Raw genomic sequence first — 72,089 nt, forward strand, 5'->3', positions numbered from 1 at the left:
TCTAGGCGCTTCAGTCCGGATCCGCGCTGCTGCTACGGTCGCAGGTTCGAATCCTGCCTCGGGCATGGCTGTGTGTGGTGTCCTTAGAACCAGTTTCCATCAAATCACCGGAAAATTTCCAAGATAACGGTAGCGGATCCCGACCTCCAGATGCTGTTGCGCTACGTCCGCACTGGATGGCCTTGCACTGTGATAAAAATTGTTAGCTCGGTAGTTCGCCGATACTTTTCACATCGACATGACTTATCTGTGTTACAAGGTGTCACTGAATCTGAACAATCGCATGTCGTAATTCCAGAGGTTCTTCAGGACATGTTCTTCGTTTGCTTCATCAGGGTCACTCGGGTGTGATACGCACCAAACAATTAGCTCGCCGACATCGCACATGGTTTGACATGGACTCGCAAATAGAGCAAATGACGGCTCAGTACTATGCTTGTGCGGAACTTCAGGCAGGTTCTTTGATTGGCCATAGCCTGAAGCCCCTTGGCAGCTCTTGCATTTGGATTTTACTGCACTCTACTGGAACACTCGCAGGCTGATTGTCATCGACGCGTATAATAAGTTTCCTTTTGTGATTTCCATGCATTCTACGACGACACGTTGTTCTCGTCAAACCTTGAAATCCATATTTCACCTTGAGGACCTACCATAGTTGCTTGTGACTGACAACAGACAACTGTCTCTGTCTGCAGAATTCAGAGACTTCAGTGCGGCCAATGGCATTCGCCACACCACAAGCGCGCCTTTCATCCACAGTCAAACGGAGAAGACGAACGCTTCGTTCGCACTTTTAAGCAGCAGATGGATACATTATGTACCCACCACACGCGGGACCAAGCTTTGCTGCTCTTCTGGTCGTTTGCCGCTCCCAGCCTCGCAACGGCTCGTCGCCGGCGCAGTTGCCTCACAGACGGCGCCACCGCTCCTTTGCACCAGTTGTTGCGTTATCCTCATCACCGACATGCAAGTCACTCGATGTGGCGGCTACTGAAATAAGACTTGCACTCGGCGGCCGAACTTCCCAGAATGGGGCCTCCCGGCCAACAACGCCACAAGTTCATTCTTTTCCCTTTAAATAAGTACCGGGTGATCAAAAACTCAGTATAAATTTGAAAACTTAATAAACCACGGAAAAATGTAGATAGAGAGGTAAAAATTGACACACATGCTTGGAATGACATGGGGTTTTATTAGAACAAAAAAAAAAAAAATACAAAAGTTCAAAAAATGTCCGACAGATTGCGCTTCATCTGATCAGAATAGCTATAATTAGCATAAAAAAGTAAGACAAAGCAAAGATGATGTTCTTTACAGGAAATGCTCAATATGTCCACCATAATTCCTTAACAATAGCTGTAGTCGAGGAATAATGTTGTGAACAGCACTGTAAAGCATGTCCGGAGTTATGGTGAGGCATTGGCGTCGGATGTTGTCTCTCTCGCGCTGACTAGACGTTTCCGGACGAAACGCTCCGCTATTCGTTGGTTAATCTCTACCTTTTCTATCAGTCCTACTTGGTAGGGCTATCATATTGATAAATAATACGGTCGAACAAGAGCTTTATAAGCCACTTCCTTCACGAACGAGTTACATTTCCTTAGGATTCTTCTTAAGAATATCAATCTGACATCTGCTTATCCTAATATTTATGTTATGTGGCCAATCCACTTAAGGTCGCTCCAGTTTCTCATCAACAGTGTAGGCGTACAGTACTGGGTTCCTAGTTCTATGTATGCGCAAAATCCTACATTTATTTGCATTCAGAATCAATCGTCAGAGCCTGCACAATCATCTGTCGTCTGCAGAGCGTTCTACAAATCGATGCTGTCTTCTGGGGGTTGCTACTTTATTATAGACAACCACATCATCTGGGAACAATCTTAAGGAGCATCCGATGCTTTCTACTACATCATTTACATACACTGTAAACAATAACGGTCTATCACAATTCCTTGGTGTACTCCGGAAATTACATCTCTCGATTTTTTACCGTTAAGAGCAACATGTTGACCTGTATCTGCAAGCATGTCTTGAAGTCAATCTCAGATCTGGTCCGATACTCAATAAACTCTTATTTTTTCACTAAACGGTAGTGCAAACCAGTATTAAATGACCCTCCCCCCCCCCCCCCCCCCGCGCCTCCGAAGTGGGGCGATCACGCACCTAATATTATTACTGCGTGCTAAAAAACAGCCCATTCCTTCCCCTCTGCAGACGCCCTAACCGTGAGAGAGAGGAGACAGCAGCACAAGCAGGAGAGATAAAGTCCGCTCACATTATCAGAGGAAAGCAAAGGCACAAAGCTATGCATCAGAGTTATACATTACCCGCTTACAACCTTCCTCGTGACTCACCTCCCTCTCTGGGAACGTCCCGCTAGTCACCATCTGATGACTGCTTGGTGTCCGACCGGTGTTGCCTGCGCGCCAGGCAGACAAAAAGAGTATTTGGCAAGCTCTCCGTCGCCTTTGCAACGGGAGGCGGCCCTGCTACTCCGGCGCAACTCACGGCAGCCATATGAAACCGGTCGACACTGGCCAACGCAGCTTAAAGCTGTTTGCAAACAGCAAGCAACTCCATCACGATCGCGCAACGCCCCCAGTTCCTAGCCATGAACTTAGTCCTTTCAAGTTACTTTCTGTAACGGTCGCAAAAATCAAAGTGAACCGAGAGATAGCAGCGTTTATGGCGACGTTAAGCTGCACTAGTAAATTAGATCACGAAATCGTTAACTCTCGAAAACAAATACGCATAAACTTATAAGAAACACTACATAGCACAGATAAATAATCAAATACTAATCAGAATGACTCACGACCCGTCCTCGCAGCTCTACTTCCGCTAGTACTTCATCTCCTAGCTTAAAAGCTTCGCAGAAGCTCTCCCACTAAACTTGAAAGACTAGCAGTTCTGGAAGAGAGGACACTGCGAGCTAAAGGCAAAGGTCTCGAGTTCGAGTCTCGATCCGGTACACAGGTTTCATCTGCCTTGAAATATCATATCTGTTCACACTCCGCTTCATAGTGAAAGTTTCATTCTGGAAACATCCCACAGACTGTGGCTAAGCCATGTCTGCCCATTATTCTTCCTTCCAGAAGTGCTAGTCTTGTGAATTTCATAGGAGAACTTCTGTGAAGTTTGGAAGTTTGGAGATAACGTGCTGGCGGAAGTAGTGTTGTGACAGAGAGAGAGAGAGAGAGAGAGAGAGAGAGAGAATGAGGGGGGGGGGGGGGGGGTTCGTCAGTCGTGCTTGGGTAGCTCCGTTGGTGGAGTACATGGAGTACATACTCGCGAAAGGCAAAGGTTCAGAGTTCGAGTTTCGGTCTAGCACATAGTTTTAATCGACAGGAGATTTCAAAAACTACTCACTTCTTCACAGGAGAACGTAAGATCGAGAATAAAAGCGAACACTTTGTACAAACAGATACGTCTGCTGCTGCTAGACGCTCTCCGTCCCCCAATCCCGGCTGGGTTCGACTTTCAGCGCTGGTACTTCCGGCCACCTTGAATGGACGTTAACAAATGTTATGACTCAACGTTTCTCTTCTTTTACTGTTTGTCGTATTAGCGACGCGAGGTCATGAGGATTTCCCAAGGCTGCCATTGGTGCGACATTCCGATATCTGTCGACTGTCTTTCGGCGTACTGTCTTCTGGTTAACTACCTCGATGTGCATCAGATTGTCTGCGCATTAGATGAAACCCTCTATTGTGGTGACGTCCTTCAAAATGAGTGCTTGACAGACGTAGTTTGCTGTGCCCTTCATTAGATATGAAATTTTGTTCGCTTCCTTCATTTTCGCTCACACTGAGAAATAACGCCAAAATATTTTTTAAATAATTTTTTCATTTGCACAACGTAGAGTTGGCCATGTTTTAATGTCACGTATAAAGCTGTATATTTACCTACTAAAATGTACCTTAAACAACGTCAATGGTCAGCTGGACTGTTATGTTTATGGATGCAGCGAATATTATCGAGAGGTTTGTTACTGTTCATGTTTATGAGCAGACAACTTTATTTAATACTAAGATAAACAGGTACTGCAAAGATGTAACAACTACCAAAGAAAATAAATTGCTCCTAACCTTTCCTATCCTACCGGACACTGAGTCCAAAGATTAAAGGAAAAAGTCACCTCCTTTGAACAGGAATTTCTTTGACCAAGACAATTTGACACTTAGCCAACTGTCATTCAGTCAAGATGGTATACTCAGTGATGAAACAAAGCAGTAGGCTTTAAGAGAAATATCGACCTTAGACAATGTGTCTAATAGTGTATTTTAAATACAACAAATGGCTCTGAGCACTATGGGACTCAACTGCTGAGGTCATAAGTCCCCTAGAACTTAGAACTACTTAAACCTAACTAACCTAAGGACATCACACTCATCCATGCCCGAGGCAGGATTCGAACCTACGACCGTAGGACCGTAGCGGTCGCGCAGTTCCAGATTGTAGCGCCTAGAACCGCTCGGCCACTCCGGCCGGCTTAAATACAACAGTATGCCATCTTAGGCACTATATAAAACTTGTAAGTAAGCGTTATAAATATGAATTCTTATAAGGTTGTATCACTTGTTATGTGTTTCACTGTTAGTGTATAATATGCTTTCAGAAAACACTCGATAATGGCACTTTGAAGCCGAAATCATCATCGTGTAAGTGTAAATGTAACACTGCAAATAAACAACAGTCTAATGGCGGTACTGACTTTAAAGGAACGCAAAATACTCTGCAGACACAACTTTATAGTTCCCATCTGGCGTTGAGCACTGTTCCTCAATTGTTCTTCGGCTATGCGGACAAGCTGCTAGATATCACTGACTCTTTTCTTCATTTCTGCCCGAAATATTTCTATATCTTGAGCTTCACCCCATTCTTCTCAAACCACTGCTGGTCTGTAGCGACAAAGTACACGTAGACACGGCATATCACATCACCCCATCTATTGTATTTAGCAGCTCAATTTAATCTCTTTTAGCCATTTCGTCGAATCCAGGCCAGCAATTGCCAGAAACACTCCTGGATGCCTGCTGTGAATCTGACTTACTGATGGTTTTGTATTCGTTGCTGTCTTCACAACACGGACCGTTGAAGGAATGTACTGTATGTTTTCTTGTTCCTCCAGTGAAGGGAGTGGATTCTGCGCAGACTTCTTGGAGCCATAGTGATGCCGATATTCGAGGTACCTGGCGTCTCTACCTAACTCTGTCACGTACACTCCATTATCAAGTATCAGTTACGATAGCAAAGTTGTGAACAAGAACCAATACATCACTCTGGAAACACATTTACATTGGGTTCCCTGTCACGCAATCCTCAGTTTCAGAGGCAAACTCAAACATTTCGGTAAATGTGTACGGCCTCTGGTAAATAAGTCAGAAAAATCTCGCAGTTGGTCCCCTCCTTCTGCACACATGTAAAAACCACTCTGTTTATACAAATTTGTTAACAATCTCTGATGAAAGTTCCACAAAGTAACGTTACTGCTCGATGAAAACTTGTCTCGATTAATATACTCACAACTGCGTGCAAAATACAATGTCCGGTCGCATTATTGTGGCCACCTATCCAAAGCTGAAATACTGCCTTTAGCAGAAAGGACCGCTGCGAGACGTGGAGGAAGAGATTAGGTGTGGTTCTGGAAGGTATCGACAGGGCTGTGCCGGCCGCGGTGGTCGAGCGGTTCTAGACGCTTCTGTCCGGAACCACGAGGCTGCTACGGTCGCAGGTTCGAATCCTGCCTCGGGCATGGATGTGTGCGATGTCCTTAGGTTATTTAGATTTGAGTAGTTCTAAGTCTAGGGGGCTTTTGACCTCAGATGTTAAGTCCCAAAGTGCTTAGAGCCATTTGATTTGACAGGGCAATGGAGCCATACAGACTCCCGTGTCGTGGTCAGCTGCGCTAGGTTTCTCAGTAGAGGATCCATGGCGTGAACAACACGGTCGAGGTGATACCACAGATTCTCGATTCGATTTAAATTAGGGGAGTTTTGGAGCTGGAGAATTACCGATAAACTCATCCTGGTGCTCATCCAACCACGCACGTACACTGCGAACTGTGACACGTTGCATTATCTTGCTGGTAGTTGCCATCTTGACGATAAAAACAAAACTTCTTGTAGCGAAGATATGGTTCCAAATGAATGATGCATACTTCTTTTGATCGGCTGTGCCTTGCAGAATAACGAGATCACCCAGGGAATGCCACGAAAACATCCCCAGACCATAACACTCCCACCTCCGGCCTGGATACTTCCCACGGTCTTTAGAGTGTGTTTGCTCAGTGGACTTCCAGGTGCAGTACTGGCGTACAAATTCCAGCCTTCGCTGCCGATAAAAAGCAGTCAGCATGGTTGCATGAACCAGGTGCCTGCTGCAAAGTCCCATAGGCAGCAATGTTCGCTGAACGGTCGTTGAGGAGACACTGTTGGTAGCCCATTAGTTCTTCTGGGCGGGCAGTTACTCAGCATTTGCACGTCTGTTCGCCCGTACACATCTCCGGAGCCGTCGTTCATCCCTGTCATCTATGGCCCGTTATGCACCACAATTGCTTCAGCTCCGGTTTTCGATAGTGCCATTTTGCCCTGTTCGGTATACTTTAACCACGGCGGCACGCGAACAGTTTAAAAACTTGGCCGTTTCGAAAATGCTTCCATCCTTGGCCCGATAAGCAGCGATCATACCCTTTTTGACATCAGATAAATCGCTCCGTGTCTGTATTACAACGACTGCTCTGTTTTCCGCGTTCCCCCGACATGTTTAATATCAGCTCCACTGCTAGTAATGCTACCTGCCGTCTGTGAGTGTTTATTGCACGTTGACGTCAAAGATAGGCGGTGGTCACATTAATGTGATGTAAACGTGTATTTAGACAGTAACAGCGTCGGTATTATTTTTCAGGATGTGCCAATCTGTCTCTCAATACAGTATCTACCGGTCATAGAGTTTTGGGTGCCGATTCAGATGCTGTCAATCAGCATTAGTAACATGGGCACACAGCAGATATCCCCAGATTGTATGTTCTGGCGTGCCTTCTTCGCCACAGGCGTATTCAGTTGTTTGCCTTCGACCAATTCGATTCCAGTAGGTGGCCTACGGACCGTGACCCATCAGGTAGTGTTTCAGGCCTCCTGAGGGATTCAGGTGCCTCATACTCAGCCTCTTTTCTATATCTGTGAGAAAATCATACGTGCATCTTGCTGCCTGTGCATCATCCCATTGCTTCTGCCACAGATGGAGGGTCCGGCTATGAATTTGTATCTTTCTTGCTGCCCGTATTCTTACTAAACTATGCACTTCATAATGCTATTTCTTCACTTTCGCCGCTTTTTTTGTATCTGGAGATCGAGAGGACATGTTCCTAGCATTACCTGCAACCCTTCAACTCACAGTACCAGAAGCTTCCATCAACCGAAGAAGTATTCTGTGTCGCACCCAGTTAACTACCCGTGAAGATATTATGAGCAAAATTCCGTGAACCGAGGAACTTGCACAGTATTCTAAGATCGCAGTTACGATAGCGTTGTAATATATTCTTATTGTTTACGTTGGTAGTCTATAATTGTGACTGGTTAGGCTAATAATTTTGTTCAATCTTCCTGTCACTCTTGTTCATTTTTAAAATAAGTGCACTATCATTTTGTCGCTCGTCCAGGAAGATAAAGAGGTATTTGGTGACGGACTTTGTCTGTATGAACCTGTTGCTTAATTTCATGATAGGGCCTCTTAAAAGGTTCCCTTTTAACAACATATACGTGGTGTTTTCAGGAGCAACAGACAATTTAAATTCTTGACACAACTGATGTAATTGTTTAAGGACTATTTGCATCCATCTTCCAGGTTGCTTCTGGAGCTTCCCATCACAGGAGTCATCAGGTCGTCGGCACATGCAACTACTACTACATCCGTTTCGTTATCCTGCAGCTTTCTTAATATCGGGTCGAGTATCAGATTCCAGAAGACGGGGACACATATGGATGCCTGCGAGTAGCCCCTAGAAATTTCTTTTGTAATGGTCTCTCCTCTATTTTGACAATAATTTTTAAGACAGTTGCATAAAGCTTGTCAATAGTTCAAATCTCGCAGTTGGTCAAAAGGTGCTGGCCACCATAAGTAAGTGAATGCTCCGGCGATGGCCACCGTTATTGCTACAAAGCATTTCTGCGGAGCGTTTTTTGCAAGTCTTACCGCTTCATTTACAGTGTCTCCTGTTGACTTTCCACTTCTGAAGCCGTATTGTTGCCAGTTCGTTCCGTGTAGCAATCTTTTCTCGTGTAGTCTACTGCATAACAGTTTCTCCAGCGCTTTCCCTACAGTATGGAAAAGGCAAATTTGTCTGTACTACTTGGAAGCTAGGAGATCCTTGTCTTTAATCTATTTAATGCAGTGTCATCTCTGAGTTCATTTCTGCAGGAGTCAATTGTAGAGCTTATAACATCGTGGTCATTTGTGGTGAGGCCTCTTTCAGCTATCCAGGTTCTGGCTTTTCTGACCGCATTTTCGTTAAATATTGTGACATGTACAACAGACTGCCCACAACACCTCCCTTCACTTCTATTTGTCACTTTCATATTTAATTTCGTTGTAGCTTCGTGTAACATAATGTTTCTTTCATCCTGCGTTGAAGTAAACCACAATGATGACTTGGCGTTTGCGTCCACGGTATAGATCAGCTGCTCTCTTTGACCGAGGTGACTGATATCTTAACGCACTAATCTATGGCGTTAATAAACTGGAAATACATTGAGACAAAAATCAAACTTCCCTTGACTGTCAGAATCTAAACACAAGTGATGCCCCAATTACAGTATTGTATTATTTTTATAGCTGAGATTTTCTTATTAAATGTTACAATGACTGTCATCGGTTTTTAACCGTGAGATGCTACTGGCATTCCTGGGATTTTTCAGACTTTCGTGTGTGGCTCCCGAAACAATAGTACGTCGAACTTCATTTACTCAGCTACTTTGCGAATTCCATGCAATTCATTCAATTAGCAGGACTATTTTTAAACACGTTGTGTCCCTCTGTGGACAGTATATGCGAAAGAAGTACTTTGGCCACGGTTGCTAAGGGTCAAATGCTATTCTGCCATGCGATATAATGAACTGCTTATATAGTTCCTCACTATCGTATACTACATTTCTTCTATGAAAACTTTAAGTAGTAAGTACTCCAGAAGCTGAGTGTCAGTAGGTAGGTTCTTCGATCACAATTGAACACAATCTACAGCATCGATTATAGGAAACGTTATCGATTTTCTTTCCAGGTGTTTAGTTCTTATTATGTGTCTCAGTGCTGTAATCAGCTCTGAAAGTTCTTCCAGTCTGGCTTGGCGAAGTGCATTTTCACATCCTTCATAGATCTGTTGTAGATGATGGAACAATATGGACAATGGAAGTAATGCTTTGAAAATTCTGCGACCAGAGTAGGAAGGGAGATGAGATGAGAGTGATTAATCTCAGAATGGCTAGACAGACGGGTGTATCTGTATAGATGTAGCTGTGTAAACAGGTGTGATCGAACAAGTGTGGCGACAAAGATAGGTGACCGAAGTCCAGCCAGGGTTCCAAATGCTTCTTCACTTTCTTCCTAAGAAAGCAGGAGACGACCTGGATAATAGGCGAGGTCCACTTCCGATGACACAATGAAATCTTGATCCACCCGTGGCTGCGATTGCAACCTTCTCGGTGACGTAGAAGAATATTGCCCGTTGCGATCTCCTTACCGTGGAAACGACACAGTATAATGGCTAAAATGCGAGTAGGCACAAGGGAGTGCCCCTTGAAGTATTAGAGCTTAAGCAACTTCACACCCCTCTTGAAAGTCATGTTTATGTCTCTCCATTTTTAAATGGGTGTGTTGCTGCTGATGGTTGGCACTAGTGTCATCTACGGGAGCAAATACTTTCGTATACACAGGGTCGTCCACTTAAACGTTTCAGCGCGAAAATTTCTGGAACGACAGCAGATACTATGAGACATTCTGAAGCGTAAGCGAATATTATTTTCAACGCAATCTTATTTTTCCTAACGGACTCCCAGCATTATTTCTTACGCAATCAACAACACGAAAAATCGTAAAAAGAATGGCGTTGGTTGCATCGTAATACGTCAGTTACATCCCGAAGTATTGCAACGCGAAGTTGACCCTTGACATAAACGAAACGTTCCGCTATTGCACATACCGAGATGCAAATGTGAACCCCACGTTGCTCGTAATCCCTTTGTGATTCCACACTACGATGAAGCAAAAGTTGTGCTTATTGCTATTTACTCTGTTATTAAGTAAACTGGAAACAATACAGATGTTCAGTCACACTACTATGCACAACTACCATTTACCCCTCTGTTAGATCTTTGGTGACCCATTAATTATGTTTAGCCTGGCCGGTGATATTTGGTTTTTCGTTACCGTTATGTCCATTCTAGTGCTTTAGTGAAGATCAATAAAGCACACTCCAGTAAATCCTTTCCTTATTTTTCAATGTGTCTGCCTGGGCGCCTGTAGTGTTGCCAGTTCACTTAATAACAGTGTTAATAGCTATAAGTACAGCGTTTGTTGTATCGTAGTATTCAATCACATCGCGATTACGAGCAACGTGGGGTTCACGCTTGCATCTCGGACTGTGCAATAGCGGCGCGTTTCGTTTATTTCAAGGGTCAACTTCGCTTTGTAATATCTCGTGATGTATCTGACATATTGCGATACAATCAACGTCATTCTTTTTATACTTTTTCATGTTATTGAGTGCGTAAGAAATAACATGGCGTGTCCAATTAAAAAATATAGGTTTGCGTTAAAAATAATATTTGCTTACGTTTCAGAATGTCCCATAGTATTTACTTTCCTGAGACCCTGTCTTACATTCATAACCGCGAAAGTTAGTTTTCAATACTTATAGTTGTTCCAGAGATATTTGCGCTGAAACGTTTAAGTGAGCTGCCCTGTATATTCATATTGTACTTTACATTGAAGCAGTAATTAAAGCAGCCGTCATGGGTAGATGAACTTGAACACGCCAAATTAAAATGACTATATAATTAACATCCTACAAGCTACTGAACCGAAAGTAACTTTCAATAGTAAACATAATCATATCATTAAAAGGCCAAGTAATCAGATCAAAAGGGTTATTTGTCTAACAACTAGCCGTCACCAGGTTACGTGGTCCTTAATTAATGCACGACGGAGGCATAATACAAGGTCAAAACATTAAAGCTATTCTAATGACTAACAAATCAGTTTGTGGCCGCTCCCGATGGCGGCGCCTCGCCGTCTACATAACAAGTTTACTTGCAGTGTTCGCCGAGGCGTAGCGTGCATTTGCAATGCCACAGGCGACTAGCTTTCATAGCCTCAAGCGCTGGCCGTTATAGCATACCACGTCTCGCACTTCGTTGTTTTGCTACACTTTAATAAGTAAATTTACCAACGTGTCAAAATGTAAATGTTGGTTGAATTTGTTCTGCTTGTTAAGCAAAAGTTGTGTCCCCTCCGATCAGTGTAACTATCTATATACCTCAGTAAATGCAATTGCCCTTTTGATGCATTTTGCAAGATCTATGAGTTATTCTGAAAGAGCCGTATCCTGCTAAATATTTTCAGTGTATACGAACATCCCAATAACTGAAAAATTAGATATAATAAAGAAGAATATGCAGATTCAAAGAGAGACTGGGAAGTCAAGAACAGTCATATACTCTTTGAAATGCGAGAAATTGTCTGTTTTAAATACATTAAATTTTATGACAAGATATGTTGGATACCACGAACAATCTCGCAGGAAGACAAGCTGACCATTTAATTAACGATTTGGAGAATAGGTTCTTCAAACAAAACCTCAACATACTTTACCATTGACGGTACGCCAATGATTATTTTGTTGCATAGAGGTGACAAGAAGGAAATACAGGACTTATCAGAAGTAACTGAGTATGATATAATTCTACGTCTACATCTACATCTACATGATTACTCTGCAATTCACATTTAAGTGCTTGGCAGAGGGTTAATCGAACTACAATCATACTATCTCCCCACCATTCCACTCCCGAACAGCGCTTGGGAAAAACGAACACCTAAACCTTTCTGTTCGAGCTCTGATTTCTCTTATTTTATTTTGATGATCATTCCTACCTATGTAGCTTGGGCTCAACAAAATATTTTCGCATTCGGAAGAGAAAGTTGGTGACTGAAATTTCGTAAATAGACCTTGCCGCGACGAAAACCGTCTTTGCTTTAATGACTTCCATCCCAATCTTTGGCTCGCCTTCCCCACAATATTATCTATGTGGTCTTTCCAACTGAAGTTGTTCGTAATTTTTACACCCAGATACTTAGTTGAATTGACAGCCTTGAGAATTGTACTATTTATCCAGTAATCGAATTCCAACGGATTTCTTTTGGAACTCATGTGGATCACCTCACACTTATCGTTATTTAGCGTCAACTGCCACCTGCCACACCATACAGCAATCTTTTCTAAATCGCTTTGCAACTGATACTGGTCTTCGGATGACCTTACTAGACGGCAAATTACAGCATCATCTGCGAACAACCTAAGAGAACTGCTCAGATTGTCACCCAGGTCATTTATATAGATCAGGAACAGCAGAGGTCCCAGAACGCTTCCCTGGGGAACACCTGATATCACTTCAGTTTTACTCGATGATTTGCCGTCTATTACTACGAACTGCGACCTTCCTGACAGGAAATCACGAATCCAGTCGTACAACTGAGACGATACCCCATAGGCCCGCAGCTTGATTAGAAGTCGCTTGTGAGGAACGGTGTCAAAAGCTTTCCGGAAATCTAGAAATACGGAATCAACTTGAGATCCCCTGTCGATAGCGGCCATTACTTCGTGCGATTAAAGAGATAGCTGCGTTGCACAAGAACGATGTTTGCTGAAACCATGCTGATTACGTATCAATAGATCGTTCCCCTCGAGGTTATTCATTGTGTTTGAATACAGTATATGCTCCAAAACCCTACTGCAAACCGACGTGAATGATATAGGTCTGTAGTTCGATGGATTACTCCTACTACCCTTCTTAAACACTGGTGCGACCTGCTCAATTTTCCAATCTGTAGGTACAGATCTATCGGTGAGCGAGCGGTTGTATATGATTGCTAAGTAGGGAGCTATTGTATCAGCGTAATCTGAAAGGAACCTAATCGGTATACAATCTGGGCCTGAAGACTTGCCCGTATCAAGCGATTTGAGTTGCTTCGCAACCCCTAAGGTATCTACTTCTAAGAAGTAAAGGTGACTGTACAATTAGGAAAAGGACTCAGTACGAATTTCCTGGAACACACAAGTACCTCATGTCATGTAAACTGCCGAGTATAGACACGCTAATGAATAAAATGGGCCGATAGTCCAAATGATGTAAATGGATATATTTCAAGTCAAGGGTTGATATGAACTAAAACTACCGCTCTAAAACGATTAAATCACAAAGACTTCGAATACCATTAAACAAGAGAGGCATCACAGCTATAAGAAACTTATAGAACGACATTTTCACTCTGCAGCTGAGTGTGCGCTGATATGAAACTTCCTGGCAGATTAAAACTGTGTGCCTGACCAAGACTCGAACTCAGCACCTTTGCCTTTCACCGGCAACTGCCCTACCGTCTTTTTTTCATTTTGTTCGTTATTGTTCGTTGTATTTGATTGATTTGATTGTAGCGGGCGTCACATGACATCCGTTGACGTTCGTTTTTGGCCCCTACATTCAGTTTTTTTGTTGCAGGGACCAGTCAGCTCTCTGACCGAACACGCTGAGCCACCGTGCCGGCTCCATCTGAGCTACCCACGCACGGCTGACGACCCCTCCTCACAGCTTTAATCAGCCAGTACCTTGTCTCCTACCTTCCAAAACTTCACAGAAGCTCTCCTGCGAACCTTGCAAAACTAGCAGTCCTGGAAGAAAGAATATTGATGAGACATGGTTTAGCCACAACCTGGGGGACGTTTCCAGAATGACATTTTCGCTCTGCAGCGGAAACTTGTTACTACACTCTGAGACAATAATAAACTTGAATAAAATGGGATAGAAAATAAATATTTCTTTATTTTGCTTCGCAGGCCAGAATAAACAAGCTATTCACAGTATTTTGTCAGTAGGCTGCGGAGTGGGACTGTGGCAGAGCTTTTCTGCAAGCCAAGAATAGTGCATCAACGTTGTGGTGACGACCCACGGCCTTTTAGATCTTTTTAATGTTATGACAGGGAAAAATTCCACACGACTTGTTCTTAGAAAATCCGTGTTGATTATCATATAGAAGTTGTTTTTCCTCCAACGAATGATATCCAAAAGCAACAAGTTTCACGATTTTATCAGAAATAGCACGAGCAAGTCTTTGTGGAAATGACAATAGAACTGTTAGTGACGGCACTGGTGGCGATCGTAGAAGCAATGAGGGTGACGACATAATTAATGGTGTCAACAGTTTCTTCAGTAGCAAGAGTGAAGCGAGAGCCAGTGATATCAATGTTGGAAGCCAGAACTCTACGCGGTGTGGAGGCGATAGCACTAGGGCCGTTTCCCCCTGTCACATCCAGGGAGATGCAGCAGGAAGCGGTGGGAGGGAGCTTCGTCCTACACCCTACACGATATGGCTGTGGGGAGCGGAAAGGGTAAGTTCTGCCTCCCTGCTCCCAACACGAGAAGTAGAAATTGCGCTCCGCATTCCATAGCGAACAATTACAGAGCCGAAATAGACGAACATACGAAATAACCATTTATGTCCGTCTTGTAATCTAGGCGCTTCAGTCTGGGTCTGAGGCGCTGCAGTCATGGACTGTGCGGATGATCCCGGGGGAGTTTCGAGTCCTTCCTCGGGAATGGGTGTGTGTGTTTATCCTTAGGATAATTTAGGTTAAGTAGTGTGTAAGCTTAGGGACTGACGACCTTAGCAGTTAAATCCTATAAGATTTCACACACATTTGAACATTTTTTTTCAGTCTGGAACCGCGCGACCGCTACGGTCGCAGGTTCAAATCCTGCCTCGGGCATGGATGTGTGTGATGTCCTTAGGTTAGTTAAGTTTAAGTAGTTCTAAATTATAAGGGACTGATGAGCTCAGATGTTAAGTCCCATAGTGCTCAGAGCCATTTTGTAATCGAAACATGAATTTCTTCTTCAGTTTACCGGGAACTATTTCACCGTATGTTTTCGCATACAATACTTGTGACCCATCGTAAAAAAGAAAACAATAGTTTTGAAGAAAATCGCCACAGCACCACAGTTTTGTTATATCGCAAAGTTTTCTAGTCAGTTTTTTTTTCTGTATGCTTCCAATTTATATTACGAGCAAAATATCGAGATAAAGGGAAAATGCGTAGATAATCAGCTGTAGTACCATTAGTGGAGCTGAGGCGAAGTGGCTTCGGTTCCATCAGTGTCTTAGTGCTTTTGATGAGCACAGTGGTAACACTGGTCCTAATGATGAAGTTTGTGACGGTATGGACTGTATTGGCTCTATAAATGATATTAACTGTATAAAAAAGGTTATTACAGACAGTGGAGACAATGATGGCAGTTCACATTGTAACAGCTATAGTACTGATGCAAAACTTTAATACCTAGTGTCGTGGCCTGCTGCTTAAGGCACTAAATCAAGCCGAATTTCGTTCAAAAACCACTGCCGTTCTCAAAAATAGGGGACGCGCAGACTATGTACTGTCGTCCGACCTTAATAGTTTATTGCATCCTGGCCTCCTTCCGTAGCAGTGATTTCCAGCTATCTAAAAGTTTCAGCTCTGGTATCGAAAGCTCTAGTAATCAGTTTGACTACCTTACCTGCTGTATTCTTCATACACGAGACGTGTTGTATTTTTGTATTCATGATAGATTTCTCCACGATACAGCAGTCAAAGGGAGTATTTTAGCGTCAGTTGTTAGACAAAGTACACTACTGGCCATTATAATTGCTACACCAAGAAGAAATGCAGATGATAAACGGGTATTCATTGGACAAATATATTATACTAAGACTGACATGTGATTACATTTTCATGCAGTTTGGGTGCATAGATCCTGAGAAATCAGTACCCAGAAAAACCACCTCTGGCAGTAATAACGGCCTCGATACGCCTGGGCATTGAGTCAAACAGAGCTTGGATGGCGTGTACAGGTACAGCTGCCCATGCAGCTTCAACACAATACCACAGTTCATCAAGAGTAGTGACTGGCGTATTATGTCGAGCCAGTTGCTCGGCCACCATTGACCAGACGTTTTCAATTGCTGAAAGATCTGGAGACTGTGTTGGCCAGGGCAGCAGTCGAACATTTTCTGTATCCAGAAAGGTCCGTACAGGACCTGCAACATGCGGTCGTGCATTATCCTGCTGAAATGTATGGTTTCGCAGGGATCTAATGAAGGGTAGAGCCACGGGTCGTAACGCATCTGAAATGTAACGTCCACTGTTCAAAGTGCTGTCAATGCGAACAAGAGGTGACCGAGACGTCTAACCAATGACATCCCATACCATCACGCCGGGTGATACGCCAGGATGGCGATGACGAATACACGCTTCCAATGTGCGTTCACCGCGATGTCGCCGAACACGGATGCGACCATCATGATGCTGTAAACAGAACCTGGATTCATCCGAAAAAATGACGTTTTACCATTCGTGCAGCCAGGTTCGTCGTTGAGTACACCATCGCAGGTGCTTCTGTCTGTGATGCAGCGTCAAGGGTAACCGCAGCCATGGTCTCCGAGCTGATAGTCCATGCTGCTGCAAACGTCGTCGAACTGTTCGTGCAGATGGTTGTTTTCTTGTAAACGTCCCCACCTGTTGACTAAGGGATCGAGACGTGGCTGCACGATCCGTTACAGCCATGCGGATAAGATGCCTGTCATCTCGACTGCTAGTGATACTAGGCCGTTGGGATCCAGCACAGCGTTCCGTATTACCCTCTTGAACCCACCGATTCCATATTCTGCTAACAGTCATTGGATCTCCACCAACGCGAGCAGCAATGTCGCGATACGATAAACCGCAATCGCGATAGGCTATAATCCTACCTTTATCAAAGTAGGAAACGTGATGGTACGCATTTCTCCTCCTTACACGAGACATCACAACAACGTTTCACTGCTGTTTGTGTATGAGAAATCGATTGGAAACTTTCCTCATGTCAGCACGTTGTAGGTGTCGCCACCGGCGCCAACCTTGTGTGAATGCTCTAAAAAGCTAATCATTTGCATATCACAGCATCTTCTTCCTGTCGGTTAAGTTTCGCGTCTGTAGCACGTCATATTCGTAGTGTAGCAATTTTAATGGCCAGTAGTGTATGATATTCGTCTCTAAGAAAGACTGCTTTCGTCCTTGCTGTATAGGTAGTTTGTCAATGTGGACAGAGGAGCTACAGTCGAAAGAAATATTAAGGTTTCAAGTTCGAGCCATGGCTGATTCAAGGAAACCATGGATAACTTAAATGAGTTTGGCTGGAGGGAGATCTGAACCTCACTGCTCCATAATGTGAGTTCAGTGTGCCAACCGCTGCGTCACCCCCCTCGCTGAGTACAATGGAGCAAGGAGAAGACGCTCCAAAGCATTTTATGCTTGAAACAATCATCGTTTGAAAACTGTGGCTCATTTTTTTGCTGTGTCTTCAACGAAAAATTAATTTCGCCTTAACCAAGATAAGATCACTTATTTTTATTTACTCATGTGTGTTTGGACACCTTCTGAGCAGTCCTTAATGGATAATTGCGTAGTTTCTAGAAGACAATGAAAATGTCGTCACTGTATATATTTTTTCCGTTTTAGGTCAAAAAGTATTTGTATAACGTAAAAAATAAGTTTATAATTCCTAATTCTATAGACATAATAGTAAAATTCATTTTTGGCACAGTTAGCAGTTTCTAAGTTTTGTCCCTATTTAAATGTGCTTTTTATGAATAATATGACCAATTAAATATTCTGCAAATAAACATAAGCATTACAAATATACCATTCAGTAGAGCTGTAAATATTTCAGGGGTGCAGGACTTCGTTCCTCGGGTATTGGTCTCTTCATTTGTTATTGCAATGTGATACCCATATATTCATTCTGTTATTTTGGTACTTGCTATTCAGTTACACTTTTCTAATCTCAGTATTTATAACGTCTAAAATAAGTTATTTCAGTTTCATTTATGTACATCTGAACACATATCATTAATATACAAAAACTTAACTAGTGAATTAATTATTTGAAAAAAGATTGATGTTTCTAAACATTCGATGCAAAGTTGATTATCTCCGATGAGCGTTCTATCTTTGGTGGGTAGCTGTGTCGAGTTTTAGTATCAGCTCAGTTGTGAAGTTATTTGCTGTAATTAGCCTGAGTCATCGTTATGTCCCTGGAGTCAAAATTAACAAGCTGTAACTGAAAGTAAATAAATTTATGTGTTTAATGACAAAGGGACCAGTTATTCCATATAACAACCAGAATAACGACGTTCACCTTACAGTATACAGAAATAGATATGAACTCAGGAATGCCTAGAACGAACGTTTGTGGAAATCAACGATACAACACATAAGTAAAAATATTTTACAATTTTTCCTCAAACAGCTTTTAAAATATTTCAATGTACCCGTTATTTTGGTGTAAGATGCAATTAGAAATGAACGTTTAACATATTTAGTGTGTATTTAGCATATATAGTGTGTTTACATTTTGCGGCGTGCACTGCAGCTGTAGCGGTTATAAGCTAAGCACTGACAAACTTATTTGTGCTCTGTAATACAGTTATTAAATTTAATAGATTTCAGCGGTGTTGCGTGCCGTTTGTGGCGAAATAACGACTTAATAAACTTTTGTAATCGTTCGCTCGCTGTGTTTTATAGAGTTTTCAGTGTGTTGAAGTCGTTTAGTAAATTTCGTGCTTAAGTTTTCAACTGACGTTTATTATTCTTTCTAGTGAAATATTTCAGCAAAATTTTCATTTAGTGTTATAACTTCGCTTAGTGTTACAGTGGTGGTTTTAATTTTTTGGTTGTAGCTAATAATTTTGTGAAGTTTTGCTGGTATTGGTATCGGCTGTGTTGTAGTAGTATTAATACAAGTAGCTGCTATCTTAGTAGGCAGAGAATTTCGAGACCATTATTGTTAGTTCTTAAATAGTTCTACTGGTGTAACTGAACTTTGGTAACGTAGACGTATAGATTTTTTTCAGTAACTGTAAAATTTACCATGAGTGAAAAGTGTGGGCTCTGTCGTAGGTTTGTGAGTAATGGGTTACGGTGTGGGATTTGTTCAAAGTATTTTCATTGGGGGGAATGCAGTGGGGAAGCCAGTGGTCATTTTAGGGAGATCCTCTCCCGGGAATGTAGAATCTGTAGTAGAAACAAGTTAATAGAGGAGCAGGAGCGTAAGATCTGTGCCCTTCAGGTGCAGTTATAATGTGCAAAGGAGGAACTAGATAGGTTGAGGAGGGTGAAGGGTGGTGGGGAATGGGAACTGGCAGTTGGCAAGAAGTTAGCTAGCAAGAGGGGGTATTCAGACAGTTTTACTTTGCATACATGCAATAGATACGACCAACTGTCAGAGTTGAGTGGAGAGGAGCTTCGTGTAGCCGTAGATGTAGGTAACTTGCAGCAGTCCTCAGCAATTAGGAGGCCTAGGTTAGTTGCAAAGTCTAGCAGAAAGAAGGTTCTGCTGCTAGGTAGTTCCCACGGTAGAGGTGTGGGCCAGCAGTTGCAGGAAGTGTTGGGGAGTGAGTACCAGGTCACCAGCATTGTGAAGCCTAGTGCAGGGTTGCTCAGGTGACTGAAAGCATAGGGGAGTTATGTAAGAATTTTACGAAAGAGGATAGGGTAGTGATAGTGGGTGGAGCAGGGAACAGTCTCGATAGGGACGGGGAATATGACGTCATTGGTGACTTGGTTAAGATAGCTTCTCAAACTGGTGGCACTAATGTGCATTTCGTGCAACTGTTTCAGCGTCATGATCGGCCTCACCTTAATGCGGCTGTTAGGCGCGTTTATGTGGGGCTGGGGAGGGCACTGATGGAGGAGGGCATGGATCACATCTCAGTGGTGCCAGTTGGGTCCATCAGTAGATGGGGTTTCACTAGGCATGGCCTGCACCTCAATAGGTATGGGAAGGGGAGGCTGGCTAAGCTTATAGGTGACAGTGTAGTGGGTGGTGGTGGTGGCAGTGGTATCACTCATGCAAAAATTCCTGTAGTAGTTGGTGTTAGAGCTGCACCTTTTTTAGACTGAAGTCAGCTGATAGGTATACCTGCTTAAAGGAAGTGCCTCTAACTAAGGGCTCACCTATAGAGGATGTAATGTTTCCAAGTAGAGAAGGAATTAGCACATTTCATCAAAATATAAGAGGTATTAGAGATAAAGTTAGTGAACTGCTAACTCTGAAATTATTGGCATATCAGAGCACAACTTAAATAATTTGATAATGTTGTGTCTAGACAAGACAGCCTAGACACAATGAGAGGAAGCCGAAAGGCACGCGCTAAGTTAAAGCAGGGTGCGTGAGGTCTGAAACAGGATACGTTATGAATGCTATAAATAAAAGTACGTAGCTTCTGGAATACTTAACTTTAATCCATCCTTTTGGTACATCTGGAGATTGTGGCGATACAAGTGAGACTCTTTAGATACATGCAATGTTACTAATGGCGCCTTGCTAGTCGTAGCCATTGACTTAGCTAAAGGCTATTCTAACTATCTGCTCGGCAAAAGAGCGAGGCTTCGTCAGTGTAGTCGCTAGCTACGTCGCCCGTACAACTGGGGCGAGTGCTAGTCCGTATCTCGAGACCTGCCTTGTGGTGGCGCTCGGTCTGCGATCCCTGACAGTGGCGACACGCGGGTCCGACATGTACTAATGGACCGCGGCCGATTTAAAGCTACCACCTAGCAAGTGTGGTGTCTGGCGGTGACACCACAGATAATTCAGAGGCTTCCTTTACCACGCTACAGATTGGCTGTTTCTCAAAGAGTTCCTTGCGGGGTGGGGCAGTGCCTCTGTACGTAAAAAACAGTATTTCCTTTGAGTCCATAGACGTATCACGACACTGCACTGAACAGATATTTGAAAGTTGTGCAGCATTAGTTGAATTTAGTGAAACTAAACTTCTAATTGCTGTTGTTTATAGGTCCCCTAACTCCGACTTCAGGGCATTTTTGCTTAAGCTAGAGAGGGTTCTTGATTCACTTTGTAGGAAGTACCAGAAAGTAGTTATATGTGGTGACTTCAATATTAATTTTGTACATGATTGTGCAAGAAAAAGGATGTTGGTAGATCTCCTAAATTCATATGATCTGATGCAAACTGTGTTTTTTCCGACTAGGGTGCAGGGGAACAGTAGCACAGTCATAGACAGTATTTTTATTCATTCATCATTACTAGATGGGCATTCTGTTAGTAAAAGGGTGAATGGCCTTTCAGACCATGATGCACAAATCTTAACACTAAAAGGTTTTTGTACTCAAACCAATGTCGTATTTAATTACAAACTACGTAGGAAAGTTAATCCAACAGCAATAGAGAGTTTTTCAAAACTTGTCAAGGAACAATAGTGGCAAGATGTTTATTGTGCCGATAATATAGATGATAAATACAATGCTTTCCATAACACATTTCTCATGCTCTTTCCGAGTTGCTTTCCATTAGAACATTCTAAACGGGGTACTAGCAGTAATGGACAGCCCGGTTGGCTGACTAGTGGGATAAGGATATCATGTAGAACTAAGCGGGAATTATATCAAAATATTAGAAGTAGTCACAATCAAGCTACAGTAGCCCATTACAAACAGTATTGTAAGGTGCTTAAAAATGTTATTAGCAAGGCAAAAAGTATGTGATATGCAAATAGAATAGCTAATTCACAGGATAAAATTAAAGCCATATGGTCAGTTGTGAAGGAAGTGTCTGGTCAGCAGCACAAGGTTGATGATATAAAGTCAGTTTGCAGTAATAATATTTCTGTTACTGATAAATCAGATATATGTACAGTATTTAACAACCATTTTCTGAGCATTGCTGGTGAATTAAATAAAAATTTACTTTCTACAGGAAATCATACAAATTTCTTAGCAAATGCCTTTCCGAGATTGATGTCTGAAATACTCCTCTGTGATACAGACAAGAGGGAGATTGAGTCAATAATTAAATCACTAAAGACTAAGGACTCTCATGGTTATGATGGAGTGTCTAGTGTGCTGCACATGTTAGCCCTGTATTTAGCCATATTTGTAATTTTTCTTTTAGGAATGGTCAGTTTCCCGAGCGATTAAAGTACTCAGTAGTAAAACCGCTTTATAATTAGGGAGAAAGGGATAATGTAGATAGTTTTAGACCTATTTCTATGCCACCAGTGTTTGCAAAAGTTATCGAGAAGGCTGTGTATGTGAGGTTAATTGATCATTTTATATCACATGATTTGCTATCAAATGTACAGTTCGGCTTTAGAAGTCGTTTGACAACTGAAAATGCTATATTCTCTTTTCTCTGTGAGGTACTGGATGGGCTAAACAAAAAGTTTCGAACCCTTGGCGTATTTTTTGATTTAACAAAGGCATTTGACTGCGTTGATCACACAATATTGCTCCAGCAGTTGGACCATTACAGAATAAGGGGAGTAGCTCACAATTGGTTCACATCTTACTTTAGCAACAGGTAGCAAACGGTCATTATTCACAATGTTGATAACGGCTGTGATGTGGGATCTGAGTGGGGTACTGTCAAGTGGGGGGTGCCCCAGGGATCAGTTTTGGGGCCGCTCCTGTTCCTTATTTATATAAATGATATGCCCTCTCGTATTATGGGTAACTCTAAAATATTTCTGTTTGCTGATGACACTAGCTTGGTAGTAAAGGATGTTGTGTGCAACATTGACTCGGTTTCAAGTATTGCAGTACATGACCTCAGTTCATGGCTTGTAGAAAATAAACTAACGTTAAATCACGGTAAGACTCAGTTTTTACAGTTCCTAACACACAATTCAACAAAACCTGACATTTTAATCTCACAGAACGGGCACATGATTAGTGAAACTGAACAGTTCAAATTCCTAGGTGTTCAGATAGATAGTAAGCTGTCGTGGAAAGCCCATGTTCAGGATCTTGTTCAAAGACTTAATACTGCCATTTTCACTATTCGAACGGTATCGAAAGTGAGTGATACTTCGACACGTAAATTAGTCTACTTTGCTTATTTTCATTCACTTATGTCGTATGGTATTATGTTTTGGGGTAACTCTTCCCATTCTAGGAGGATATTTTTGGCTCAGAAACGGGCGGTTCGGGCAATAAGTGGTGTGAGTTCACGAACCTCTTGTCGACCTCTGTTCACGAGTCTGGGTATTTTGACACTGGCCTCTCAATATGTATATTCCTTATTGTCGTTTCTTGTTGCCAATATTAGTTTATTTCCAACAATGACCAGCTTTCACTCGGTTAATACTCGTCAGAAATCAAACGTGCATTTGGATCGGACTTCCTTAACTCTTGTGCAAAAAGGTGTGCAGTATACTGCTGAATCCAGTTTCAATAAGCTGCCACTCGAATTCAAAAACCTTAGCAGTAATCCACGCGTTTTCAAATCGAAACTGAAGAGTTTCCTCATGGGTCACTTCTTCTATTCTGTCGAGGAGTTCCTTGAAAAATTAAGATGATTCTCATTGTTTTGCTGATAGCGTTTGCTTAAACTTATGGACTGATTTTCTATCAGGTTCATGAACATTTATTTTTATCTGTTATTACTTTTATGTTGTAAGTTCATGTACTGACACGTTCCATGACCTTGGAGATTTGCTCCTCAATTTGGTCCTACGGAACTTGACATGTAAATAAAAAAAGTTAAAAAAATTATTAGTTGAGAGCAAAAGAGGAAGCATTAGAAATTTTGCACCGAAATAAGCGTCAACTTAATAATTTTTGATGCTACGGCCAGGGATTTTCAGTTGCTTGTTTCTGCTTTTGTTTGTGATTGACATGAAGCACAATTCTGGAGGTGTCAAGAGTGTTTCGGAGGATACAGTTCATCGCAGTTTGTCGCAAACGGAGTTCGCATCAGGCGATGCGCACATTTACTTTTGTTCGGGCAGAAACGTTATTAGTTAAGATTGCAGTGGGCACAGGAATATCATGATGTTACCCAGGATACATGGTAACTGATTATGTTATGACAAACTGACTACCATAAATATACGCGCTCGACACATGCAAGGCGTGACACACAATGGGCTGCGGTAACATAGGGAAGGGAGGAGGGAAGATAGCGTTTAACGCCTTGTCGACCACGAGATAATTAGAGACGGATAACACCTTCATAACGGACAAGACGGTGGAAGGAACTCAGCCCTGTCCTGTTCAAAGAAAGCATATTGCTGCTTGGCTTCAGCGGTTGATTTAGTGAAGCCATAGCGATTTAAATGAATATGACTTGGGGATTCGAGTAACGGAATTCCAGGATACGAGTGCAGAATGCTAATCACTTTGGCTTGGTTATGGGGGTACCATATTGTAGGAATCATTCATCTGGGTCGCATCTGCGCTGCGAATGCTATGGTCTACGTCAGTGGTGTTCTGATCAGTTGATTTCCTGACATCGGAAACCGTGTTTTCACGCAGGATATTTGTTTATTGTAAGGGAAGGACGGTAATTCGCTCTTATGACGAGCACAATGTTCAGCTACAAATAATGTCCTCACCTTCTAAAGTCGCCTCGAATCAGTCGTGCCAAACGACAGTGATGTCATCGAGCGTCAGCTCTTACGTTAAAAACCACTTATTCGTGTCTATAGCAAATGAGCTCGTTTGCATGGACATATATTGCTATCTGCCGAAATCACGTGCTAGTTGCCTATAGAATACGTGGCGCCAATAACGCTATCAAAGTTGGACCAACACGCTATTAGAACTAGCTGAGTGGTGACAACGCTTAGGATAATTGTGTGTATTTGGCATGTGTGAATAGCGAAAACGGGACTGAACTTACGAACGATCATAGCAGTCATTTATATTAGAAATGAAAATTTTGCAACGTCACACTAACGTTGATTGAAAAATTGGCACACGAAGTGCTTGAAACCAGTCAAAACCCGTTTACAGTTTCATCTTCGCGCCGTGTGGTCTAAGGGTAAATCGGTTGCCTGGAATCCGAAAGGTTCGAATCCGGGTTGGAGCTCGGATATTTTCAGCCAGCCTTTTAGCTATCCTTCATCTCTCAAAATTTTCGTTTCTATCTCATCCCTGAAAGTTGCTAATTGCACAACAAAGTGTCGCAGCACGTAATGAGCGTGAAATCCTAATTCTTCTCACTCTGCTCTGAGTCACAGCTGTAGTTTCACAAAGCTCGAAACCAGTGGTGTTAGCATAGCGGTTTTTCAGTCGGTCCGGCGTAACAATGCCCACGTAACTGTGGCAGACGAAACCCGAAAGCGAAACATGACAGACCGGCGGAAAGGGGCCGACGAACCCGGCCTAGAAAGTTCAGTTTCCGCAGAAAGCCGAGTAACTGCGCGTGCCGCTCATCCCGTGGCCTGGCCGCTTCTCGTCACTCTCCCTCAGCGGTCCTATCGCACATCTTGGAGTTTTTAGATTATTTAACTATAGTTATATTGATAACGAGATAGTCTGAAATGGCATAAATTAATTCTGTACGTTTTCTCTTCTTGTTGGTAGACATGGAAACTAACCACCAGCTTATGAATGGGCTAATGATTTGGGAAGGTGACTTTTGGCGGTTTTGAAAATAAATAAATTGCCAGGTCCTGATGGGATCCCAATTCGGTTTTACAGAGAGTACTCTACTGCATTGGCTCCTTACTTAGCTTGCATTTATCGCGAATCTCTTGCCCAACGTTTAGTCCCGAGCGACTGGAAAAAAGCGCAGGTGACGCCTGTATGTAAGAAGGGTAGAAAGACGGATACTCAAAATTACAGACCAATATCCTCAACATCGGTTTGTTGCAGGATACTCGAACATATTCTCAGTTCGAACACAATGAATTTCCTTGAGACAGAGAAGTTGCTATCCATGCATCAGCACGGCTTTAGAAAGCATCGCTCCTGCGAAACGCAACTCGCCCTTTTTTCACATGATATCTTGCGAACCATGGATGAAGGGTATCAGACGGATGCCATATTCCTTGACTTACGGAAAGTGTTTGACTCGGTGCCCCACTGCAGACTCTTAACTAAGGTACGAGCACATGGGATTGGTTCCCTAGTATGTGAGTGGCTCGAAGACTTCTTAAGTAATAGAACCCAGTACGTTGTCCTCGATGGTGAGTGTTCATCGGAGGTGAGGGTATCATCTGGAGTGCCCCAGGGAAGTGTGGTAGGTCCGCTGTTGTTTTCTATCTACATAAATGATCTTTTGGATAGGGTGGATAGCAATGTGCGGCTGTTTGCTGATGAGCTGTGGTGTACGGGAAGGTGTCGTCGTTGAGTGACTGTAGGAGGATACAAGATGACTTGGACAGGATTTGTGATTGGTGTAAAGAATGGCAGCTAACTCTAAATATAGATAAATGTAAATTAATGCAGATGACTAGGAAAAACAATCCTGTAATGTTTGAATACTCCATTAGTAGTGTAGCGCTTGACACAGTCACGTCGGTTAAATATTTGGACGTAACATTGTAGAGCGATATGAAGTGGGACAAGCATGTAATGGCAGTTGTGGGGAAGGCGGATAGTCGTCTTCGGTTTATTGATAGAATTTTGGGAAGATGTGGTTCATCTGTAAAGGAGACCGCTTATAAAACACTAATACGACCTATTCTTCAGTACTGCTCGAGCGTTTGGGATCCCCATCAGGTCGGATTGAGGGAGGACATAGAAGCAATTCAGAGGCGGGCTGCTAGATTTGTTACTGGTAGGTTTGATCATCACGCCAGTGTTACGGAAATGCTTCAGGAACTTGGGTGGGAGTCTCTAGAGGAAAGGAGTTGTTCTTGTCGTGAATCGCTACAGAGGAAATTTTAAGAACCAGAATTTGAGGCTGACTGCAGTACAATTTTACTGCCGCCAACTTACATTTCGCGGAAAGACCACAAAGATAAGAGAGATTAGGGCTCGTACAGAGGCATATAGGCAGTCATTTTTCCCTCGTTCTGTTTGGGAGGGGAACAGGGAGAGGAAATCCATTACAGAGGTAAATTGACTTAATTTTCTTCATCATAATCGATATTTTTGAAAAGCCTGATGCTGTGTCATTCATAATGTAAATAAGGAAAAATTGCACCAATTACTTATTTTTGCATGCTTATCACAACGTGTTTCAATGATTTATTCTCACGTTCAAATGCATTTGCTTACATAAATATTTTTATAACTTTTGCATGTGTTATTTTCTACTTCTCTTCCACTGTAGTTGGCTTTTTCAGATTGTACGGAAATCGGAAGATCGGAGAAAAATGAATCTTGGAATGTTTTTAAATGCTAATATTAGAGATAGGGGAACAATACTTGTAAGCAGAAAAAAATCGTAGAAAAACACTGCAAGATTCATTTCGTCTGGTCTTCTGATTGCAGTAAAATCTCAAAAAGACAACTATAATGCAAGAGAGACAGAATATCACACATGCAAACATAATTTTTTTTTATATAAACAAAGGCTCTTGAAAATGAGAATAAATTCTCGAATCGCGTGGTGCTAAGCACGAAAAAATACGTAACTGGCTCCATATTTCAGTATTTTAATCATGGTAAACTGACTAATCTGAATCATAAATGACGCTCCCCCCCCCCCCCCCCCCCCCCTCTGATGAGCAATGGACCTTGCCTTGGTGGGGAGGCTTGCGTGCCTCAGCGATACAGATAGCCGTACCGTAGGTGCAACCACAACGGAGGGGTATCTGTTGAGACGTCAGACAAACGTGTTGTTCCTAAAGAGGGGCAGCAGCCTTTTCAGTAGTTACAGTCTAGATGGATGACTGATCTGGCCTTGTAACACTAACCAAAACGGCCTTGCTGTGCTGGTACTGCGAACGGCTGAAAGCAAGGGGAAACTACAGCCGTAATTTTTCCCGAGGGCATGCAGCTTACTGTATGGTTAAATGATGATGGCGTCCTCTTGGGTAAAATATTCCGGAGGTAAAATAGTCCCCCATTCGGATCTTCGGGCGGGGACTACTCAGGAGGACGTTGTTATCAGGAGAAAGAAAACTGGCGTTCCACGGGTCGGAGCGTGGAATGTCAGATTTCTTAATCGGGCAGGTAAATAAGAAAATTCAGAAAAGGAAATAGATAGGTTAAAGTTAGATATAGTGGGAATTAGTGAAGTTCGGTTGCAGGAGGAACAAGACTTCTGATCGGGTGAATATAGGGTTATAAATACAGAATCAAATAGGGTTAATGCATGAGTAGGTTTAATAATAAATAAAAAAATAGGAGTGCGGGTAAGCTACTACAAACAGCATAGTGAACGCATTATTGTGGTCAAGATAGATACGAAGCCCACACCTACCACAGTAGTACAAGTTTATAAGCCAACTAGCTCCGCAGGTGACGAAGAGATTGATGAAATGTATAATGAGATAAAAGAAAGTATTCAGATAGTGAAGGGAGACGAAAGTTTAATAGTCATGGGTGACTGGAATTCGGTAGTAGGAAAAGAAAGAGAAGGAAACATAGTAGGTGAATATGGGACGGGGATAAGGAATGAAAGAGGAAGCCGCCTGGTAGAATTTTGCACAAAGCATAACTTAATCATAGCTAACACTTGGTTCAAGAATCATGAAAGAAGGTTGCATACATAGAAGAAGCCTGGAGATACTGGAAGGTTTCACATAGATTGTATAACGGTAAGACATAGATTTAGGAACAAGGTTTTAAATTGTAGGACATTTCCAGGTGCAGATGTGGAATCTGACCACAATCTATTGGTTATGAACTGTAGATTAAAACTGAAGAAACTGCAAAAGGTGGGAATTTAAGGAGATGGCACCAGGATAACATGAAAGAACCAGAGGTTGTAGAGAGTTTCAGGTAGAGCGTAAGGGAACGACTGACAAGAATGGGGGAAAGAAATACAGTAGAAGAAGAATGGCTAGCTTTAAGAGATGAAATAGTGAAGGCAGCAGAGGATCAAGTAGGTAAAAAGACGAGGGCCAATAGAAATCCTTGGGTAACAGAAGAGATATTGAATTTAATTGACGAAAGGAGAAAATATAAAAATGCAGTAAATGAAGCAGGCAAAAAGGTATGCAGACGGCTCAAAAATGAGATCGACAGGAAGTGCAAAATGGCTAAGCAGGGATAGCTAGAAGACAAATGTAAGGATGTAGAGGCGCTTATCACTAGGAGTAAGATAGATACTGCCTACAGGAAAATTAAAGAGACCTTTGGTGAAAAGAGAACCACTTGCATGAATATCAAGAGCTCAGATGGAAACCCAGTTCTAAGCAAAGAAGGGAAAGCGGAAAGGTGGAAGCAGTATATAGAGGGTCTATACAAGGGCGAGGTTCTTGAGGACAATATTATGGAAATGGAAGAGGATGTAGAAGAAGATGTAATGGGAGATATGATACTGCGTGAAGAGTTTGACTGAGCACTGAAAGACCGAAGTCGAAACAATGCCCCGGGAGTAGACCACATTCCATTAGAACTACTGACGGCCTTGGGAGAGCCAGCCCGGACAAAACTCTACCTTCTGGTGAGCTAGATGTATGAGACAGGCGAAATACTCTCAGATTTCAAGAAGAATATAATAATTCCAATCCCAAAGAAAGCAGGTGTTGACAGATGTGAAAATTACTGAACTATCAGTTTAATAAGCCACGGCTGCAAAATACTAACACGAATTCCTTACAGACGAATGGAAAAACTGGTAGAAGCCGACCTCGGGGAAGATCAGTTTGGATTCCGTAGAAATGTTGTAACACGTGAGGCGGTACTGACGCTAGGATTTATCTTAGAAAATAGATTGAGGAAAGGCAAACCCACGTTTCTAGCATTTGTAGACTTAGAGAAAGCTTTTGACAGTGTAGACTGGAATACTCTCTTTCATATTCTGAAGGTGGCAGGGGTAAAATACTGGGAGCGAAAGGCTATTTATAATTTGTACAGAAACCAGATGGTAGTTATAAGAGTCTAGGGGCATGAAAGGGAAGCAGTGGTTGGGAAGGGAGTGAGACAGGGTTGTATTCTCTCCCCGATGTTATTCAATCTGTATATTGAGCAAGCAGTAAAGGAAACAAAAGAAATTTTTTTAGTAGGAATTAAAATCCATGGAGAAGAAATAAAAACGTTGAGGTTCGCCGATGACATTGTAATTCTGTCAGAGACAGCATAGGACCTGGAAGAGCAGCTGAACGGAATGGACAGTGTCTTGAAAGTAGGATATAAGATGAACATCAACAAAAGCAAAACGAGGATAATGGAATATAGTCGAATTAAGTCGGGTGATGCTGAGGGAATTAGATTAGGAAATGAGACGCTTAAAGTAGTAAATGAGTTTTGCTACTTGGGAAGTAAAATAACTGATGATGCTCAAAGTAGAGGGGATATAAAATGTAGACTGGCAATGGCAAGGAAAGCGTTTCTGAAGAAGAGAAATTTGTTAATATCGAGTATAGGTTTAAGTGTCAGTAAGTCGTTTCTGAAAGTATTTGTATCGAGCGTAGCCATGTATGGAAGTGAAACGTGGCGATAAATAGTTCAGACAAGAAGAGAATAGAAGCTTTTGAAATGTGGTGCTACAGAAGAATGCTGAAGATTAGATGGGTACATCACATAACTAATGAGGAGGTATTGAATAGAATTTGAGAGAAGAGAAATTTCTGGGGCAACTTGACTAGAAGAAGGGATCGGTTGGTAGGGCATATTGTGAGGCATCAAGGGATCACCAATTTAGTATTGGAGGGCAGCGTGGAGGGTAAGAATCGTAGAGGGAGACCAAGAGATGAATACACTAAACAGATTCAGAAGGATGTAGGTTGCAGTATGTACTGGGAGATGAAGAAGCTTGCACAGGATAGAGTAGCATGGAGAGTTGCATCAAACCAGTCTCTGGACTGAAGACCACAACAACAACAACAAATGACGCTGGCTGAATCGGTTAAGTAAATATCTAAAAATGACTGCCCAAGTCTCTATCTGTTTTCTTCATCTGAAATTTAAATAATTTACCTATGTAAATATATTGCATGTGTTTTCAGGAACCAACGCAGCACTTGAGTAACGATAACTTCTACAAGATTTGTACGACCATAGAAAACTTGGTCGACCACAAAGTACTAGAGACAATAAATTTCGTAGTCTACTTGTTTGCAGTACTTGTATTCTGGATCTTATCCAACAGAATTATGAATTCATTATTAGGAGGTGCAGTCTTCATGGCGTTGTGATTTTCATTCTACATCCACATCATATTTGCAACGTCGATTACAACGTCTTCAATCTTGTAGCATGAACCAAATGCCATAAATCCAGATTTAAATCTTCAATTTCACAAGAGATATAAACAAGTCTACAAATTAGTCATTGTAAAACGAATTTTGAATTTCCTCTCACGTCTTCATAATTCACTGAAGGAGGATAACCAAAATTCCGATCATTTGAAGAGGTAAGGTATACGTCTCGTTTCCGCACAGTGTACTGACGCCAATGACAGGTATTACTCAAAGAAAGTTGAAAAATATCTCCTATTTAGGCGTGGAAGTAGTCACTGCGTTTGTCTGGGCCCATGAGTATAATTTTACGGCTGACTCTCACTACAGACAGTACCGATAAAATCAACAATAAGAATTTCGAGGAAAGTTGTAAGAACACAGAAAAAGGAAAGTAACGTGTTTTATTCGCTCCCCCCCCCCCCCCCTCATATTCTCATTGTTGTATTGTTAATTTCTCAGCTTTTGTGGAAGTTAATGCTGTCGTATTCGAACTGCCTGCATCCTTTCATGCGAACTGTTTTGAGACTATCTTCTTTTATTATCAAAAAAAGGAAACGCTGCCGAGATAATGTGCTGAAATTTCACTTTTGTTCCTTAGCCTTTTTGACGTAGACTTAAATGCCCTTATATTTGTAATTTCATTCATAAATGTACTCCTAGTCTCCGACCTTAAACTTCTACTGTTTCTGTTATGGGCCAGAAGGGGAAAGTAGTGTGGATGGCGTAGAGGAAGGGAAGTGGTGACGATGTGACAGATGTGAGATTGGGTAGCGATGAGGGTGGGGGGTGGGGGGTAGAAATATACACTCTATTGTCAGTTAATCACATCAGTATAAGTAGCATCCGTCTCGTCGCTGCCAGGTAGAGATATTGAGATACACACACACACACACACACACTTTTTCTGACCGTCTTTTGTTCTAAATTGTCGTACTTATGCACTGTGATAATGAATTAACTGACAATTTTATTTCAGTATATCAAAAAAGTCAATGACTTGCTCGACGTGTACTGTAGTGTACCTGCTTCCTTCTCAACATAACTCAACCACTCCCACATACGCCCTTGCACAATCACGATGAAGAAAGGAAGATAAAGATGTTACATCTCGTCGTTGACGAGGTCATCAGAGATGGAGACCTCGCTAATACTGGGGAAGCTAGGAGAAAGGAGTCGGCCATATCCTTTTGAATGGAACCATCCCGACATTAAGAAATTTAGGGAATCCACGAAAATTTGAATTTAGATGGCCTGATGGGTATTTGAATGACCGTCGTCTCGAGTAAGAATCTAGTGTCTTACAAGTTCGCCACTACACTCGATTGCACAATCAGGATATTTCACCATTTAGTCACAATTAAATCAAATTAGGTTATTTCGCATTATTATTACTCAAAACAAATTCTTTGTTTGATGAATATCTTTGTCCTGATGAGAATAAAATGTCATAAAAGCTATTCATTCATTCATAATCGAATGTCTTTGTATGGATGTCGCAATTAAACATATACATGCACTGTTTATCACTTAATTAGAGAAAATAAAATTAAAGGAACAGAAATAACGAGCAAACATTGTTTGGACGTTACAAATATTGTTGTACAGTCAATTTAATCTTTGACGCAGACAGTGCCATCATCTGCTATTGTACTTTAAACGTAAGTTAAAGTGCTATAGTACAGCCAGTTAATCTTCAGAGCTGACAGCCAACTTTAAACGCAATCTTTAATGCTGTCAGCCCAGTCCAAACGTAAGTCGCCATACTGGAAATAGAGCATGTACAGTAAGTAATATCAGTGTAAGTTTTCCGTATTATATCAATTGGTGTCTTTTACAGTGCATATTTTGACGATGCTCTTGTTCATTTGAAGAGCGAAACCGGAAAATAAAAAATACAAAGTGCGACTTGTAGCTGTTTTCAAAAACTTAGAAATAACGTTTAGCATCACCCCAGTTCCCAGAACTCCTGAGGATAGACGTTGACTGTGGATATTGTACCACAGACACAGTCTCTTTGACTATTCAGAGATGTCTCTAAACCCGCGCAAAGATGTAAACAACCATGCATGAGAAGCGCCTATTAGACGGAGGGGGTGAAACAGCCGATCAGTTCCAGTCATTTCACCAGGAAGGAGGTACACGGCTCGTCGTTGTCTGTAGTTCAACCATGCCTAGACGGCCAATACCGCGGTTTGACCGCATCCCCATTGTTACTTTGTGCCAGGAAGAGCTCTCAACAAGGGAAGTGTCCAGGTGTCTCGGAATGAACCAAAGCGATGTTGTTCGGACATGGGGGAGATACAGAGAGACAGGAACTGTGGAAGATATGCCTCGCTCAGGCCACCCAAAGGCTACTACTGCAGTGGATGACCACTAACTACGAGTTATGGCTCGGAGAAACCCTGACATCAACGCCACCATGTTGAGTAATGGTTCAAATGGCTCTGAGCACTATGGGACTTAACTTCTGAGGTCATCAGTCCCCTAGAACTTAAGACTACTTAAACCTAACTAACCTAAGACATCACACACATCCATGCCCGAGGCAGGATTCGAACCTGCGACCGTAGCGGTCGCGCGGTTCCAGACTGTAGCGCATAGAACCGCTCGGCCACTTCGGCCGGCTGTTGAGTAATGCTTTTCGTTCAGTCACAGGACGTCGTGTTACGACTCAAACCGGACTGCATGATGCGCAACTTCACTCCCGACGTCCACGGCGAGGTCCATCTATGCAACCACGACACCATGCGGCGCGGTACAGATGGGCCCAACAACATGCCGAATGGACCGCTCAGGATTGGCATCACGTTCTCTTCACCGATGAGTGTCGCATATGTCTTCAACCAGACAATCGTCGGAGACGTGTTTGGAGGCAACCCGGTCAGCCTGAACGCCTTACGTTGTCCAGTGAGTACAGCAAGGTGGAGGTTCCCTGATGTTTTGGGGTGGCATTATGTGGGGCCGACGTACGCCGCTGGTGGTCATCGAAGGAGCCGTAACTGTTGTACGATACGTCAATGTCATCCTCCCACCGCTAGTGCTACCACATCGGCGCCGGCCAGTGTGGCCGAGCGGTTCTAGGCGCTTCAGTCTGGAATCGGGCGACCACTACGGTCGCAGGTTCGAATCCTGCCTCGGACATGGATATGTGTGATGTCCTTAGGTTAGTTCGGTTTATGTAGTTTTAAGTTCTAGGGGACTGATGACCTCAGATATTAAGTCCCATAGTGCTCAGAGCCATTTGAACCAACCACATCGGCAGCATAATGGCGAGGCATTCGTCTACATGGACGACAATTCGCGCCCCCATCGTGCACATCTTGTGAATGACTTCCCTCAGGATAACGACGTCGCTGACTAGAGTGGCCAGCATGTTCTCCAGACATTAACCCTATCGAACATGCCTGGGATAGAATGAAAAGGGCTGTTTATGGGCGACGTGACCCATCAACCACTCTGAGGGATCTACGACGGATCGCCGTTGAGGAGTGGGACAATCTGGACCCACAGTGCCTTGATGAACTTGTGAATAATAGGCCACGATGGATACAGTCATGCATCAATGCAAGAGAGCATGCTGCTGGGTATTGGAGGAACCGGTGTGTACAGCAATCTGGACCCCCACCTCTGAAGGTCTTACTGTATGGTGGTACAACGTGCAATGCGTGGTTTTCATGAGCAATAAAAAGGGCGTAAATGATGTTTATGTTTATCTCTATTGCGATTTTCTGTTTAATTTCATGTCTGTCAACCTGATTATTTATTTTTAATAACAACTTTTGTCGCATACACTCTTTCATTGAGTAACAACTATTTTTTATAAATATATTTTAAGATACTTTTAATGTCTCTTGGCAGGTTATTATACAGCGTGATTCCTCGATATACATGATTTGGGTCTTAACCAGTCTTTCCACGTGAGTGTAAGAAACCAATGTATCTAGTTTGGTGATCATGTATGGAGCTGTTTGCTACGTATTAGCCAAAGTCTTTTAGTATAAAAACTGTAGTTTGGAACATGTATTCACTTGGAGCAGTGAAATTTTTCTTCTTTTTAAATAGCTCAATGCAATGGGCGCTTTTGTGATTTTGAGTAATTATTCTGATGGCCGCTTTTCCAGATGATGGAATATAAATGCGCTAAGTATGTTGTTCTTAGGCATGATCTATGACACACTGTGGTTCATATCGGTACGGCGTAGCATGCTGCACTGATTATTTTTGCCAAAACTGGGATGTGTTCAGCACATTTCAATTTCTGATCAATAATTGTACGTCCATATGTGCTTTATGTCTCGTTTTATTTAGTATTTTTACTTACATAAAAGTCCATGTTATTAGTTTTTATTATATTAATACTTATTTTTCTTGTTGACTAGTTGTTGACCGTCGGTATCGTGTCAGCTTTCACACTTAACATTTATGATGTCCTACTGTAATTACTACATTGCTTCCATCAACAAACAACATCGTTTCAACTAGTGTGCCCCATAGTGGGATGTCTGTAATGTGATTAGGAAACAGTGCATCGCGAGATTGAATTCCTCCTTGTGGAATATCGGGAACGTCACGCGGTGGGGTAAGTATAGAAGTGGAGTAGAGACGAATGGAAAACTATTCTAGTGACGATAGAAATGGGAAAATCGACTGACATATGTTACTTTTAAAACGAGCATGTTGCTACGGTCCGGTGCCTGGCAACAAGCATCGTGGAAACGGCGAAGCCGGTCGGCTCTTCACATGTTGCTGTCGTGAGCGTCTGTGGAAAGGACGTTGAAACCACGAGTAGGCGACAAGGTGTTAGATGTCTACGCCTCATCACAGAACGCGGAGGCCGGAGGCTTGCCTGCTCTGCAGAACAGGATAGGTGGCGATTTGTGGCATATCTGGCGACAAAGCACAATGCTGATGCAGGCACGAGCGTTTCGGAGCACACCGTTCAGCGCATATGGTTGAACGTGGAACTTCGTAGCAGCGACCCCTCCATGTTCCCGTGTTGACTCAACGACATCGTCAATTAAGATAGCATTAGGATCGGGACCATCTATACTGGACCGTGTATCATTGGTATCGTGTTATCTGGTCTGATCAACTACACTCGTGCCCATAAATTAAGGATAATGGTGATACATGGTGAAACAACGCTCTGGTGGGCGGTTTGCGGGTTTAAACCACCTCGGGGTATGACCATGTGGTGCATTTGACCTGCGGTCGTCGCACGGTGGCGCTGGCAGCAGTCCACATACAGAGTACGGTGCAGCGAGTAAGTGGGCAGACGTTTTCAGACGTGCTAATGGTGACTGTGTGTTGAAAATGACTCAAAGAACACATATTGATCACATTATGAAGGGCTAATGGAAGCTGGTCAAACACAACAGGTCTAGCACGGGCCCTCCGTGTGCCACAAAGTGTGATCTCAAGATAATGGCAACGATTCCAGCAGACAGGAAACGTATCCAGGCGCTACAGTACGAGACGTCCACAGTGTACAGCACCACAAGAAGACCGATATCTCACCATCCGTGCCCGCAGACAGCCACGGAGTACTGCAGGTAGCCTTCCTCGGGACCTTACCGCAGCCACTGGAACAGTTGTCTCCAGATACACAGTCTACAGACGACTGCACAGACATCGTTTATTCGCCCGGAGACCTGCGAGGTGCATTCCACTGAGCCCGTAAAGCCTGGTGTCAAGAACACAGTACATGGTAACTGGAACAGTAGTTCTAGATTATGTTCACGGGGGAGTCCAGGTATAGTCTAAAGCGTGATTCTCGCCGGGTTTTCATCTGGCGTGAACCAGGAACCAGATACCACCCCCTTAATGTCCTTGAAAGGGGCCTGTATGGAGGTCGTGGTTTGATGGTGTGGGGTGGGATTATGATTGGTGCACGTAGACCCCTGCATGTCTTTGACAGAGGAACTGTAACAGGCCAGTCGTGCGGTAGCGTTCTCGCTTCCCGCGCCAGGGTTCGATTCCCGGCGGGGTCAGGGATTTTCTAGGGGACTGATGACCATAGATGTTAAGTCCCATAGTGCTCAGAGCCATTTGAACCATTTTTTCGTAACAGGTCAGGTGTATCGGGACATCGTTTTGTACCAGTATGTCCGCCTTATCAGGATTGCGGTGGGTCCCACCTACACTCTGATGGACGATAACGCACGGCCCCACCGAGCTGCCATCGTGGATGAGTACCTTGAAACAGAAGATATCAGGCGAATGGAGTGGCCTGCCTGTTCTCCAGATCTAAACCCCATCGAGCACGTCTGGGATGCTCTCGGTCGACGTATCGCTGCACGTCTCAAACCCCTAGGACACTTCAGGAGCTCCGACAGGCACTGGTGCAAGAATGGGAAGCTATACCCCATCAGCTGCTAGACCACCTGATCCAGGATATGCCAACCCGTTGTGTGGCCTGTGTACGTGTGCATGGTATTGATGTCGGGGTACATCCACAGGAAAAAAGGGGCGTTTTGTAGCACATGTGTTTCGGGATGGTTTTCTCAACTTGTCACCAATACCGTGGACTTACTGATCTGTGTCGTGAGTGTTCCCTATGCGCCTATGCTATTAGCGCCAGTTTTGTATAGTGCCACGTTGTGTGGCACCACATTCTGCAATTATCCTTAATTTCTGAGCATGAGTGTACGTTTCTTGCTACACCACGTGGTCGTGTTCGGAAACGTCGTCAACCAGCCGAACTACTGTTCGAAATATGCATTGTGCCACGGTCGCAGGCCAGTGGGTGTAGTGTTTGATATGGGGCCATTCATGTGGGCCTCCATGGGAGTTGGCGTAATTATGGAATGCTCCATGAAAGCTATTTACTACACGATTATTATTGCGGACCACTTGTATCCCTTCATGCCCGACGGTTCCCCCAACGCCAATGGCACCTTTCAGCAGGATAACAGTCCTTGTCACAGGACCAGAATAATGCTACAGTGGTTTGACGAGCATGATAGTGAACTCACAGTCGTGTATTGGCCACCAAATCTGCCTAATGTGAACCCGACAGAAGACATCTGGACCGCTGTCGGGCGCCAGCTCCGCTCCCACAACCACTGTCCTGTAATTTACGGAAACTGCGTGACCTGTAGGCAGACATCTGGCGGCACACACCTCCTGAAATCTACAGATGACCTATCTAACCCATTCCACGCAGAATCTCCGCTGTATTGAGTTCCAACGGTGGACCAACACGCTATTAAGCAAGTGACAATAATGCTTTACTAGGGTACAGAAAAATGCTTGTTACGTGTGCTCCTTTATCCAGGGCTCCTAAGACTACTTTTGTTAATTTTGCTACGGCAGCTTCTGCTCCCTTGTCAGACTTGAAATCCAACTGTTCTTTGCTCAGAAGTTGGTATTTGTTTAAACAATTAAAAGTCTAAGAAGCCGACCTTGCCTAGGGTATTGGACGGGTCAAAGTTGGCGGACAGTGAACGTTCCATGAAATATGGTGGACAAAGGCGAATACAGAATAAGCAGTCCCGGACCAAGGCAAAATAAAACCAAAATCAATTTGCGTCTGTCTTGTAGCAAGCGGCAAAGTGGTCAGCGTCTTTTCACCAGCGGTGCAGCTGAAATTTGTATTCTGGAACTAATCCTTCCAATCTTAACACTCTGAGTTCACTCAATGGATCTACTCAACCCCACCTGATTCCAGGTACAATCATCATGGACCATTTTGCTAATTGCAATATTACCCCAGGTGGTCAATCCACCGCCAATATTATTGGCGTAACTGGTCTTTTGGATTCTAGGGCGGCCAGGTTAAAATGCATTGTGATTCAGCAGAGGATGTCGGAGTCCTCTGGCCAACTTAAAACCAAAATAAATACATTTTTGCAACAGTTAACATACAAGCACCTTTGCAATCTAGTAAACTTCATAAATTTATATATATACGTTAGAAGAACAGAAGAGTCAAATTTTGGTACTTCAAGAAACACGAATGTCGGACAATAATACCATGAATTTCGGCAATTATCATCTTTTTAAATGTAAAACTGATAAAAGAATACTTAATAATACACCACATGTGGGAGCTGCTCTTGCAGTCTCCAAAAATATTTTAAAATCAATAACAGAGGCAAAACCCATTACTAACAGACTAATGACAATATCTCTTCGATGCGCAAATAAAGCATACACTTTATTTAATGTCCATATGCCAGTCAATGAGGATAACCGTACATACCTGAAGAAGTTAATGAACCTTGGGAAATGATAGAAAGCATCATCTCGAAAATTTCCTCAAACCATGTGACTTCGTAGGCTTTTCCGGCTTATTAAATCTTGAAAGTCTCTTAATGTTTGCTGCCGGATTCCAGAATCAACTCGATTCGATATTTCGGCGATCCAACTGTTCGCCATCTTAAGGAAATGCTGCTTCTGCTGATGAGTTCCGCTGAGAACTCATCAGCAAAAGCAGCATTTCCTGAAGACGGCGAACAGTTGCATGTCGAAATATTGAATCGAGCTGATTTTGGGATCCGGCAGCAAACCCGAAGAGACTTTCAAGTCCCTCAAGCCATGTTAAAATTTTAATGGGTGATTTTACTGCTCAGTTCGATAAAGAGAAAAAATATAAGGAAACGGTGAGTGAGTTTCCTGCACGTAAATGAACAAACCAAAATGGTCAAAGGCTTGTTGAAAGGCGCAAAAATGTTAATCTTAAAATCATGTCAACACATTGTAAACAGAACCCCTCTAAACAAAAAGTTTGTCGGTCACGCAATACATTTATTGGGGAATTTCAAATCAAATCATGCAGCAATTTCATACCTTAACCACAAAGAAATTATAAATGTCCAAGTTAGGAGAGGGGCTAATATTGATTATGACCATTATTTAACGTGATAAAAGTAAAACTTCAACCTCAAAAACTATTCACAACATAGAATGTTATCCCAAAATTTGATATTGCTAAAATAACCACAACTCTAACAAGCGAACTTTAGAAAAAACAATCCATAAATTGGCAGAGCCTAAAATCAGTTCATCAAAACAGCACAAAATTTAATTCCGCTTCGAAAGAAACGAAAACATCCTTGGTGGAACGCGGATTGTGAAACAGCAGTTAAGACTTGGCATGAGGCATTCAAAAATTGGATTAGTAACAAAACTGGCAGAAGTAAAGTTGTGAGTACCTGCCGTGAGTCGTGCTTCGGTAGCTCAGTTGGTAGAGCACTTGCCCGCGGAAGGCAAAGGTCCCGAGTTCGAGTCTCGGTCGGGCACACAGTTTTAATCTGCCAGGAAGTTTCATATCAGCGCACACTCCGCTGCAGAGTGAAAATCTCATTCTGGAAACTGGAAATACTTACAATACCTTTCTAGCTGTAAGAAAAGAAACATCTAAATTAATCCAACAGTCTGAAAGAAGCTCCGAAAACGCCCAACTTTTAGAAATCGAAAAATACTTCCAAAAGAACAATGCAAGAAACTTTCATAAAAGATTCAAAACAAAACCAACCGGTTACCAACCTCAAAGTCTCAGCTTCAAAAATGAAAATGGCAGTTTGGCTCTTAACAACCGGGAAAATTGTAAGATATTTGCTAATTAGTTTGAAAAACTATTAAACTGCTTAGGACCAGGGAATAAACTCCAACTACAGCAGACTAATAACACCAACCCTATCTCTAAAGAATCTGACGCAATCGAAATAACTAAACAAATTAAGAAATTTAAAAACAATAAAGCATCTGTAATGACGGTATAATTGCAGAACTACTAAAATCACCTGGCCCTAACACTACAAAAGAGATCATTCAACTAACAGGACATACCTGGCAAACTAAGAAAATACCTGAGGCCTGGAAAACTGCCCTAGTTTATCCATTGCCTAAAAAAAGGGGATAGAACCGATGTTAACAGTTACCGAGGAATCTCTCTTCTCCTGCTCACATACAAAATTGTATCGCAATGTTTACTTGATCGAGCCCAAGAAAAGTTAGAACCTAAAATTGATGAATGCCAAGCAGGATTTAGACGAAATAGATCATGTACGGAACAAATTCTTAATTGAAAACTGATACTTAGGCACCAAAGAATTTCTAGAAGCAATATTGTATGTAAATTTTTGGATTTTAAAAAGGCCTACGACTTAGTTGATCGTGAATCTCTTTTCCAGATTTTAAAGGAACAAGGGCTTGATAATATAACTCTACAACTGATGTTGGAAACACTAACCAACACCAGATATAACGTTAAATTCGTGGGAGAAATTTCTGAACTATTTGATATAAAGACTGGTGTTAGTCAGGGAGATGGACTCTCCCCATTACTGATTAACTCTGTTTTGGAAAAGGTAATTACAGAATGGCAAGAGCAAAAGTCGAGTCAAAATATAGATCAATCAATCAAATTAGGTAGAAGTAATTTAGAGTAGATTGCCTCGCCTTTGCAGATGATCTGGCAATTTTAACTACGGATATTACCAAGCTCAAAATCACATTAAAATTCTTAAGGATGTTTCGGAAAAAGTAGGACTACAAATATCATTCCATGAAACTGAATATATGAATGTAACGAACAAGCACCAAAATTTTTGAACACGAAATATGGAAAAGTAAAAAGGATTCCTCCATTTAAATACTTGGGGGAAATCATACAAGAAAACGGTCTGAAAAAAAAACAGAAAACGAAGTTCGCTGTCACAAAATGGCAACTGCATTCAGATTAACACAAAATATTTATAGTAAAAATCACTTTCTACATTCAGTAAACTTACGTATTACAGCACTGTAATCAAACCTGAATGTCTTTATGGAGCAGAAACTTTAATTTTAAATTGAAAGAGGGATACTGAAGAAATTCAAAAGAAAGGAAGAAAACTTATAGGAAAATATTAAGCCCCAGAATTACTGATGGAGAAACTCATAGGTTGAGAAGTAATAAGGAAATAGAAGAATACACAGACACACATGGTGATATGAGAAAACGAAGACTTAAATTTTATGAGCACATTAAAAGAATGGCATCCAACTAGGTTGTCAAAACAAATAATAGCATCCTAAGAAAACAGAAGTAAGGCCAAAACTGAGCCAGTTAAATGGATCGCTGCGATTAATGAATATCTTAAAGAAGCCAGTATAACTCAGGCAGACGTTACAGATAGAAAGACACTCAGACAAAAGATATTTTATTGGAAAGTTGATCAGAGAGAAATTAGAAAATGGACTGGAACATCGTGGTCTGATGAAAAAAAGAGACTTCATTCTAAACGGATGAAACAAATTTGGACACAAAGGAAGGCCAACCATCAAAAGCGACATTGACTGATTTTACCACTCGTGGTCCTATTGGGTCCATACGTGAATAATAATAGTGCATAGGTCTGTTTTAACAATAGTTTCTATTACAGGGTGATTCAAAAAGAATACCACAACTTTAAAAATGTGTATTTAATGAAAGAAACATAATGTAACCTTCTGTTATACATCATTACAAAGAGTATTTAAAAAGGTTTTTTTTCACTCAGAAACAAGTTCAGAGATGTTCAATATGGCCCCCTCCAGACACTCGAGCAATATCAACCCGATACTCCAACTCATTCCACACTCTCTGTAGCATATCAGGCGTAACAGTTTGGATAGCTGCTGTTATTTCTCGTTTCAAATCATCAATGGTGGCTGGGAGAGGTGGCCGAAACACCATATCCGTAACATACCCCCATAAGAAAAAATCGCAGGGGGTAAGATCAGGGCTTCTTGGAGGCCAGTGATGAAGTGCTCTGTCACGGGCTGCCTGGCGGCCGATCCATCGCCTCGGGTAGTTGACGTTCAGGTAGTTACGGACAGATAAGTGCCAATGTGGTGGCGCTCCATCCTGCTGAAATATGAATAGTTGTGCTTCTTGTTCGAGCTGAGGGAACAGCCAATTCTCTAACATCTCCAGATACTGTAGTCCAGTTACAGTAGCACCTTCGAAGAAAAAGGGACCAAAAACTTTATTGGCTGAAATGGCACAGAAAATGTTCACCTTAGGCGAGTCACGTTCATACTGAGTTGTTTCCTGCGGATTCTCAGTGCCCCATATACAGACATTGTGACGGTTGACTTTCCCGTTAGTGTGGAAAGTTGCTTCATCACTAAACACAATCTTTGAAACGAAAGATTCATCTGTTTCCTTCACAGAAATCGATTCGTTTAATCTTATCAGCTGCAGACAGTGCTTGAACCAATTTAAGACGATAAGGTTTCATAACTAACCTTTTAGGACTCTCCATACAGTTGATTGTGGAATTTGCAGCTCTCTGCTAGCTCTGCGAGTCGATTTTCCTGGACTGCGAACAAATGCTTGCTGGATGCGTGCTACATTTTCATCACTCGTTCTCGGCCGTCCAGAACTTTTCCCTTTGCACAAACACCCATTCTCTGTAAACTGTTTATACCAACGTTTAATACACCACCTATCAGGAGGTTTAACACCATACTTCGTTCGAAATGCACGCTGAACAACTGTCGTCGATTCACTTCTGCCGTACTCAATAACACAAAAAGCTTTCTGTTGAGCGGTCGCCATCTTAGCATCAACTGACTCTGACGCCTAGTCAACACCGCCTCAAGCGAACAAATGTACAACTAAATGAAACTTTATAGCTCCCTTAATTCGACGACAGATAGTGCTTACCTCTGCCTTTTGTCGTTGCAGAGTTTTAAATTCCTAAAGTTGTGGTATTCTTTTTGAATCACCCTGTATTTTTTAATGCGAGGACACTAGTGCAATAGGTCTGTAATGTTCTGTATATTCTGTATTACCTTTTTATGGATTAGAAGAATCTTTGTAGGTTTTAGGTAATCAGGGACGCAACCGAATGTCTCTTAGGAGTGCTTTTATTCAGTCCTTCGGCAGATACATTGGAATCTCGTCTAAAACTGTGGACATGTTACTCTTGAATATTCCCACTATCCCACTGATATACTCCTCAGTGGCGGGTAGGAGCAGCATGTGCAAGGTACAATGTTCTTTTCAGCTGTATGGTGTATTTTGAGAAGCTATTGTTGCGGTTTTGGTGGTATACCACTAACATAATTTTTCACAAAGTTTGCAAGGACCTTAAGCCGTAGTCAAACGGACATGTTTCGTATCGCGAATCACGTCAGATGTGGTATCCGTAGTGGTTGCTGCACGCTCCGATTTGCGATTTCAGCGCTCTCTGAGAGCAGCTTCTAGCGCACACAATATACAGTTTGCTTACGAAAATGGACGAGCGTAACAATAGCTGCGTTGACTATTAGCGATCGTCGACAAAGTCTCCTCGGCGGCGACCTGAACAACAAGCATACAGCATAGAATTCACTAAAAACGAACCCGAAAGGGCAGGCTCTGTTCGCACTTGTGGGTGATCTGAATGTGGCGATCCTCGGCCAGCATGCATCAACAAGGATACCGTACCTCACTATGGAAGCACCATATGTGCTATATATCGCCGTAATCCAGAATATTAATCCCAATCTACAACTACACTGGACGATCTCTCCTCAAACCATATACCGGTCCTCAGCCTTAATCAACGGCCGAATATCCAGCCACCACCAAGTAGCACAAGAGTCTTGCATTGGCTGCAGTACCAGACATTTCTGATCAACAACACTCGTCCCTCACAAGATACGGTTACCATAGGGGCAGTGGACATAGCCATCGATACCCTAACGGAGAAGACCCAAAGGGCGAAACAACAGGCCTCCATATGTACGTTTTTACCTGACACCAACTACGACGAGTTTTCAGAACTGTATATGAAGACTTATCAAGGCCAGATGTCGACACCACCGACCCTCGATGAAGAGGTCGCCCTCGACCGGGAAGAAGAAGATATTCTAACACTGTGGGAAGAATTCCGGAATATTCCATTCCAAAATCATCCTCAAGAAACTCCTGCAGAAATTAGAAAAATCATTGAAAATACGTCAGGTAAGGACCAAGTCAGTAACGTGGACCTCAAACAGCTGCCAAGGAAACCGGTTATACTCCATACGAGGACTGTCAACAGTTGCCTGCTGTTAGGGTATTTCCCTACACCATGGAAAGTGGCCAGAATTTTTTCCATTCCCTAACCCAGGAAAGAACCTATCACAGCCTGGAAACTACAGACCGGTCAGTTTACTTCCTACGTTAGAAAAAATACTGACAGAGTGCTACTTCGACGACTACAGGACGTCCTTATCACTCATGATGTGATACGTCCTGAGCGGTACGCGTTTCAAGAGAAACTTTCAGCAGAACTGCAACTACTGCGAATCACGGAAACTATACAAGAAAACTTTAATAAGAAGAATCACATCATAAGCATCTTTGTTGACATAGAAAAAGCTTACGACAAAGTCTGGCGACAGAACCTAATCGTTAAACTTCTTCGCAATACTCTGTTACCAGAATGCTACATCAAGCTAATCGACAATATCATACAAGAAAAAAGACTCTACGTCCGTATGGACGTCCAACAATCAGCAACGCAAACAGCTACTCTAGAGATCCTCCAAGGATCAGTCATGTCCTCCATACTGTTCAACATATATGTCAACAATATCCCCACTGCCCCACATGTGTCTGTCAGTCTTTATGCAGACGACACTGCTTTTCTCACCTCCGGCAAGAAGATGGATCAACTTGTAACAAGGATGCAGAAACAGTTAGATACCTTGGAACAGTGGGCTCATGATAACAAAATTATGATTAGCTGTTGTCTTTATGAAGAGGAAGCCAGTAATCAACGATCGCTTGCGGATATCGGAAAGCCAATTCCATGGACGCAACCTGTGAAATACCTGGATGCCCTGCTCGACAGGAAACTATTATACACATCACACGTCTACGAGAAGAAAACAGCAGGCATGAGGACGATAAACGCTATGACTCCATTCTTTAAAAGTAAGGACTTGAACCAACGGACGAAACTCAAGTTGTATCATGCCACTGGGGAACCGTCAATACTGTACGGATCGACCTCCTGGTGCATAACGTGCAATAGCAATTACAAACACCATCAGGTACTCCGGAACAGTTGCGCACGATGGACCACCCGAGCACCTTGGTGGGTGCGTATTCGAGATCTCCACGTCGTACTCAGAGAGAGACGTCGAACACAAAATTAAGGACATGGCCGCAAAGGTTTTCACGAAATTAGACGCTCTTAGAGGCATTATACGGCAACTTGGAACAGTAGGCACTGTCAACCAGCTCGCTGGCATAAGCACAAGATCCCGAAATCCAAAGTTTTTGACCCTCCTTAAACTTTTATTTTCTCCACGAGAAATTAAGATTAATTTTCTAACATTGCAGACCTTGAGAAGATACGACAGTAAGGATGGCAGGTTACTGGACCCGTTATGTGTGCTCCACCCCTGACCAAAAATAACAATAAAATTAAGATAAAATTTTGATCTTGCCTCTCCCAACAGAAGTATAAATCACCAAATGTGACGAGGCTCCAGACACACACAACACACTAAAAAAATATCGATCATCAAAGAAGCAGGGAATCAGCCAGTGATGCAAGGAATCAGCCAGTGATGCAAATAGCAGTCTTGCAGTTCCATCTTCCCCAGCATATTAACAAAATCGACCAACTCTCTTATTTATGATGAACAGCTTAGAGTATTGCAGGTCCTACTTGTAATAAATTAATAAGAAAGTCTCAGTATCTCATAGAAAACATAAGTAAAAAAATGAAAAAAAACGTTCACAGCAGCCCAGACGTAAACGTGCCTTTCCCTACAGGGTTGACAACTCTGCCAACTACGTTACAATGCTACCACATCAGTAGTGTCTAAGTTATTTGTTATACATTATGTCTAAAGGCTCCAAATATTTACGTCATTATTTGATATTTAACTATAAGAAATTGTTCAAAAACGACGCTTTTCTGATAAATCGTGAATGTTCCGTGCACTGTAACGGTATATGTTCAAAACAAAAAGTTATAACAGGAAAAGGATCAAATACGAGAATCCCTTAACTATCAATATGTAGTTTCTTGTCAATTTGTTATAAGAAAAACAATGCGTTTTTGAGAAATCCTCAACGTGCCGGTGCTTTGAAACAGCCTATATTCATAGCATGTACGTTATAATATAACAACCGCCAAATACTCTACATAACTTAATCCTATGTGGCGTCTCCTAAATTCTGCTCGTGAAGTAAACCGATGTTGAATCTCGCTGGTCACGTACCTCTCCACGAGGTAAAAATCAGACTACGCATCTTCCTTTCACGCCTCGCAGTGCAGTGCGACGTCAGCAAACTCGACCAGCTCTTCGAATGATTTTTATATAAATCATCTATCTACATCTACAAGGATACTCTGCAAATCACACTTAAGTGCCTGGCAGATGGTTCATCGAACCTTTGCTTGAGCAAGCAAGGAGAATTTTACTCAGCTAAAGGCGATAACGCTATAAGAAAATCGTATATCAATACGCAAGTTGTAAGGAATGTTACGTCTCTATAGACAGAGCTGCGGCAGCCTGAGGCAGAGATGGCTCTCCACGCCTGAGTGTGCCGTGGTCACCGGCCGGAACGGATCTGCCTGCTGGCGAGCCGTTCGAGCGGAACCACAGAACCGTGCGCTGCTCCCACTGCTATTACGTCCTATGTTTTCTGAAAGTCTGTTACTTTAAACAGGCCTTAACGAGTTCAGAAGTACTCCCGGAGACAGCGGAACAAACACAGAAGTGGTGCCAGGCTACATATCCTAGTACGAGTTACTCAAGGGTTTTCACCATCCTTGAAAAGGTCAAACGTAAGTGATAAACAGAATTCATCCTAAGTGAGTCAAGTCTCTACTGACATACCGGTTTCCACCAGACTGCTCATAAAACCCTAATGGAGAACTTTATAATAAATCTCTTCATTCAGCCAAGTTAGTTTCTGTCATGGATCTACATCCACATCTACATCTATATCCATACTCCGCAAGCCCCCTGACGGTGTGTGGCGGAGGGTACCTTGAGTACCTCTATCGGTTCTCCCTTCTATTCCAGTCTCGTATTGTTCGTGGAAAGAAGGATTGTTGGTATGCTTGTGTGTGGGCTCTAATCTCTCTGATTTTATCCTCAAGGTCTCTTCGCGAGATATACGTAGGAGGGAGCAATATACTGCTTGACTCGTCGGTGAAGGTATGTTCTCGAAACTTCAACAAAAGCCCGTACCGAGCTACTGAGCGTCTCTCCTGCAGAGTCTTCCACTGGAGTTTATCTATCATCTTCGTAACGCTTTCGTGATTATCAAATGATCCTGTAACGAGGCGCGCTGCTCTCCGTTGGATCTTCTCTATTTCTTCTATCAACCCTATCTGGTACGGATCCCACACTGCAGTGCAGTATTCATGCAGTGAGCGCACAAGCGTACTGTAACCTACTTCATTTGTGGATGGAAGGAGGAAGCTTTAAACAGAATTTCTTTACGGCGGCGAAAGATGATATCCGCGGTAAAAGCTAAGCATATGTGTTTTTCCACAATCAAAGTAATCTAGAGCGAGAAAGAAGTGCTGGAAAATGAGTTTCCGAGATATAACGAAGGTTATAACGTCTCACCAGTGTCGGATTAGTTAGAGGTGTAGTACGTACTTGGTTGGAATTGAACGGGATAAGAAAGTGATTATGGTCTGTTGAATGAATGAAACCGGTAGTCGCTTGAGGTGATTTTAAGAAAACCGCGAACGAAAACCTAAACTGGAATGAATGAACGAGGATTTGAATCCAGCTCTTTCCTATACAAGTGACTCACCTTTACCGTTTTTCTCAGTGACGTAGGCAATGACACTGAGGTGCGAGCCCTTTCATATAATCGAGATCAAAGAGCATCTCTTCTCCCTATTTGTTTCTCGGTTTAGAATGGTTTCTCATCTTGGGTTTCTACAGTCAGCCTTGCATTCACACCAACGAGTTTGGAAAATTTTTCAAAGGTTATATGTAGATTATTCTAACATTGTTAAGCCTTAGTAGATTCGAAATGACTCGCTGCAGGTTATTCTTGATCTAGGAAAATTGTGATTTATATTACTGAGGTGTTGACTTGACATGCATCAATTAGATAACATCATCATTAACAACAAAGATCAGTTTTGTTAAGCTTGTTTTGTCTTTAAGATCTTAAAATATTGCCCTTTCCACCTTTTATGTAGTCTTCTTCCATTATGTTTTCCTATGGTTTTATAACTATACACTACTTCTGGATATCAGTTATCGGCCGTTCTTTCGACATGATTTAGCGATTTTACCTCATGTACTTCTATTTCTTCCATTATAATATTCACTCGTAATCTGAGTCTTATTTCTTCATTTCGGATGCAATCGTCTCTTGTTTATCCTGAATTCGAGCGTATGAACCTAAATCTTGCTGCCTGGATTCTTCATTTTTGTTTCTTTTTAGTGTCCAAACTCTGTTCTATAAAGGATTGTAGGGACTACCATGATTGCATAGAATTTAGTTATTGATTCAACACTGGCTCAGTCGTTAAAAATGATATTAATTGTGACGCATAAACTAGAGAGTGATTTAATTTTGGAGACAATGTCACTGTAACTGTCTAAAGGTAAGCTATAACTATGGTACTAAAAACATTAACATGTTCCACAGGTTTTGTCATGTATCAAGATTGTTCTCTTGGAAACTATTTCTCTACGAATGCTTGTACATCATATTTCTATAAAGATATATTTATGTCGTATGTTTTTATTATTAGTTGACGCAGGATATAAAAATGTCTTTTTTAATTTCGTAATACTTAAAAACAAACAGGTCAGCATATCACAACGTTCAGCAAAATCTGAAAGCGAATTAGTAATAGGCTGTTTATCACTGATAAGAAAAATGCAATAATTTTTAAACATGTCAGAATCCGCAGGGGTGCCGATATCGATTCTGACCACTTTCAGTTAAAAAGAATTAGTATTAAAGGACAATGGTCAATGTAAATGTCGTATAGTATTTTTGGCTGAGATATCTCACAAAATGAGTTCAGCCACCTGTTGGAAAGGGTATTCTCCCTATGTGCACATTGGCCTCTTTCCTAGTGGAGATGTAAGAGTACTGTCGTATGTGTAGTTGTACAGTTTAGGTATGTGGATGGATGTATGTAGAGTGTGGTGTTACGTTTGTGCTATATGATGATGATGCGGGAAAGGAAAGGGTGACACCCGGTACCAGCACATAGCCCCTCCTCTCGTATAGTACCAAGGGGCCGCCGAACGTAACGCCCCTATCCGATGGACGGATCGCCATCAACAGTGTCACATGCACCCCCTTCATGAGACACTGTGGAGATGTTTGGAATTTAATCCAGGTCATTGGCGCAAAGACGACTGATCAGGAACTTTACGTCACCAAATACTGGCATCGAAAATTTCATCGATCACCAGAATTCGAATCGGCTTATCTCCAGGTCGAGCGCCATCGCACAGGAGACCCAATGATGCAATAACAATCAAGGGAAATTAAGAAGAAACGCCAGAGAAAAATCCATCCGTTAAAAGAATACTCACTAAAAAAATATATCAATATATATTAAATTCGTATGAGAGTCCGTTTAAGAATCAGAAGACATCAACCAAGAGTGGGAACACCTGAAGATGTTACAAAAAAGACACTTCTGAATTCCCAGCATGTCGTGTGTGGAGGAAAGGAAAACAAACTAGAGATTCTGTAATGAAGAAATAGCTAACTTCTACAAAAATGCGAAATAGGCTTATAGGAAATTACTGGAAACGCCAAACGAATACAACAAAGTAGAATATAACACACCGTCAAGAAAAGCTTAAGTTAAAAACAGACAAAAACTCAAGGAAGTCGGTATAGATTTACAACTAGACTAGAAGACAACTTACATGGGAGACAAGAGTTTGCAAATGAAAAGAATTAAACATCTGAATAATACAAACAAACATAGCGGGAAAACTTACATTATGAACAAAGAGGAATGATTAGATTACTATCTAAAACAATGGACAAAAGACGTGAAAATCAGTACGTTAGATCCGTTACAAGAAAGTGAACATGAAATAGCAGGATGATTATGGGGTTTCATACAGTTATGAAAGCTACTGTGAATAGGGAAACAGATGAACCTAAATATTAAAGAAAATACCAGGAACAATCTAGGAAGGGACGCAGAGGAAAATCTTGCATAGCCCTTACCCAAATAATCGAAATACAGCTATTTATAATTTACGCTAAAATAAAATTAGTTGATAAGTTCTACGGATCGTCCTGGAAAAAAGAATGGAAGCATTTGCAGAAACTAATAAATAGGCAGTGCCAGAAAGATGGATTAAAAGAAGTAAATACATGTAGTCGTACAATAAGGGCGTAACAGCCTTTAGTTTGAAAGTAGATGAAGTTTTACGGCGACAAGTACAAACAATTAGTACTTACGCTCTCAACTTATCTCGTGATAAGTACGTAATGAATGTTTTATTCACTAGTGATAGCAATCGTAAAAAAGAGCTGCCCATGAATTACACTATATTGAAAAATAACATAATCTTAGTATCTTAGCTAGGAAGACTGGCCCTTAATGAACTATAACATGCCAATCGTAAAATATTCAATGTTAATAATCCAATAGAAAGAATTATATCGTTCATTTCTTGGGATGATACCTTTTTTTTTAAAGACGAAATGGAAATAAAATACGAAGATTATCGAGACACTAACCGAAAATTAAAAAATAAGAAGAGAAACTATGACGCAATTCTATAAAACCATGTCTATCTCTGCTTTCATTTATGGCAGTGAAGTATGGGCTGAACCAAAAGGAAAAGAAAGATTCCAGACGGGAGAAATGAGATTTTTAAGAATTATAGGTCACACAAGCAGGAACAGGAAACGAAATTCAGAAATAAGACTGGAGATGCAAGTACAAAGTATTTCCAATACTATAGGACGAAATGTGCAAATAATATTGGTAGGGTGGACCATGATCGTACCCCAGAAGCGATACAAAAGGGACCAACCATGCAGCGAAGCACGGCCAACGATTAAACACATCACCAGTAACTTCCATAGAAGTGAAAGTTTGCAAGATACTTCATCATCTAATGCGCGAAGAAATAAGGAGAAAGCAATAAGAAAGTCGTTTTTATAGAAAGACCACTAACAATGCCTTTATCGCCACTAAATGAATGTTCTAAGAAACAAGGAAACACCTGACATCGGGTATTCAGTTTTATTCACGTTCGAGAAATTTTGAAAAACTGAAACACTTCGAAAGAATGAGGGTTATAAAAGTCAGTTAGGAAGACTGACAGTTCTACAAAACGAGCCGATACTTGAGCCGTACCGCACGCATTGTGTGATGGTACTGCGAACACTGTCAGCGTGATGAAACGCAGCAAGGCTGTGACTTCCCCGGTAGACTACCTAAAGAGATCAACATCTCGCCGTTTGTCACGCACGTATGAGTTCCACACGCATTAATGGAATGCAGTCCTCTGCCAAACAGTACAGTACCACCTGCCGAACAGGATCTACCTTTTTTGTGGTCTCCCATTTCACCTTCCATTAACACCTCATCAGCAACAGATTTTTTGGCGCTTCTGTTGCATGCAGCTGGCATGTCGACCTGAGGAATGTAACGAGTAATTTTCATATCTAACCTTGGTTTCATGCGGACACGAGAGGCTCCAGAGTACTACTCGGTGAATGACCTCGGAAGCTTCATGTGCTTGTTCACGGATAATGCTGATGATCAACGTGAACCTGAGCTTCACTGACAAAATTTCGGAGGTCGTTCAACAATATTTTCTGAGCATTTTAGTATAAGGGACCCGTGGTCTCTGGTGGTTAGTTGCAGAGTAATAACGTAAGTATGAATTTTTTAGTTTGTTACCCAAATTACCTTTAATCCAATGAAAATACCTTCATAACAGTGAAAAAGCCGGTAACACGCAATGAACACAACATAAAAGGATCTGTTTCCGGCATGCACTTAGGTTCGGATGCAGAAGTACTGTGATGTGGTTGCGTCGCTGCGGAAACAACTTAGCAAAGTGTCGTTGTGGTGCTCTTTCAGTGCTTACATTGAGCCCATACCCGAAGTGCATATCAGCCAACTTTTCATCACTAAACCTATCCATACCTTTACGAATCGCTATCTAACTATAATTAACACTTCCAGAAAAATAAACCCGAGGCACAACCGAGTAGTACAGAATGCACGCTTGAGGGCGAAGAGTGAAGTGGGCATTAATGTGTCAACAGCAAGTACTGTGACTGAATAGAACAATTTTGCTTCCAAACAAGATATACAGCGCATACACCGACAACTGACTGTTGTGGATATAGACTTCGTAAATTAAGCAAGTCAATAACGCGTTGGTCCACATCTAGGCCTTATTGCAAGTAGTTATTCGGCTTGGCGTTGACTGATAGAGTTTCCTCCACAACGAGAACTTCGATGGGCTACCTTCCAGTAGAACGTCTCCGTACGAACATGTTTTACTTGTCTATACCAAATCAGCGTTAGGGGCAGGTGATACAACACGATAATGGCAATGATTTCAAGTACGAACGAGATTTTATATACAGGAATTAAACAGCACGATATACTGTAGGCATGTAACATAAACAGTTTATTTAGTTGTTAGTCTCTCATTCAGAAACAGATTTATATCCACTCAATATAGTTAAAAATATGCGTCGTGGAAGGACAAGGTGTCCAGACTGCACCGCAAAGAGACACGTTCCACAAAAATTTAAAATGAAAAAAGTCCTTATTTTAATACTGTGGATTGAGGGTGCTCTTATAATCGTAAAAGACGTAGATATAATTATTGTTATTGGCTTATTCGACTGAATTTTCCAGTGCATAGCAAGTATGAATTAAACCACAATTCAGTTCTCAAACCTCGCGCTCACTCGCATCAAATTCTCAGTTACGTCCGGTCAAACACGTGGCAGTTCAGTTGCCAAAACCGATAACAATTTTAAAAGACTAGTTAACGGAATTTTATAAATTATGTGTCTATTCGATTTCACGGAAACCTGATTTCTTCCATAACTTATTTCTTCCAAAACAGGACCCATAAAATATTTATTTCTTATGTATTGAAGTTGGGAAAGACCATTTTCAGAAAACTTTATTCCTTAAATAAATATTACGGGAAAGGCAAAAAGTTTTCTTAAGATATACAGCGTTTGACAGATAGCTTTCTTGCTGCCACGCGGGGTAGCCGCGCGGTCTAGGGCGCCTTGCCTACCTCGGACATGAGTGTGCATGTTGTCCTTAGCGTAAGTTAGTTTAAGTTAGATTAAGTAGTGTGTAAGCACAGAGACCGATAACTTCAGCAGTTTGGTCCCATAGGAACTTATCACCACTACCACTACAGATAGATTGCTAATCCATGACGTCACATCAAGGACAAGCGACCACCGAGAGCGATTTAGAGGGAAATTCTGGTTCGCTCAGTTTTGAAAGCCACATTTTAAAACATCTAAGCTACGGAGGCATTATAACTGGCATTAATACTGTGAAATGTAGGTGCAAACCACTTAGCCAATTAGATTATTTGAAACTTTCATTTTATGGTTGATCGTTTGGAAAATTATTGTATTTTAATAAAATGTAAGTAAAATTAACTTGGTTATTACATTCATTTTACTATCTTTTCAGTTACACTATGTTATTTATTAAAACTGGAGTCGTGATTTTTGCATGGACATGAATCTCAACTTCTAGTAATTTTTTAATAAAATGCAGCTGCTCATGGCTTATGTTAGTAAATTGAATTGAATGCCGTAGTGATTTCCATTCTTTTCATTTTTTAACCTCTCATTTCATGAAACCATAAACTGTTTGTGTAATAAATGTTTGCTTATAGCTATTTGCGTTATTTTTTAAACTGGAGTACTGATTTTTACATGGAGATGAATCTTAACTTTTTATGTTTTTTTTTTTTTTTTTTTTTTTTTTTTGCTAAGATATAGTTGTTCATAGCAACTTTAACAAAATCAACTGAATATATTAAGAATTTAATTTTTTTAATCTCATCAATTTGTTAAACTATATTATATAGTGAAAGTTTATAGAGTTAAATAAAAGATCTTAAACGCTGCATATGGCCTTTCAGTTAGAAAATTGCTCTAAAAGACTGTTTTTGCGTGTTAGTTAACGAAAATTTCCTTTCGTAAGGCCCACACCACAGAATCTGTCTAGCTATCTATACAGAGTGCTTAAAAGTCTTTGCAACAAACGTCTAGGGGTGATAAATCACGTCACAGAGAATAACTTTCGTTACAAAGAAAATATTCGCTGATGCTTCCTGGTTACACTATGCGTCATGTAAGACAAGTTATGCCTCTGAGAGGAGGCAGGGCGCAGGTACACTGGTGTTCGTATGCAGTGAGTGTTACCTGTCATCCAGTCATGCGCCTCGCGTGAAAGACGGAATTCCCAGGAAAACTGAAATTCCTGATTCGCTTCTAAAATATCTTTCTTTACTTAGAGACACTTATTCTTATGGTTTTCTTGTTGTAAATCGTTATCAAGCTATTGGGGTAGCCTCCACACCTGATTAGTATATCCCGTTAGTTCGGTGAAATCACGTCGGTCCAGGCCAGACGAATACTAAAATAGGCCTAGAGTCGCTGTGAAGCGTCAACAAATATTTTGTGTATATAAAAAAAATTGTTCCCTAATGCTTGATCTATCACCCTTACACGTTTGTCCCAAAACTCTGAAACACCCTTTATATGTTAAATACGGCCATGGTAGTGAGAATGGACAGAGTAATGTACATGAAGAGTTATTCATGGGAAGTTGCGAATTTAATGGAATGAATCTGGATAATTGTCATCTTGGAAGAATGCGTTCATTTATGCAATAACACCTGCATTACAGAACGCAGTCCATCACTTAAAATGTTGCCGTTACTCTTGACCACAATTTGTCACTAGAAAATAACACCACAAGCAAAGAAATATCATGAAAAAGTGACTCAAACAACACTAAAGCTACATCCTTTTTAAAATATATAGAAATAAATGGTGTGCAACATAAGTTCCGTTTGGTCTGCATCACAAATAAGCCCGATCCATTGGAAATAACATCAAATATGACTCACTGTGCCATATTATTTCCTTCCAAAACGTCGTTTAACTATGACCTATCGTCTGAATACCATTTACGTCGTACTGTTACGTTTGTGGTTGCCCCCTCCGGAACTGTCCAGTTTATGTATCACTGATCAGACTGCGATCCAGAAACAAGTTCTGTGAGCTGCTAATTAGTCTTTAACACCACTTGTGTCTCACTATCGCCAAGGTTCCTTACTTAACGTGCGGTTATTCCCACCGTGTACAGGTATCATTCATTTCTGCCGATGTGTTGTTGCTAGCCGTGAACAACTACACCATCGTAGACACTGTTGCTTGCGATACAACAAACAGTCTGTCAGTTATCGATAAACATGCTCTACATAATAATGAGTGAACTGAGCTCAAAACTCGAATATGATACTCTCTATATAGTCAGACTCCCACAAGTGCCATCGTTGAAAGTCAGAAAGTCTCTCATTTCGCCTCTGGTATACCTGGCCAACGTGCAGATAACTTTATAATATATAGCATATCGTTCTGCACATTGATTTCCTTCTCTGAAATAATAAACGGCAATGGCCTCTTTCGAATGATCAGTGCCACCACATCAGAAAGTTGTGAAGTTCCAGAACACAGGCGTTCTTAGTATTATCGGTGTCACAATTATTCGATGCGCTTTCCCCCTGTTGCAACAAATTTCACCAAGTAATTGTCTCTTATCCTGCTTACTGTCCCTGTGCATCCAAATAATTCACAATCGGTATTTAATCTGCTTCATCGGAGAAGGGAGAAAACCTGTGGGACAATTATCAGCGGTCAATTTATAAATGTACATCACACAACAACGTTATCAGTTTCGAGTAAAACGAACTTAAGGTAAGGCATCAGTTTCACACTGGCGTCTTCTTACTTGCTGATTTTTTGTCAGTATCTTGTCATTTCCGGCTGGCTACTTAGTAACTTACGTCAACATATTGTGTTTGGCCACAGCCAGAAAACATCGAAGGACCTCAGAAAGATGAATACATGATATTAAAATCATTGGCGTATTGCCTTAAGCGAGCTTCCTACAATTGATGTCATTCAAATTAAAGAGTGAGAAGTTTCCTCTTTACGCATAGATTTGACTGAAGAGAATTATTGTGCGTGGGAGCAACGACTCTCATTAACATCGTTTATGAATGACTTTTCAAACTGTAACGATTACAAAACATACGTTTATACAAGTTTTCGCTTTCGTGAAAGCTTGACGTGTTGTCATTTAGAGAAACCTGCCAAATCTAGATTTTTATAAAATGGCTCTGAGCACTATGCGACTTAACTTCTGAGGTCATCAGTCGCCTAGAACTTAGAACTAATTAAACCTAACCAACCTAAGGACATCACACACATCCATGCCCGAGGCAGGATTCGAACCTGCGACCGTAGCGGTCGCTCAGTTCCAGACTGTAGCGCCTAGAACCGCACGGCCACTCCGACCGGCTAGATTTTTATAATGTATTATATTACAGTCTACTGTAGCACTATTTCGATAACGATAACCGGTTTCGTTCAGTTATTCCGAATACCTTAGTGGCTTACAGATGCAGTTTACAGCAACTTAAACTGAGTGGCTGCTCTGCAGCTATTGTTGACCCGAATATATTCTGTAACTAAACTTAGACACTTACCGCTGCTGAAAAAGTGCTATGGTAGACGGCAATAAGCGGAATTTTATAAATTTTTGGCGTATCAATTTCCAGACCGACCGCGACATAGCGTATTCTTGCAGAAGACTTCACTGCTGAACGTCGCCTCAGCCTAATTCCTGGTAACCAAGAGCTCTCCAACAGCAAAATAATATTACGCACTGAAGGCCAGGACAACACCATCAACTTTCCATAATGTCCCTGACGCATTGTGTAACCAAGTGAAAGTTACACATTCCTGCGGTGAGGACGTGAAGAGACGTTCTCTTACTGAATGTGAATACATTACTTTGCCTCTCCAAATATAAAATGTGAGTTGCTAATGTTTTTATGTTAATTTCAGTCCTGAGTTTATAACACTCACACAAGATGATAAAATACGAATCTACCACAAGTTGTCACTTACAGATCTCTGTTGTTGTTAAAACCATTTTCTTTGCTATCTACAAGTATTCCATTTCGATCCTTGTTTTAGGAATAAACGCATGAAACTGATTCGGAAACCGAGCTAACAGAGCACTCGCTTGTATTATGAAATACCACGAGAAATTGACCTTTCAATATACAACCAGCAGAATTCAGGAAATACCGTTCTTATGAATTGCAAAGTACTCTTTATTCACACGAAGCAATTAGAGCTCTCTACAGTAAATCTCAAGTTGATTTCGTAGTTCTAGATTTCCAGAAGTCTTTTGATAGCATTCCTCATAAACTGAGTGCCTATGTAGAACTGTCTCAACTTTCCAACTGGATTTGTGACTTTCTGCCTGAAATGTCACAGTTCGTAGCAATTGACAGGAAGTCATCAAGTAAAACCGTAGTTATATCTGGGGTTCCCGAAGGAAGCTACATGTGCCCTCTTAATTTATACAGTCGATTTGGGAGACAATCTGAACAGCACTCTTTGATTTTTTGCGTATGATGCCGCCGTTTACCGTCTAGGTAAAGTCATCAGAAGAACAAAGTATATTACAAAATGATTCAGACAAGACATCTACACGATGCTAAAAGTGGCAATTGACCTTGGAAAATAAAATGTGTGAAGTCCTGTACACGAATACTGAAAAAATTCCGTATAATTTCAGTTACACGATAAATCACATGAATGTAAAGATGTCGATTCAGCTAAATGCTAAGGGATTACAATCACATAGAAAAAATTGTAAGGAAGGTGAATCAAAAACTGCATTTTATTGTTAGAACACTTAGAAGATGAAACAAATCTACTAAAGAGAAAAATGTTGCAAGGAGCTGAGCGAATTATTAGAGAAAATAAAGGGCGAAGAAAACCTTATTTTACTTGGAGATTGTAATGCAACAGTAGGAAAAGGAACTGAAGGAAATACGGGTGGTAAATACGAATTGGGACAAATAAATGAGAGAGGAGAGAGATTTATAGAGTTCTGCATACGACATAAATTAGTCATAACAAATACTATATTCCAGCATCTTCCAAAGATGAGATATGTGTGGAAGCCCCAGAAGACATACGAAGGGCACAAATAGACTACATATTGGTAAGAGACAGATTCAAGGATCAGGTGAAGGACAGCAGAGGCTATCCTGAAGCTGATCTCAACAGCGTCCATAATCTACTTATAATGCGCTGTCAACTAAAGTTCAATGAAAGAAAGAAAACAATGGGAGGTATCTAAGCTTAAAGACGAGTCACCCAAAATCAGTACGTGGCACAAAAAACAGTACCATTGAGGATACCAGAGAACATATGGGAGTAAAACAGAAATGGAGTAAAATAAGTTTTAAGCTCAGCAGAAGTGCTATTGAGGAAAAGAAACAGGAGAATAGCAAAGAATGGATAATTCAGGAAATCATGAATTTGATAAGGGAAATAAGATAGTATAAAAACTCTAAGGATGAAGAAGGAACGCAAAAATACAGTAAATTAAGGAACAAGATTAGTAAGAGGGCAAAACAAGATAAAGAATAGCATTTAAAAGAAATTTGCGAACACATAGATAATAACACGAAGGCACGAAAATTGGACATGGCAAACATAGATGTAAAGAACTGCTTCTAAACCAGAAAAGGAGAAGCAATGACCATTAAGGACACAAATGGAACGTTAATATATGATGAAGAAATTAGAGTGAAACGATGGAAGGAATACCTAGAACAATTGTACAGAGGAGACAACAGCAATCTCACTATCGAAAAGGAAGAAGAAGTAGAGCTGGATGATGTAGGGGCTCCTATCATGAAAGAGTATGAGAAAGCACTACAGGATCTTAGAGGAAGAATGGCTCCCGGAACTGACGGCAGCATACAAGGAGAACGGTATAAAAAGTTGAGTGAGAGAAGCAGCAAACGCTGGAATAACAGTTCCTGGAGACAAGGTAGATATACTGAGATAGGCTGACGATATAGCACTAACTGCAGAAAGTGAAGGAGACCTACAAAAAATCCTAAACGAAATGGATAGAATAATGGAGGAGGAACTCCAGATGACTAACGACATGAAAGAATCGTTTTATTTTATGGCCACAGTCGGTGTTATTCTTTACCAAATTAGTTCCTATTTTTTAGAATTACTTAATAGTTTTGACAAATTCGTTATTCTTTGTTTGCCAAATGCGGTTATTTTTTGCCATATTCTGTGTATTTTTTCGCCAAATTGTTTTTGCCACAGTTGGTATGATTTTCAGCCCACGTCGGTACTGTTTTTGGAAAATACTATGTAATCTTTTTTTTTTTCAAATTGGGTGTTATATTTTGCCTAATTCGGTGTTATTCTTTGGCAGCTTCGGTTTCATCCTTTGCCAGACTCAGTGTTTGTTTTCCAAATTTGGCGTTTTGTTACCAAATTTGGTGTTTTTTTCAAATTCGGTTTCTTTTTTGCCAACGTATGTGTCGTTTTGCCATGTTCGGTGCTTTTAACCATATTTTCCTGTTATTGTTTTGCCAAATTCAATGGTTTTTTGCTAAATTCAATATTTTTACGAAATTCGATTATGTTTATTTTACCATGTTTGGTGTTGCTTTTACTTTTCAGATTTGGAGTCTGTCAAATTCGTTTTTTTGTCAAATTCTAGTTTGTTTTTTGATAAATTTAGTGCGTCGTTTGCCAAATTCAGTGTTATTTTTGCTAATTTTTGTGTTATTCTCGTCATGTCGTCTAAGTTCGTCTCACGGAAAATGAACTGACAGTTTAAGATTATAGCCATTAGAGGATTAGCAGTTCAAATGGTTCAAATGGCTCTGAGCACTATGGGACTTAACATCTGAGGTCATCAGTCCCCTAGAACTGAGAACTACTTAAACCTAACTAATCTAAGGACATCACACACATCCATGCCCGAGGCAGGATTCGAACCTGCGACCGTAGCGGTCGCGCGGTTCCAGACTGAAGTGCCTAGAACCGCTCGCCCACCACGGCCGGCGGTTAGCAGTCAAACTGCAGTTTTAACATTCAACAAGTATTAGCTCTGAATAATTGTGAACTACTGTCCTCAGATTTATAACGTTTGTATGCAGAAAATTACAAATTTCGCAATATCTCGTAAAAAACGCCAATTTCGCCTTATTTCGCTTAAAATCGCTAATTTCACGCTATTCTTCGCGTTATCGTTTTCGTGAAATTTTCCTGTCCCTACATATGACAATAAACACACATAAAACAAAAGTTCTAGGCTGTAGTAGAAATAAAGAACGCAAAACTGTGGTAAGCATGAAAAATGAAACAGCTGAGCTAGCGAACGAGTTTAATTACCTGGGAAGTAAAATCACGAGTGATGGAAGGAGCTACAACGAGATAGTATGCAGAACTGCCAAGGCCAAGAATGCTTTTAATAAGAAGAATAACATATTCACTACAAAGAATATAAGCCTTCACGTGAGGAAATAAATTTTGAAGACCTACGTGTAGCTCGTTGTAACATATGGGAACGAAACTTGAACTACAGGAGTGAGAGAGGAGAGGAGATTCGCTGCATTCGACACATGTTCCAACAGAAGAATGATGAAAATTATCTGGAGAGAAATGAAGAAATGACCTCGAATGAAGAAGTTTTCTTCAGAGAGAAAAAATGCTTCACGAAACACCTAAAAAGAAGAAGGACTCAGCTGATAGGTCATATACTCTGACTTGATAGTCTACTGAAAAAAATAACTGAGGGAGCATAAGAAGAAAAAAATTACAGAGTAAGATTCAGACTTGAGTACATTAAACAAATACCAAGATTACTGACTAGAGAGAGAGAGGATAGATGGAAGACATTGAAAAAATTCAAAGAAGGACATTTCGTTTAGTGTTATCACGAAATAGGAGAGAGAGTGTCACGTATATAATTGGGTGACAATCATTAAAACGAAGGCGTTTTTCGTTATTACAAGATCTTTTCACTAAATTTCAATCACCAGCATTCTCTTCCAAATGACTCCCACCTGCATAGGAAGAAATGACCATTGGAATAAAATGAGACAACTCAGGACTTGTACGGCAAGATTTACATGTTAATTTTCCACACGCGCTGTTTGAGAGTGTAACGGTAGTGAAATAGTCTGAAGGCAGCTCTGTCCACCATGTGTCACTTAATTGTGAAGTGCAGAGTAATCATATAAATGTATTGTAGATGCAGAAATTTTACTTCCGAAACGCCTCGTGCTAAATAGTTCTCCAGAAAAGTGACCCGCCAAAACCGTTTATTAATTCAGTATTTTGATGCAGATTCATTGTGGGTATAACCGAATTTAATTTCATTTTATAATGTGTGCATAATGGACATATTTATGAAAGTTATTTCATGGATGTAAGAGAATCGTTGTACACAAATAAATTAAAGTTTAACCACTATATTTTTTCGTGTTGTTCTTCTTCGTCCTATAACTAACACTTACTATCCTCAGGGAAGAGGACTTCAAGGAGGTCCCAGAGGAGGCACCGCCATCAGAAGAACAGCAATGATCAGAATGCCGACAAGGAGACTGCTATAAGGTTCCAAACCGATCGCGGTAGCAGTACAACTCTGGAGCCCTATCATTCCAGTATGTAATTCGCTCTCGGATCACTGTACCCAGGGTATACAGCATGGCAGCATATTTTTTCGTGTTGTTCTTCTTCGTCCTATAACTAACACTTACTATTTCCTCAGGGAAGAGGACTTCAAGGAGGTCCCAGAGGAGGCACCGCCATCAGAAGAACAGCAATGATCAGAATGCCGACAAGGAGACTGCTATAAGGTTCCAAACCGATCGCGGTAGCAGTACAACTCTGGAGCCCTATCATTCCAGTATGTAATTCGCTCTCGGATCACTGTACCCAGGGTATACAGCATGGCACTGTCTGTTCTACTTCACATGTAAATCTCCTACAATAAGACAGTTGTGCCTGTCTCCCTCTCTTATTTCGTGTTCCCTTGTTCGCCCTCTAGAAGTGAGAACATGACAGGACAGCTCAAATACTGAATCCAGTCTTGCTACTACGAGATTATTCTTTTCCACCTTGTAGAACTTCCAATGCAATCGACAGTGAAGAACACGAATTCACGTCAGATATGGAGCTGTCTGTAATTTCAGGTCAGTGGGACAAGATAGGAGCAGTTTCCGAACGTTCAGCTCGGTGTTGAACTATATACTTAAGTATGAGCGGAACAAATTAAACAATGGAACAAGATTACAAGAAACAGCACAGCAATGCTGGAGTGTTCGCCTCCGAAGCTGAGGCTGCAAGATGCGCAACAGCCAACGCGACGCCGCAGGAACGAAGACAAGCTGCAGAAGGCACCCCCTTCATAACAACCTCAAATAGGTATAGCAAGTATTTTGCTCAGCATTTCAGAAGCGATGGAATGAATTCCCCACACCTTTGATAAATCACTAAGTAAATTAAATGAACTTTTAGATAACTGTGACGTAATCACCGTACGCATGTGTACGTGTATGTATGCTTGCTCAACATCTAGGTTGACCCGCCCTCGCTAAAAGAGTCAGAGATGGACGTAGTTAAAAGTTTTGAAATGTGCAAAATATAATTTCACTTAAAATTATGATCATTCTGCCCCTTTTTGACTCACATTCATCTACCCAGGCAAACCCAATCGTAAAGAAAATAAGAAATATAGGAATGTCTGTGATTCAATGTAAGGGGGAGAGATGTTCCAGGGGGATGGTGTACCTAGGAGCACTTGATGTTTCCTGGTCAGTGTTTCAGTCTAGTGATCGATTTTAGAATCACACGAAGAAACGCCTACTAGAGACCACCATAAGCAGTTTCCGATATTTTCTACAGCTTTTGTTCTTGTGAGACGCAAGGTTGTGTTTTGGGCAGCGTTTGAAATATTACGAGTTCAACATATTTAAGTTCTGCATAATATTTTAAAGCTGTTTGGAGAATGTTGTTAATTCTTCAGTTACAGAGTTTTATGGTAAAATTCGATATATTTTTAAAACTAGTTACATAACGTGTGGACAGTTAGGCCACACTTGGTCAGTCGTGCACCATCTTACACTGGTGTCCAAAACTAAAGCAACAAACAGAAATTTTGCACAGCTGCGATTATTTTGCCACCAAACAGTATATACAGTTGATAGTAAAGTAGAAACAATGTAAAGAATGCAGAACGTAAACAACTACAAAGTACATAAAGATAGACAAATATGTTCTGCGTTTTTTCGAGCTTTAATGGATTTAGACACACATTCCGACAACTGGTTAATATGCTCAGTATGGGGTGTGACCACCTCTGGAAGCAGTACAGGCCTGTCAGCGATGGGGTATGCTGTAAATGATGTCATCAATCTCATGTTGAGGCAATAACGCCCATTCTTCCTGTAGAGCTGCTCGTAAGTCTTGGAGAGTGGTTGGTGGACGTTAATGTTAACCTGATGCAACCTGTGTCCTTAGTGCATCCCAGACTTGCTCTATAGGATTCAAATTGGGAGAGCGAGCAGGCCACGCCATGCGTGCAAATTCTTCCGTTTCCAAGAAAGTATCAACCACCTGTACTCCATGAGGTCGAGCATTATCGTCCATCAGTATAAAGTTTGGACCCATAACACCTCGCAACTACCTCACATGAGGTCCCAAGATACCTGATAGCAGTTAAACCATGCCGATACAAACGTACAAGTTCACGAAGAGGTGTTCGAGTGGTCAGCATAATCCCTACTCACGCCATTACGGACCCTCCTCGACATCGGTCTCTTTCCACAATGCTTGGGTCCTGAAATCATGTTACATATTCCCTCCAAATGCGAATCCGTCGAGCATCAGTCTCCGCACCAAATTGGGGCTCATCTATGGAAAGAACATTGGTCTACTATTCGACTGTCCAGTTGGCATGTTGACGACTCCACACCAGACGTTGTCTTCTGTAAAGACGCGTCAGAGGTACACATGCAACAGGTCTCCGGCAATAAAGGCCACTTTGCAGAAGCTACTTGCATTACAGTAGTAAGGCGGTACCGTCGTCCCCTTGCAGCCAAATAACGATCCTCTCTTTCTGATGTCACACATGGTCGGCCCTGCTCTGGTCTTCGGGATACAGTTCCGGTCTCTACGAACTGTCACCACATCCTAAAAACAACAGAACGATTCATGTTGACTCATTGGGTCATATCAGTTTGCGACTGTCCTGCTTCCATTCTTCCTACGTCCCTCAACGGCAGAGAGTCTGGTAGGCGTCTCCACTGTGCCATACAGCACAGTCTATGACTGTGTACACTGCGGTTTGGATTGTAACTACCCGGCAAACACTACCCCGTTTGATAGGTCCCCTGTCGTCATCGATGGGGATGTTTTTCATTGAGCGGAATGCTATCTTCCGTGCAGAACATGATCGTAAGGACATCTGTTGACATTTCGTATGATTATATCATGAATTAAACACAGGACGGGGTAACAGTGCTTTGTTCCTTTAATTTTGGACGCCAGTGTATACTTTGAAACGGAAGATCTTCTACCATGGAACCCGCGATATTTTGCAAATGAACTGAGTTCCTTCAGTGTCGTAACAGTTATATCTGTCTTGAAAATGGAAATTTGTGTTTGTTGGGAATAGCTTCTACTTGAAAATGTTTTTAACTTGTAACTGCCGGCTGCGGTAGTCGAGCGGTTCAAGGCGCTTCAGTCCGGAACAACGCGGCTACTACGGTCGCAGGTTCGAATCCTGCCTCGGGCAGAGATGTGTGTGCTGTCCTTGGGTTAGCTGGTTTAAGTAGTTCTACGTCTAGTGGACTGATGACCTCAGATGTTTAGCCCCATAGTGCTTAGAGCCATTTGAATTTTTTTTAAACTTGTAACTGGTTTTGGATAATCCTTCTTCTCAACTTGGTTTCACTTACTGCTTATGGGTTCCCAGTAGAGGAATAATGTAGCACATAGACCATTAAATGCAATACGGACAAGATTTTCTCGACTGCAACACTTTTAAATTTGAAAAGAATGTTTGTTCCTAGGTACCGTGGAACAGTTTTTCAGATTTGTAGAAACCTTACTTTTCCGGAGTAATTTTTATAATTTCAGAAAAAGACTGCACCATACACAAATTGAATGATATCATTTCAAAATGAAATAAAAATATATATTAAGCTTCCATTGCATGGCTGGCTAGAGGTGAAAGTCTGAAAAATGTTCCAAGATATAACACTCTCCTTCAGTATGAGGGCGTGCTGAAAAGTAATGCCTCCGAATTTTTTGTGTGAAAATTCTTGAAGCTTTTTAAATAAATTGAATGTTATTAGCATTTTACATTTTTATTCTACATGTCTAATTATTTATTTCTCGGCACAGTCATCCTGGCGACAAACGCATTTCTCCCAACAAGGACCCCGTTTGTAGATACCGTCACTGAAGAACGTTTGACTTCGTTGACGGCTCCGCAACCTCACCTCCGCTTGCACCGCTTCACCACTAATTGAAGTTCTCGAAGATATCCTTCAAGTTTTGGAAACTGATGAGAATCTGTCACACACGTTGAAGTAAGCTCCACCGTTTCCTTCACTGCGAGCACGAAGAACCCAACGTCACACATACTGATGCCGATACAATCATTATCGTACATAGCTTTAATTCTTCTGTAGATTTGCTTGCACCGCTTCACCACTAATTGAGGTTCTCAAAGATACCTTCAAGTTTTGGAAACTGATGAGAATCTGTCACACACGTTGAAGTTAGCTCCACCGTTTCCTTCACTGCGAGCACGAAGAACCCAACGTCACACCTTACTGATGCCGATACAATCATTATCGTACATAGCTTTAATTCTTCTGTAGATTTCAATTGGAGGCACATTTTCTGCGGTTAGAAACTCGATTATAGCACGCTATTTCTCACTCACCGACACAGTTACGTTACACGACGCTATATTTACACACTACAATTTGGAGCCCTCTAGCTGCAGAGGGTTGCAACTTGCGTTAGCGAAGCGGGAAAGTCGACCGAGTAACCTGCATGACATGTAATACGTCAACCAGTATTGAGATCTGGATAAAAATTATCAGGCAGTTCTTTTCAGTACGTCCTCGTATTAAAATCCTAACTGAAATATAGGATTAAAAACTCAGGAAAATGTGGCTGAGCGATTACTTTTAAAAAAATGTGAGCTAGCAATCCTGATAACACATTAGAACTGTAGGGTCTTGCCCATTCGTCGCTAATAGGGTGCCTAAGGGATGCAGCGTTCTCGGAATGCTATACAACAATTCAAACAAATAACATTAGTAGTTTTATTTATAGAAAGCAAATTGGCAATACTTAACTTTAATTACAGCAAATCTCGCTAGCGAGAGGCGACATGAAAACAGTAAGTACTTCGTACGGATCACGACAATCTGATAGCGTAGCACAACTGTCCATTGCAGACTGGCTGATCTGAGCGGCCGATGCTAACAGGAGCGGCGCTTATATTCACTTCTTCCAGGTGTCGCTCTTGGCGCGGCGAGGTCCAATTCCGCGCACCATTGGCCGACGTTTCCTCACCACCTTCTCTGGTCTTGCGTTCCGCATCTTCGTTCCGGCACTTGTGGTTACGCCAGAGCAAAAACAATACCTCTAACAATAATAATCATAATCGTCTCGTTGTCTGATAGAGGACAAACCTCTTAATAAATAACTTCTGTCATCCTGTCTGGACATTAAATACATTCGTTTAAAACGTGGCTTAGAGTAATCCACACGCCACAAGCACCACGCAATGGTGGGTCTTCCTGCTGGAGCAAGGAGCCACCATGTATGAGATACATGGTGTTTCACAGTGTTTTGACGAGCGTTATAAACAAGATACAGCGACTTTGGCGCCGTCTATTAGTAGTGCGGAGTGTCAAGTTGTAAGTAGGCTGTTTAGGTTTTTTTATTGGTAACGCCACCTCTGTATGAAAATCACTGGCTGTGCTGTGTGCAGTCTGTGGCTGCTTTGCATTGTTGTAATACTCGCCATTGTAGTGTTAGGCAGCTGGCTGTGAACAACGCGTAGCGTTGCGCAGTTGGAGGTGAGTCGCCAGCAGTGGTGGATGTGGGGAGAGAGATGGCGGAGTTTTAAAATTTGTCATGAACTGCTATATTTATATATGATGATATCAAGGTAAATACATTGTTTGTTCTCTATTAATATCTTTCATTTGCTAACTATCCCTATCAGTAGGTAGTGCCTTTTGCCCGCATCTCGTGGTCGTGCGGTAGCGTTCTCGCCTCCCACGCCCGGGTTCCCAGGTTCGGTTCCCGGGTTCGATTCCCGGCGGGGTCAGGGATTTTCTCTGCCTCGTAATGGCTGGGTGTTGTGTGATGTCCTTAGGTTAGTTAGGTTTAAGTAGTTCTAAGTTCTAGGGGACTGATGACCATAGATGTTAAGTCCCATAGTGCTCAGAGCCATTTGAACCATTTTAGTTAGTGCCTTCCATAGTTTGAATCTTTTATTTAGCTGGCAGTAGTGGCGCTCGCTGTATTGCAGTAGCTTGAGCAGCGAAGATTTTTGTGAGATAAGTGATTTGTGAAAGGTATAGTTTAATGTTAGTCAGGGCCATTCTTTAGTAGGGAATTTTGAAAGTCAGATTGCGTTGCGCTAACAAAATATTGTGTGTCAGTTTAAGCACAGTCATGTATAATTGTTCAAAGGGGACGTTTCATAAAGTTTCATCCCATACACCGGTCAGTAATCATGTCGTACTGGTCGAGGCAACATCGTGCGTTCGTGTGGAGTGTTATTTTTGCTACGACGAATCTGTTGCGCACGTGCAGCTGCCATTCGTTAGCATTTCGAGATTCATCCTCGATATCCACTTCCTGCCAGTGGAACAATACTGAATTGGGTAAAAAACTTCCGTGCAACTGTCAGAGCAGCGGATCGAAAATCAACCGCGCTCGGAAAACCCTCCAAACTCCCGAGAACATCGAACGCGTGCGTAGTAGTTTACAGGCAAACCCTCGTCGTTCGTTACGAAAATGTACCCAAACGCTGAACATTTCTCCTACATTCAATCGTGGCATAATTCTGATATGATCTGCTTTATCGTCCGCCTCGCTCGCCTGTTTTAAGTCTGCCAGACCTATATGGTTATTTGAAGGCGAGAATGTATTCCGACCAGCCGAGGGGCTTGTAACAATTAGAACATAAAATTCTCCATGAAATTTCCAGAATTCCTCCAGAAGTTACGAAAGATGTGTTCAAAATCTGGGTAAAACGCCTCGAGTATAGTGTAGCCTCGAATGGTCGTCATTTGTCCAATGTATTATTCCATAAGTATACTCGAGTAAGTGCTGTACCTTATGTAAAATGTTGAACTTCGTTTCGCGATCAGTTTTTGTGTTGTTCAAATCTGAAATCGTCAAAACATTATGAAACACCTTGTAATTTTAAAAATTGCCAAAACTGTAACTGTTGGATCAGCCCAAAGTAAACTTCTTATAAGTGATCAAATCTCCACTCAGTGTGATTCAAGTAACAACAAGGGAATTACGACAGCTTCCGCTCAGTAGGTTATTACACTTATCAAACGTTTAGTGCTAAGCAGCTGTGTACTGAAGGCGACTCCCAATCAGCTGAAGGGTAGATATACCACCCTAGCTTCAGGAATCCGTTTTTGGAATTATAAAGATAGCTGAGCGTTAGTGTACGAACTCATTCGCACTCTAAGGGTCTACAGGTTGCACGCAGCTGTATGGTACGTAACACGTGCTCGCCAGCCGACCTATCTGGGATGCTGACAATTTGCTTGGTCAGTACACGTGCGTCTGGCTGCAGTGCGACGCAATGAACAAGCGACTGGCCGCCGTCCGCAGCGTGCCGTTTTAACTAGCGTGGCCTCGGGTGCGAATATGTCTCATTTCTTAGCTCACCATGGAGCCTTTCGATACGACCGTAACTAGGATGTCAGACACAGTGATGTTGCGTGTGAATATCGTGCATGTTTTATAATCAGCCTTTGTTAATAAAACTGTTAAACTTACTTCTCGGTGTTGCCCTACCTCAAGGACCCACCGCTTACAAATCCTGACAAATATTTCGTCTAATAATCATCCGGGGCAACAACACAAACAATCCCCTTATAGCGCATTATTTGCATAAATAATGTCAGATCCTCTAGTCAATACGTTCGCGAGAGGTCTGGGAAACACTATAGATATACAAAAGCCTCAATTGTAGCTATGGCATTGGAGAATGTCATTACTCCACCAACGACAAAATGAGAAGAGGATACCGCAGTCCACCATGGAGACTGGCACGCTACGAGCACTACTGTGTAAACTGTAAATGACGAAGAAGAACACATTGCATCACCCGTGAATGCCGACCCCTGAACCGCGTGATGACATTGCAAGGAGCAGGAAACTACGATCTAAAGTGGCACGAAATCATGAGATATAGACACTGGCACCTTCCTTGGGAACTGTCGGGTACCAGACAGGATGAGCAGTAATATGCAACGAATGCAACATTCATGGACAAAACGGACACTCTGGGAAACCCTATCACGTACTTGTCAAAACTGCAATCGACACGACATTCCGTCTGACAACGGAACGAAAATTCACTATATCCGACATATTTGTCGCGAGAGAATTCAACAAATATATAAGCAAGGAAAATTCATGGCCAGCATACTGTAAGTCGAAAATTGCTCGCCTTGTAAATGAAGCGCTGTGTGCAACCAGCTTGCTCATCACTGAACGCAAGATAGTCTATCGCAGGGTTCATAATTTTCTCCATTTTTTCAGAGAAAATGTTGTTGTGCGTCCGTAGCCGATAATTTTTCAGAAAAAGCTCTTCCACAGCCACATTTTCATTTCCTTAGCCGCAACTAGTTTCCAGACGGAAGCCCAGTTTCAAGTGTTCAGAAACTAGATCCCTTGGTAATGAGGTTTCGGCTTGGAAAGTATAATAATTGTGAGCAGATAAATTGAGTGAATTGTGACTGCGGAAGGGCTATTTTCTGTCAGAGGATTATTTATTAACCAAGAACTACACAGTGGAACTAAGCAGTTTAGTCAGTAACAATTAAAATTCAAAATAACTGCTAAACGCCTCTGCGTAAGTTAGTGCTGTCAAGCGGAATCGCTCGAGAATCCACGCAACGACCGACAAGAGAGACTGTAGTAGAAACAAAGAAACAACACAACAGTGGATGTAAGAAGTACAGAATGTTCTACGGAAGTAAGGACAGAAGGAGACCACAGATTGTGGGTATAGCATGCGTTCCATACAGATGTGCCATACGGATATGCCGCCACAGGAGTTGCTTGATGGGATTTCATCCACTGAACAGAGTTATCATATAGTATGCTCACGGTGAGATTTGGAATATATTCTATATATAACCGCTCAAATTGGGGTAGAACGCGGTTTCGTAAAGTGAAGAAGACGCGCAACAGGTTTTGATAATGAATCTGATGGCTCAAATTAAAACAAAAAGAGCATGTATTGAGTTGAACGAAGAAACATGCTAAGCTGTGCACAAGGAAGAGGGATCTTCGACAAAAGGTATCATGACCAGTAAGCAATGCAGATCACGGTTACGAAAGTGGCAGC

The 72,089-nt window shown here is 41.6% G+C and overlaps 1 non-coding gene across 1 annotated transcript; it reads left to right on the forward strand.

Annotated features, from left to right (window-relative positions):
* The first annotated feature begins 40,551 nt into the window (after nucleotides 1-40,551).
* On the forward strand, nucleotides 40,552-40,626 carry Trnap-cgg. Its single transcript has one exon. It is a non-coding gene; the product is annotated as a tRNA-Pro (tRNA).
* Nucleotides 40,627-72,089: the final 31,463 nt, after the last annotated feature.

This window comes from Schistocerca americana, chromosome X, assembly GCF_021461395.2.
Source record: "Schistocerca americana isolate TAMUIC-IGC-003095 chromosome X, iqSchAmer2.1, whole genome shotgun sequence".
In the NCBI taxonomy this organism is placed as follows: Eukaryota; Metazoa; Arthropoda; class Insecta; order Orthoptera; family Acrididae; genus Schistocerca; species Schistocerca americana.